Source organism: Nuphar pumila, chromosome 16, assembly GCF_984573655.1.
Source record: "Nuphar pumila chromosome 16, dmNupPumi1.hap1.1, whole genome shotgun sequence".
NCBI classification, from domain to species: domain Eukaryota; kingdom Viridiplantae; phylum Streptophyta; class Magnoliopsida; order Nymphaeales; family Nymphaeaceae; genus Nuphar; species Nuphar pumila.
In genome coordinates, this window is record NC_143264.1 from 25,633,155 (window position 1) to 25,705,243 (window position 72,089).

General features: G+C 37.8%; 2 protein-coding genes and 1 non-coding gene across 4 annotated transcripts; 1 reads left to right on the forward strand and 2 right to left on the reverse strand.

The window, feature by feature from the left end:
* Positions 1-28,407: 28,407 nt before the first annotated feature.
* On the forward strand, positions 28,408-39,819 carry LOC149813109 (uncharacterized). 2 transcript variants are annotated; one of them, XM_089991940.1, is made up of 3 exons: positions 28,408-28,847; positions 38,941-39,041; positions 39,346-39,819. In XM_089991940.1, the coding sequence occupies exons 1-3, from the start codon at positions 28,796-28,798 to the stop codon at positions 39,616-39,618; spliced, it is 426 nt and encodes a 141-aa protein (XP_089848066.1). In that variant the 5' UTR covers positions 28,408-28,795; the 3' UTR covers positions 39,619-39,819. The 2 variants fall into 2 exon arrangements, with proteins under 2 accessions (XP_089848066.1, XP_089848067.1); XM_089991941.1 differs by having other exon boundaries at positions 39,349-39,819.
* A 606-nt stretch (positions 39,820-40,425) lies between these two features.
* On the reverse strand, positions 40,426-45,120 carry LOC149813110 (uncharacterized). The gene is made up of 3 exons (XM_089991894.1): positions 44,920-45,120; positions 44,765-44,831; positions 40,426-40,735 (listed from the first exon to the last, which is right to left on the reverse strand). Exons 1-3 carry the CDS (start codon positions 45,083-45,085, stop codon positions 40,591-40,593), a joined length of 378 nt encoding a protein of 125 aa, XP_089848020.1. The 5' UTR covers positions 45,086-45,120; the 3' UTR covers positions 40,426-40,590.
* Positions 45,121-62,273: 17,153 nt separating this feature from the next.
* Positions 62,274-62,376, reverse strand: LOC149813111 (small nucleolar RNA R71). Its single transcript, XR_016428432.1, has one exon. It is a non-coding gene; the product is annotated as a small nucleolar RNA R71 (small nucleolar RNA).
* Positions 62,377-72,089: the final 9,713 nt, after the last annotated feature.

Here is a 72,089-nt window from a genome sequence, read left to right on the forward strand (position 1 = left end):
TTCTACCATGCTCAGATGCGCTTTAAGACAGTCAAAAAAACTATATATGTGATTATACCTGAGAGGGATCTGGAATCGAAGATCCCCTATCCTGAACAACGGCCTTGATCTCATTTCGGAGAAAGGGGGCGACGGTGTATTGGAAGTAGTTATTCAGTGATTCATTAATGATCTCGCGTACATCATCACTGAAAAGAATAGTCGGCTGCTTGGAGCTTATGTCAGCGCAAGAAGTCGGTGAGCCGTAACTGGAAGAACCAATAACTGGTGAAGTGTTCATATTACTCCCAAACCCGAACACGCGTCCTTTTTTGGGTTCACCTGCTGCAGTCACCCATGCTGTAGGATCAAATGATGGATGCTGAGTAGCGTCTTCGCCATATCGCTCTACCATCTGTTGCTCATATGCCTCCTACAAAATAATGTTTAAAGTATTCATTAATAATTAATTATAACATTATGATAACTTGCATATATATTGCAATGATTATTAATAGAATTAATACATACCGTTGTCGTTCTCGCCTTCTCTGATACGAAGACTCCCGTGGTCTTCCGTTTATGTGTTTCTACAAACACATCCTTATATGGTACACTGCCTCCTTTTTCTGCTTCCTGCGAAGTTAAATGACAAAAGATTTAGTACACAAGTTTGCAACAATACTTATAAAATTAATATTATATATTGATGAGTTACCATTTTCTTTAGGTGGCTCCCAAATGTCTTAGATCCACCTGTGTGTAGATGGGCTTCGGGCATCTTCGATCGATTTTGTGAAGCCTTCGCAGAGCGATTTTTAAATGCATCTCCCGCCCACTTATCGCACATTTCATCCCAGTAATCTCTCCTGATAGTAATAGGACCATGGCCCTTCCACAGTAATGGATCATCTACTACGTCAGATGCTTTTTTTGCTGTAGTCTTCATAATGTGCAGCATGTCTGCAAATCGATTGGCAGCCACCTTCTGCCACACCTTCCTTGCATCATTTTCTTCCATCGTAGTTGCGAAGCAATTCGAAGCCTATAAATATTTTCAGAAAGTTAGTAGACATTGCTTAAATAAATTAAATATGAAACACATTAACTATGAGGAACAACTGTATACCATGAATGAGGACCACAATATGTCTAACACCTCATTTGGGTACTCTTTCCATTGAGCAACTGGTCCTGGTAGATGTTGAAGAAGTGAATTCCTAATCTCCCGTACTACTTCTTGTGGCTCAAACCTCGTGCTGCACATAAATTGTTACACAGTAAATATCAATATAAAATATTTAAAAGATATGCAATAATTGAAAACAAAATACTTACGGTCGATTATCGATATACACTATTCGAATGAGTCTTCTTGTGCCAGCCTGAGAAGACCCTGTTTCCTGTGTTGGTTGTTGACTTGTGTGATCAACTGGTGTAGGTGGGTTGTGTACAGGCGCAACATCATCTGTAAAAAAATACATTAGAAATTCTCAGAATGTGCATTTGAACTAATCAAGCATCTAATTAGTTATATGATATACCTATCACAGAAGCCCGTGAAGATGAAGGTTGAGCCTGACTACTACTGGATGAGCGACCACTATAACCTCCACGAACCATATTCTAACAAATAACATATGTCATACAATACATTCAAATAATTCACATCAAGTATTACAATGCATTCAAGTCATTCACATCAAGCATTGCAATGCATTCAAATAATTCAAATCATTGACATCAAGTATTGCACTAATTCAAATCATTCGTTAATTGCATAAATTATAATACATTCAGATAATTGAAATCATTCACATCAAGTATTACAATGCATTCGAATCATTCGTATCAAGTATTACAATACATTCAAATAAAATTTTTAATCATTCACACCAAGTATTGCAATACAACTCACATCAAGTATTACAATGCATTTAAATAGAGGTTTGTAGTATAAGATTTTGCTCACTAGCTTGAGAATTCTTCCTCGTCACTAGTTTGACTTTCTTCTTCTTCTTCTTCTTCTTCTTCATTGTTTGCCCATCCACTTGGTACATCATTTGGATCACATTCCTCTATGAATATTTCATCGGCCAATGGAGATATGATATGCATATCATGCGCAACATCGTAACCATAAGCGAAGTCACAGACATCATCTGATTGATAGTAATCACTGTCTTCAGCTAACTCATCTTCCTGTAACTGATCATACTCGAGGTATAGTTTGGATTTCACCTTGCAAACTGCCCACCATTCATTTCTATCTGACTTTTTTATACTCGGATATGAAGTATAATAAACTTGTTGAGCTTGCGAGGCTAATATGAATGGTTCATATGTTCCAAACCTGGATTTATGATTCACCTCCACAATGCCTGAAGCTTTGTCAAGTCTTGTTGCAGTTGGATCAAACCAATGACACTTGAATATCGTAACCCTATTATTCATGCCTAAGTAAGTCAACTCCATTATTTCCTCTATAACACCGTAGTAATCATGTTCATTTTCACCGTAGCTGCTACCCTTGACACACACGCCACTATTTATCGTTGATTTATTTATACCGTAGTCTTTTGTATGGAATCGATAACCATTTACGATATACCCGTTGTAGCATTGCACAACTTTTGTCGGACCATTTTCTAAATCACATATTCCTTGATCTTTAACATCACCATTCCGAACCTACGCACAAACATAAACAATGATTGTGATCACGATCAATTAAGTAACTTAGTGTTGTTTATAAGTACAAAATTTATGTTAGCTTCTTTACCAACTGTTTCAACCACTCCACAAACTTAGTTTCACGTTCTTTTTGTACTTCTGCATCAGTGAGATGTGAAACTTCATTTTGCAACTCCAGATCAAATCGTCTGCAAACCACAAATACTTATATTACCGAGTCATGTATCCACATATAGAACATAAAAGGATTTATAATTGAGTTGCATATACATATACTTACTTGATGTATGGGTCGATCGCTGAGCAATTAAAAAGAATATAGATGTGTGTTGCATCTTGCTCTCGATCTGTCAATAGCCTTGATCGGCAACTACCAAATGCATGCCCAAGTGGTTGAAATATCGACAGCTTGTCAGCTACAGTTACTTGTTCTCCATCATCGTTACGGGGCGGGCATGTGTAACGTGTTGGAATATGAGGTTCGAAGTACATAGATGAGAAATTTGAAATCTCTTCTAAAGTGTACGCCTCACAAATAGAGCCTTCTACTCTTGCTTTATTACGAACCTTTTTTTTTAGGTCGAACATGCATCTGACAAGAATATACATTTCAAATTTTAAATATCTGTCATTAAAGAGACAAATATAAAAAAACATATACCTTTCAAATGGGTACATCCATCGATATTGCACAGGGCCACCAACCCTTAGTTCATATGGCAGATGTATGATCAAATGTTCCATAGCATCGAAAAATGTTGGCGGAAATATCTTTTCTAACAGACAAACAATGGTGATGACAGAGTCCTCGAGATTCTTTACATCTGATACAACGACCTCCGATGCGCACAATGTTCTGAAAAATCCGCTCAACACAGACAATACCCCCCATATAGGTTTGTCTAACATATCATGGAATGCTAGGGGTATCAATCGTTGCATAAAGATATGACAATCATGGCTCTTCAACCCATATAACTGTCCATCGTCAATCTTCACAGCCCGAGCAATGTTAGAGACATATCCATCTGGAAATCTCAGTTGTCTCAACCATTGACATACATGTTTTATTTGATCAGGTCCAAGCACGTACTTTGCCTTTGGTTTCAATACTTTGCCATTATACTCTTTGAGTTCCAATTCTGGTCTTTTACATATTAATTTTAAATCCATACGGGCCTTCGGATTATCCTTCGTTTTTCCTTTAATATTCATTACTGTATTGAACACATTATCAAACACATTTTTCTCTACATGCATCATATCCAAATTATGTCGTATCAATAGGGTCGGCCAATACGGTAGTTCCCAAAAAATAGATTTTTTCGTCCAATTGTGATCCTTCCCAAAACCACGGAAGGGTGTAGGACTGCGGGCATCTGTTAATACATCTGGAAAGTATCGCAATCTTCTTAGAATCTCTATGCCAGACAATCTTGAGGATGGACCTTCCGTTTCGGTTGTGCCTGCTGTAAATGCATTCTTTTGACGTCGGAACGGATGATCGCTGGGTAGAAATCGACGATGACAATCAAACCAGCAAGGCTTCCTTCCATGCCTCAATCTAAAAGCTTTGGAATCCTCCATGCAGTACGGACAAGCCAACCTCCCATGTGTGCTCCAACCAGATAACATACCATATGCAGGGAAGTCACTGATTGTCCATAGAACAACGGCCTTCATGTTGAAATTTTGTTTTTTGTGGGCATCATACGTGGTAACACCGTCATCCCACAGTACTTTTAATTCATCAATCAATGGCCTTAGATATACATCAAGATTTTGGCCAGGTGAGGTCGGACCAGGGATCAACAGAGACAAGAAAAGATTTGGACGTTTTATACACAAGCTTGGTGGAAGGTTGTATGGAGTTACAAATACTGGCCAGCATGAGTATGGAGTTGATCTACCCTCAAATGGATTAAATCCATCTGTACATAGACCGAGTCTAACATTTCGCACTTCCATTGTGAAGTTCTGATGAGTACGATCAAAGTGCTTCCAAGCTTCAGCGTCAACAGGATGCGTGATCTTGTTTTCATCGTGTCAAACTTTATTTGCATGCCATCTCATGTGTTTAGCTGTCCTTGAAGACATATACAATCGCTGCAATCTAGGAGTGATAGGAAAGTAGCGGAGCGACTTGTATGAAACTTCCTTTGATCTCGTGCTACCATTGCCTCTTGTCTTTGGCTTGAACCGAGGATGCCCACATGACGGGCATGATATGTCATTTTCCTGCTCCTTGAAATACAACATGCAGTGATTTGGACAAGCATCAATCTTTTTGTAACCCATACCTAGAGCGTTCACCATAACTTTCGCACGATAGAAATTTTGTGGCAATTTCTCATCTTTAGGCAACATACTCTTCACAATCATGCACAAACGGTCAAAACATGATTGACTCAAATTATACTCGGACTTCAAATTCATTAGTTGAAGAACTGCAGACAAGATAGTGTGACTCTCACAACCGTTCCAAAGTGGCTCATCAGCATCTCTAAGTAAATCATAAAATCTACTAGCTGCATCGTTTGGTGATTCTTCATCTACGGCAGTTCTTACATCACTAGAACTCATAGCAGAACCCAGTTCTGTTCCTGCAGCATCAAATATCAAATTCGTATATGGATTATCGTGCACCACATTCACCCGTGCATCAAAATTGTTTCTAAATTCTTCTCCATGAAACATTCAGTTCTGATAATCACTCACAAAACCCTTCCTGTATAGGTGAAGTCTAACGCCATGAGGTTCTACAAATCGATTATTCTTACAAATCTTGCAGGGACACCTAATCCGACCTGTGGGATCTACCGTACTGACACTTGCCGTTGCAAATTCAATAAAACTGTCGACACCATCTATATATTCATGCGATAACTCATTGTCCACTATCCTACGGTACATCCATTCACGGTTTGCAGTCATTCTGTCGTATGATGTTACGAATAGTATCCTAACCAGTTAAAAGAGAACCATCAGAATGCTATGATGAAGAAAATATCAAATTTATCATGCAATATATGATGTCATACAATCACAAGAATTATGATGCATGCATTGATAACTTAATATTTTCATGTGCAAACTGTTCATGACACGATACATTCATTTGAAGCATGCTTTCAGTATACAATTTCACATGGAAGACATAATCAAATTGAAAGTAACTACATGTAAGCATGGATACAATCACATCAAACATTGTAATACATCGAAATAATTCATATCAAACAAATGTCAAACATGTACCTGCAGCAAACACACTTCAATATCCCACTAACTACTACCATGCATAGCATGGACTCCGTACTCCAAAAATAAGAACACTTCCATATTCATACATTAAAATCATGCTCAGCATGATCTCCGAACTCCAACAAAGCAGTCCTAGATATCAACAACTAAGTGAGTGTGTGAACAATAAAGTGTTACATTCAATAAATTAAATAACATGTGATGCGCTTGCATCACTTACCACGATTTGCATTATTTTTGTCACTTACTTACCACGGGTGGTGGGGCACAAGCGAGTTTTGTTGAGAAATCTGCAAAAAAAATGATGTTTTAAAATGAAGTCACCATGAAAAAAAACTCACTCTAAACAAATGATTTATAAAAAGGACACGCCTGTTTATAAACTAATTGGTTGGCCATATATGGTTAAAAAAAAAAGGTTAAAATATTTATCTCTTATTCCAATAACAAAAGAACGTAAGAGTGGATATTAACAATGAAGGAAAAGGAGTAATTCTATACACCAAGTGGCTATTGAATTTTATCATGGATAAGCAGGCACTACAATGTAATAATCTAAAAGTTGAGCTAGTTTTTGCAAACAGAGTGCATAGGCTTTTGTAATTTATTCAAATAAAATAAAAACATCTATTTAGACTCTTATTTATGGTTCTTAAGGCTTGTTTGATGGTTCTAAAAGCTCTAATCAAATCCAAGAAAACCCTAATCAAATTAACTATAAAATGCCCTAATTTTTAAATTTTGATTCAAAGCCCTAATAAAACAAAATCAAATAAAAAACCATAATTAAATTAACTACAAATAGCCTTAATTTAAGAAATTTGATTCAATTGCCTAATAAATGAAAATCAAAATAAAAAATCCTAATCAATGAAAATCAAAGAAAACTAAACAATGAAAATAAAATAAAAACCCTAATTTCTGAAAAAAGAAAAAGAAGAGCAAGAAACCAGGGGGTCGACCCCCTGCCGGACACGGCAGGGGGTCGACCCCCGGCCGGACATCAAAAGGGGTTGACCTCCTGCCGAACACGGCAGGGGGTTGACCCCCTGCCGGACAAGGCAGGGGGTTGACCCCTGGCCGGACACGGCAGGGGGTCGACCCCGGCCGGACACAGCAGGGGGTTGACCCCCTGCCGGACATCAAAAGGGGTTGACCCCCTGCCGGACACGGCGGGGGGTCGACCCCCGGCCGGACACGGCAGGGGGTCGACCCCCTACCAGGGTTGACCCCCGGCCGGACACGGCAGGGGGTCAACCCCCGGTCGGACAGGGCAGAGGATTGACCCCCGGCCGGACACGGCAGGGGGTCGACCCCCGGCCGGACACGACAGGGGGTCGACCACCTACCGGGGTCGACCACCTGGCGGAGTCGACCCCCTGCCGGAAAACGCAGGGGGTCGACCCCCAATCCATTTAACGGTGTACCTGTGGTTGCTCTGGGCAGCGGCGGCGACAGCGGAAGGTTGACGGAGATCGACCTCCGGCGAACGGTGGGGGCCGGCAGAGAGGTCGACGGGATGTATAGGGCGGCCGAAGGAAGAGGGCGGCAAGAGGGAGAGGGCGGCAGGCGGGAGCAGCGAAAGGAGAAAGGAAAAAGAGGGCTGGGATTAGGGGTAATGCGACATTTAGCGACGTCTTAGCGACAGATTAATTCCGTTGCTAAGCCATCGTAATTCAAAAAACGAAAAGGCGACATAAAATATTCCGTCGCCTAGGCCGTCGCTATTTTGCGACGGAATTTTAGCCGTCGCAATTCCGTCGCTAACTGCCGTATTTATTGCGACAAAATATTCTCTCGCACAATCCGTCGCTACGTAGCGACGGATTTTGCGAGGGAATATAATCTGTCGCTAGTTTCGTAAAATTCTACAAATATAGCGACGGATTCATTTCTCTCGTTAATCCGTCGCTAAGTAGCGATGATATAACTCCGTTGCTAAATTTCGTCGCTAATCAACTGTTTTTTTGTAGTGCTAGTTCGTGCCAACTCCTGTGAGAGTTGAAGTTTTTGATCTAAACTCAAAGACTATTTGCATATTTCACTGATTTCTCCTTAAAATACAACAGTTTCACTTCCTCGTTCCACATTACCTAAGCGAAGATGATTGATGGATTATAACGACTACTGAAACTATTACACCAATCATATTAAAGATGATGTTGTTTTGATAGAAGTCGTCTGATGAGATACTGAGTTAGTGATTCCTTTTGTTTTCCAACTACGTTGGATGTGTTTGTAACCCTATCAGTAATGAAGGGTATATTTCAGATGTGATCTTTCGGACAGAAGGCTAAAGCCTTCTCTATGTCAGTTGAACCTTTGAATTTATCCCGTTGGAGGATACTGTAGATCCCCAGTTGTTCTTGGTGATGAGAACATACAAATATGCGCTTAACAAATTGCTTGTGAGTTGCCCTTGATGGCAGTCGACTCCTGAGAGGGTCATAGACAAGGACAATATAATACCAAAGTACGAGGTGTTATTGTTTTTGAGAAAGCACTGTAGGAGTTCTTGTTCCCAGCCACCGTCTGAGGGGATCGTGGTATGCTAAGCATGGTTGGCTCGGGTGGTGATTCCCGGTGATGCCAGCAATGCCATTAGAGTGGTGATTCTCTAATAAAGTTGTTGAAGTGTAATTCTTCAATAATACCGTTAGGGTGGTGATTCTCTAACGATGTCATTAGGGTGGTGAATCTCTAATGAGGTGACTAAAGTGGTGATTCTTCAGCAATGCCGTTAGAGTGGTGATTCTCTGACGATACCATTAGGGTGGTGATTCTCTAATGAAGCTATTAAAGTGGTGATTCTTCAACAATGTTGTTAGGGTGGTGATTCTCTAACGATGCCATTAGGGTGGTGATTCTCTAATGAGATGGTTAAAGTGGTGATTCTTCAACAATATCGTTAGAGTGGTGTTTTTCTGACAATGTCATTAGGGTGGTGATTCCCTAATGAAATGGCCGAAGTGATAATTCTTCAACAATGCCATTAGGATGTTGATTCTCTAACAATATCATTAGAGTGGTGATTCTCTAATAAAGTGGTAACTCTTCAATGACACCGTTAGGGTAGTGATTCTTCAACAATGGCGTTAGGGTGGTGATTCTCTAATGATGTCATTAGAGTGGTGATTCTCTAATGAAGTGGTGACTCTTCAATGATGTCGTTAGGGTGATGATTCTCTAACAATGTCATTCGAGTGGTGATTCTCTGGATAGTGTAGTTAGAGTGACAATTCTCTAATGTTGGTCGTCTAGAATGGTGATTTTCTGGCGATAGCGGCCTTATGTGGTGTCGCTTGAGGTCGTTCAAAAAATATTTACATTTATAGACTGAGACAGTACACAAATGAATTTTATTGTGGCACTGCTTGTATTGTGTATCATACAACTAAGAAAATCCATGACCATTCTGTTGGTCAAAGTGTGTTGGCAACACCGTAGCATTGAAGAATGCACGTGGGAGCTTAAAGCGAGTATGAAGGAAAACTATCCTGACCTTTTTGTTGTTTGATATTTGTGATTTCGCGGACAAAATCCTTTTTAACGAGGGTAGGATGTAAGACCCACGATTTTTTTGAGAAAAACTTAATACATGATAAAATTTCAAAATATACTTACATAGAACTATGTATATGTATATGTAGGTACATGTATATACGTATGTGTGTGCATACTCGCATGTATAAATATATATACATCGTAATGAATATTTAATCTCTAAGTTTTATTTAATTGCATAAAGAATCACTTGAATTGCTCCATCGAGAATTTTAAATGCTTAAGTTCTAGGTATTCTAAGAAATTATGACAAGAATGTTAGTTTTAAGAAAAATTTCTAGGTTTTACTGGAATTTAGAAAGAGCAATTCAAAAAACCTAAGTGTAAATTTTTATAAAATGAAATTTTAATATGTGTTGTGTTTGGGCTTGACCTGAAGGGCTCGTATCTAGCCCTGGCTCGACCTCAGTGGGCTTCACCCATGTGAGTGAGCCTAGCTGGTCATGTTTGACCAAGCTGGGTGGTGGCCCCTTTGTAATAAAAAAGGTAAGTTTTAAAAAGAGGAAATCTGATTGGCCATGTGGACGGCAGCCCCATGGTACCTTTGTAATATTCTAAAGTGGTCATTATGAGGGGGAATGCTCCTATTGGTTGCATGGAGCGGCCGCTTCATGGCATTTTTGAAAGAATTAAAAAGTAGTTTTGAAAAGAGGATGTTGATTGGAGTCCCTTGGGCGGCAATGCAAGAGTATTACACCCTTGCCATCGCCTAGATGGGTGTGAGATGCATCTTAGCCATTGATTTTTCTCAAGTGATCCTAGCCATCTATTTTGCTTGCAAAATATAAAAAACTTTTTGAAAGAGAGAGAGGCCAAAAGTGATAATTTTTCTTGAGCTTTCTCTCTCTCTCTCTTCTCTCCTCTCCTCTTCCACGAATTTTTGGATTTTGTATTAGGTGTGTGTGAGTTCTTTGTGAGAATCATCTTCAATCTAGAGAAGAGACCATCTTCTCCTCCTCCATTCGAAAGCAAGGTAAGATTTCCATTCCATTTTACCGTTTTGTTTAGAAAATTATGGTATGCATGATTTGTATGAAGCATGAAGCCTTCAACCTCCTTTGCATCTGATGCATGCAAGGGGTTTTTGGTGGATTAGAGGTAGTTTTACGTTGTGTTTTTCTTTCTTTTCCATGCTTCATTTCTTTTTCCCGTTGAGTTGGGTTCCCACAGTTTTTTTGTGATTGTGTGGAGCTCCAGTTGAAGGAAAAAAAATGGTGTGGCTTGCTGGAACGCACCCTTGTCGAGGTTGCAGTTCTGGTACCCTCACCTCCTCTTTTGCTCGGTTGTTGCCTGCTACAGTAGCGCCCCCAACTCAGAATGGTTGTAGCCTCCTTTTATTTGGCCTGGCACAGTCTAGATCGAGTCTGGTCCAGACCTATCAAGGGGTCTCTAGGCCGAGCAGGGTTCAGACAGAGGCATCTCACCCTGCAGCCACATCGTGGTTGGCATCTGGTTGCCTGTTGTAATAGAGTTGCAGCAGGTGTGTTGCGTCCTAGTGCAGGCCACAGGCTTGCATCATTTTTGGTTGTGACAGGGTCACAACGAGTATGGACACCCCGGACCAGACCTTACTCATGGTCTGAGCAATTCCATCACAGCTCTGGACCAGTCAGTCCAGACCTGGGCTGTTCATTGCAGCTGCGACCTGCACCCAGTTTGGGTTAGGTCGTGACTGTCGTGCGTTGACCCCAAAGGTACAACGTGCTGGCCATTTTGATGGACCTTTGTTAGTACGCTATTGTCGCATCATGGCAACACGGGGGGGGGGGGTCAATGAGCTGCAGGTTGCTACTCATTTCGGGCACCCCACTCGCAGCTGGTCACGACCCTCATTTCATTATAGTCGTGGGTGGTGCGACACTCTCGCTGCAACCTTGTAGGCAGCAGCTACCCATGTCGTGGTTGTGACATGTGGTGCCTCTCATCAAACTGGCTTGGGTGTCGTTGAAGCACTATCTCTAATGTCTAAATCTTCGCAAAAAAAAAGCATGCAAATGTAATTCTCGCAAACATGTTTCGCAGGTTATCGCATATCACTTGCACATCATTACACGTGCATGAGAATCCTTTATTAAATTGCGTATGAATGATAGCGCGATGCATTGCTATTATGCGAATCGGCTTTATGCTTAAGGGCACCTAATGCGATGCATAATGGCATGTGATGTGGCGCGTGAAATGTAAATGCTTATATTGTCGTAACTTGTGAAAATATGTATTTGCTTACGTATCATTAGTTGTTGACCAATGACACTTCGCACTCGTAAATATTTTCATGAATGCAATTACAAATTGTATGTGACATGCGTAGATGCTACAAATTTATATATTTTTATGTGTGCAAAGATAATGGAAACATGTATATCATTGCACTCACACTTTGGCACACCATGTCACTAGACTCAACTATTGCTTACTTGTCATCAAGTATTGTAGTTTGTTCTCGTGTGCTATTCATATTTGTCTAATGTGTTACACATGGTTAATACATGGATGCATGTCGCACACTACACACTTGATGTGTCCTGACAAAGATTTGGGGACGAACACCATGTTAGGGTATTAGCATATTTTTCAATTGATATTGTTGAACTCCATATGAGTTGCATTGGGCGATTGTCCCACGTTCGTGAGTGAGCTCACGTGTCGTAATACCCTTAAGACATAAAATGGTGTTATGTCACCTTCACCGATGAAAGGCTCCTCTTGACTTTGTTGTATTAAAGCATGTGAATGGGCAGGCTAGATCTTTGTACATTGTTCGTGTTGCCCTGCAGAAAACACAAGGCTAATGGGCCTAAGTACCTCGAAATAAGGGAATGTTGCTATAAGTCTCACTGCCCGGTTGCCCATTTTGCAAAATTGTTTGACTTGAAGAATGTAGATTGAAATTCGTTACCTATGCGAGTTTCCTTTGTGTACCTGAAGAAATAAGCAAGAAAGAACATAAACAGAAAACTATCACATACTGACTTTGACTTACTAGTTACACTTGTTTCTTTATGGTAGAAATGTGTAGTTACATGTGCTTTCCTTCTTAATACATAACTTGTTATACGTTTCTATAGATGCCTTACTTTGGTTAAATGTTTCTAACTGTTTCATCATGATGCATATAGCTTTGCATTGCTACTTTTGCTAGTTCTCGTACTTGTCACACGATGTACATATTCTCACATGCACATATACTTTGGTTGCATATTTCTAGCAATTTCATCATGTTAGTCGTAGTTCTGTTTCAAACTTTTAATTTATGTCATAACTTCTATCATGTTCATGCTTTCTTGAAAATGGTATATTGTGAATGGTTTATCTCACCAACTCGCAAGAGTACTGACCTTTTTTATGGGGATACAGGTAATTGATAGGTTGTGCGATGGGGCTCGATGTGCTGCGAGGATTGGATCCCGCACTTCTAAAACTTCTCACGATTCTAACAGTTTTTTGGAGGAATGTCCCATCTTTTGAGAGACACTTTGTAAAGAAATGAATTGTACATCTTTCTGTCTTATTTTGTAAACCAATGGCAATGTGTTGTTTCTATTTGTTGGTTAATCCTGTAACCCGCTCAGAATTTCCAAGTGTTTTCCCTTATAGATTTTTGCTTTGCGCAATATTTCAAAAAAATTTACTCTAAAATCTATGGATTTTCCAAATTAGGATTTTGGGGGCGTTACACTGGTCTCCACGTGGATCAAAGAAAGGAGAGAAGGAGACATGACAAAGGAGTGAGAGTAGAGAGAGAATAAGTAGAGGAGAGAGAGATAAAGACGTAAGGGGAAGGGATGTCTGAAAGAGAGAAGGCGACTAGAGAGAGAAAACCTTGATAATCATATTATAAAACAATGGTTAAAAGAGGTTCTCTAGAGCTCTATTTATAGCATGAATGTCTGGAGTAAAGTCCTAATCTAACAATGGATTCAACTAATTCAGAAGCCACATAAGAGTCATACAGTGAAACAAAAACTACACTAGAGAGGATTCTAGAGTCTGTCTTTGATATGACTCCACATATGTCTAAAATCATAAAAAACAATTGAGTTGATCTAATTGAACTCTAGACTTGCAGGGTAAGTAGGAGACATTTTAGAGAGGGGAAGATGCCTCTTTTATGGGCCCCGCTTGCTTGTTCTCCTTTGTTCTGGTATTGACATGTGTTATATGATGGGGTGTCATCTCAACTTCAGAAACTTCATAAGACGTTGAGCTACCACCTAAGATGCCATATCAACATGTGTGGCTCCCACACTAACTAGGTTATTCACCTCAACATTGGACTTAGGGTATCATCAGGATCTAGATTATTGGTTGGATTTGGGTCTCCCCTTGGGTCTGGAGCTCTAGCTGGATTTGAGTTAGGGACAATTGTTGAACCTTGATCCGTACAGACTGACCCACGTCTTTAAAATTAAGTAGATCAAACACCAATATCCAAACCCAAAGACCCACTACACCCACTCCATTAGAGAAAGAAATTGAAACATTAAATCTAAATAAAGTCAAAATAACACCAAAGTAAATTGGGGTTGATTTTGGATCGTAATAGACTTACAGATCACCGTGCTCTGTACCACTTTGCCCCTAAAGTGGGAGAGACCACGACCCAACTGATTGGCTGCTCTACCAGGGCCAAGCACAAGGTTTTAATCAACCCCATGCATCGTGGCAACTTTGTGGTTAATCGTTCATTGTTTCCTAATCACTGCCCAACTTCCAAGTTGGGTTGATTCTAAACGGAGTTTGGGACACAACTGTATTGCATCAAAGTCAACATATGCACAGCTAGCTCTGCGGCATAATTAGTCCTTAGATACTAGGGCAGAACACCTTGCTCATAAATCTATGCCAGATAGGCTTCATATGCATGCACTTCAATTGGCGTTTTTGAAACATCAATGGCTTCACGACTTCGTTGGGCGATTGAACTAGGCTTATTCAGTTTGTTGCCTTGCTTAATGCACTCTCTAATATGTACGCCTATTGGCCAACTATGGTTGTGCATTGCGATAACAAACATGCAGGCAAGCTCATCGCTGCTATAGGGTTGCACCTTTGAGTGATTATTGGGATGCAAGGACAACATGGGCTTGCCCGTATCCAATTGACAACAATTGTGCCCTTTGTAGTGACACTGCTAGTCCATCACCTTAGGTGGAAACTCATTCCCATCCTTGGGTCGATTTTTTTGTTTTGTAGATCGTGGAGGGTCTGTAGCCACCTCCCTCATGCAGTCTGCTTTAGTCTATTGTAGATCAGACCCAACGATTGGCATCTTAGTTTGGGAATCCTCCTCAATACTGACTTGACGTTTGGTCAATCCAGCAAGCATAGGACACGAGATGATGCATTGATCTTCTAGATAAGCCAAGCTCACGTTGTGACAAATTTTAGCTTGTATGCTCATGAATCTAGCTTATGCTGATTTCATCATGTAATCAGATGTGTTTGACTATTGGTCAAGCTGAGCAAGTGGGGGCTCGATTTGAGTTCCCTGCACACCCAAAAGTGCTTTGATCCTTGCCAGTTGGAGTCGCTAGTTCGTTATTGCATGAAAGGGTGATGCTTTGTTGTGCACAAGGGTGTTCCCAGTAGGTTAAGGCATCTGGTTCTCTGCTGTGCACTGGGGTGCATCCCTATGCATGGTGCGACTGACACTGTAGCAGTTATCACTATGGCTACAAGAGGTAATTAATATAGGTTGGTCGAGCTACCAACCTAGTTGGACCATAGTGACTGTCACTATGGCTACAAGGGGTAATATGGTTTGGTTGAGCTACCAGCCTAGTTGGACATGCTCTTGGTCTGTGGCATGCTGGCATGGCATTCGTGATGGCCACGTTGAGGAAAGAATTACCATTGGTGGCAAATCTATTGGTGAGGTATTCAACTCTGTTAAACTACCATGTAGGGATTGGGGCCTCCAAAAGCAATTGTTACATTGTGGCATGCGGTTGTGCCATGTGCAGAGGGACTCAATACTCATTAATCATCCTTCTCCATTCAGATTCCCTTTGTTCAAACAAACAGAGTAAGGATTTGAAGTGCATCCTAGACACCCTATTGTGAAGTGTCCACAACAAGATTCCAAGGGACGTGTCCATGTTTCACATTGTTGACTCGATTGGATGAACACCGCCTATAATACGGTCTCCCACATAGCATTTGAGCTGCTCGACCATTTTGACCATTGCTTGTCTCATCCTTTCATTTAGACCAAATCTCATAGCATGTATTTGTTTCACGATTGTGACTATATCTGCATGTAACATTTGAAGCAAGTTGTGGAATTCATACATGCCCTTAATCTGGGTCTCACAGCTTCACGAGAACCGTGATATGTGTCGCTTAAATTCTATCATGACACTATCGAGTACCTTGGCAGGATGTGAACATAGGTTTGGGGACACTTGACTAGGTTTATATGGTTTTAAGGCATCACAGGGAAAAACTGGTCAAGTTTAATAGGTTCAGTCTACCTGATTTTGGAATCAACATATTTTATTAAAAAATTTATATCTCGACATATGAGCCACCAAAAAATATGAAATTTGGTCAGCAATTGGCCAACATATACACGAGTTTACATACCAAAAATCAGGTTTAAACTCATAAGGGTTTAGGAGTTATGATTTTTTAGATGTTGACCTTTTCACACGGTGAGGTGTATGCTAGGTGTAGACAAGGCAGTTGAATAAGGTCTGTTCCAGAATTTTTATCTCTGAGTAGAGATGTTCAAAAATATTGAAATTTGGATAGTAGATAATGGATGGGTACAGTAAGACACAATAAAAAATTCAGTGTTAAACTCTATAGATTTTAGGAGATATGAATTTCTTAACACGAACAACAAAACTTGATTAGATTTTGTTTGGTACATAATGGGAGATTAGGGTCCGGTTCAAAAAAAAATTATCTCCACCTATAAAACTCAATAAATTCTTAAAATTTGCCAAGATTTAAGTAACATGAGAAGCTAGTTGTGAACCAAAAATCGTGGGTTAACTCTTCATAAATTAGGCAAACTAGATTTTTGAAATTTAGCTAAAATTTAGTAATAAACAGGATATTGCAAAATGGGTCTAATGCACGCAACTAGAATCAACCTTCGAGAAGCACTCACCAAATCTTGATCTTGCTTTCTCTGAGGGTGAGGATCGTTCACTCTGATACCAATTATTACATGCTCTAGATTATCCGAAATAGAAGGCTCAGAAATTGGACCAATAGGGAGCCCCGAGTTGGCAATAGATAAATATTGAAATTGGACCCTGATGAAAGCGAGTGGATCGTACTTGCAGTTGTCAGGCTAGTAGATGGATATTTGACTCGGATCCTTAACCCTGATTGATATGGTGAGGAAGTGGCCTAAGGTTTTTGTGGTTATCGGTTTTGTGGTTATGGGTTAGGAGATACAAGGGCAGACTGGCTCAATCAGCTAGTTAGGTAGGTGCGGTTTGGGTCTAGTAAGTGGTTCGAGTAAGGATTTCAGTTTAGATCTAAAAGGACTTGGTCTAGGGGTTCTTGGTTTACTTAGGGATATGTGTTAAGGTCGAATATAGGTTATAGGGCTCAAGGTTATCAAGTTGGGTCGTGGAAGAGGCTGGTGAGGTAGAATAGGCCAAACTACGTGTTTTCTCAAATCAACAAGATGCAATTTTGGGTTATCGAGTCTCAAGAGTAGGTAAGGATTCAACTGAGGCTGGGGTTATTTTTAAGGGTTGGCTGACAGACCTAGGAATGTCTAAAAGGTATATGCATATTTAGGTAAGGTCAGGATGTTAGGGAAGACAAAACAACCCACAAAATGGGACTGCACTGTTTTAACACATAGGACCTTGGCCTAGACAACTTAGGCGATTGTAGGAAAGGCTAGAACTTGTCATAGGGTGTGAATTTAAGGAGTGAAAAAATACTTGAAACACATTTAGAAGGAATGCTGGTCAGCAGAACCATGACTAACAAGCTCCTACATCGATGCCCAAGGTGGGGATCACTCTGCTTCAAAGACAAGGGTACAAGAGGTACTTGGGCTCTTAGAAAGGATGAAAGACCAGCCTAGAGAGGCCCTGATCTCCATGTGGATTAGAGAATAGAGTGACATGACAAAAGAGAGAGAGAGTAGAGAGAATAAGAAAGAGAAAGACGTCAAGGGGAAGGGACACCAGAGGGAGGAGAGGGAACTTTGAGAATCAAATCTTCATTCATTTAATGATTAAAGTGGGTTCTCCAAACCTCTATTTATAGCATGAAGGTTTGAAGTAAAGTCTTAATCCAACATTCTAATCCATATGACACAAAAGAGCTCTACTATGAAACAAGAACTAGACTAGAGAGAGGATTCTAGAGTCTTATCTCTCACATGACTTTATACAAGCTTAAAGTTATAAAATCATAAAAGATAAATAAGTAGATCTAATTGAAATGTTGGGAAAGCAGAAGATACTTTAGAGGAGGGGAGGATGCCCCCTTATGGGCCTTGCTTGTTTGCTCTCCTTTGTTTAGTGTTTACATATGCTATATGCCAAGGGTGCCCTCTCAACTCTAAACACTTTATCAGATGTTGACACTTGTCTTGAGTAGGGTCACTCTTGATCCACCACCTAAGTTGTCATATCGTCATGTGTGGCTCACACACTGACTGGGTTGTCCACCTCAGCATTAAATTTGAGCCACCATCTAGATCTAGATTATTGGCTAGATCTGAATCTCTTCTTGGGTCTAGAACTCTAGCTGGATTTGGCTCATAAACAACTGCTGGACCTTGAATTGTACAGATGCGACTCAACAACAACAACAACAACAACTCGCCTTCATCCCAAAACAATTGGGGTCGGCGATATGAACCAACAAAGAAAATCATTTTGAGTCTTCCACATGAATCCTTCTCCTCCATTCATTTCTATCCAATGCCATGTCCTCGGTGAGGTTCAAAGCATTCATATCCTTTCTTATCACCTCCATCCATGTCTTCCTAGGCCTACCCCGACCTCTTTTAACTAATATATTTTCTCATTTCTTCATCCTTCTAACTGGAGCATCATTAGGCCTTCGTCGAATATGTCCAAACCACCATAAACGATTCTCTCTCATCTTATTTTCAATGGGTGCAACGTCTACCTTCTTACGTATCTCCTCATTCTGAATCTTATCTTTTATTGTATTTCCACACATCCATCTCAGCATACGCATCTCAGCTACACTCATTTTTTAAATATGATGTCTCTTGGCAGCCCAACATTCCGTACCATATAGTAAAGCGGGCCTAATAGTCGTCCTATAAAACTTTCCCTTCAACCGCAATGGCATTCTACGATCGCACAATACTTCAGTTGCACTCTTCCATTTCATCCACCCAACCTTTATCCTATGATTTACATCTCCATTAATTTCTCCATACTTTTGAATGATAGATCCCAAATATTTGAAAGAATCATCCACCAGTATTTCTTGCTCACCAAGCTTCACTACACTCCCATCTCTATTTCGTTGCTTACTAAATCGACATTCCATGTATTCTGTCTTACTCTTATTCAACTTAAAACCTCTTGCTTCCAATGTCTGTCTCCATAATTCTAACTTAGCATTAACCCCAGCTCTAGACTCATCAATCAAAACAATATCATCAGCAAACAACATACACCACGGCACATTTTCTTGAATTGATCTCGTAAGCTCATCCATCACTATAGCAAATAAGAAAGGGCTTAAAGCAGATCCTTGATGTAACCCAACCGTTATAGGAAAATTGGTTGTCACCCCTCCACAAGTGAGGACATTTGTTACTACTCCTTCATACATATCTTTAATTATACTAATGTACTTGAGAGAAACACCTTTCTTCATCATTGTCCACCAGAGAACGTCCCTAGGTACTCTATCGTAAGCCTTCTCCAAATCAATAAAAACCATATGCAAATCTTTGTTCCTCTCTCTATTTCTCTCAATAAGTTGTCTAAGAAGATGTATAGCTTCCATAGTAGATCTTCCAGGCATAAAACCAAATTGATTCTCCAATATCATGACAACCTAGACTCAATCACCCTCTCCCAAAGTTTCATAGTATGACTCATGAGTTTTATACCACGATAGTTTGTGCAATCTTGTATATCACCCTTATTCTTATATAGAGGCACCAAAGTACTCTTCCTCCACTCATTAGGCATCTTATTTGTCCGCCAAATCTTGTTAAAAAGATTCACTTCTTTAAAATTAAATGGATCAAATACTAACATCCAAACTCAAAGACCCGCTTCATCTGCTTTATTAAAGCAAGAAATCAATTAATTCCAAGATGGAGACAAGTATTGTAAACTTGGACAAGTGACTCTTGATATCAAATTGACCATTCTTCTCTTGATCTTCCCCAGTTGGAGCGACAAACACTTATGTTTTTTAATCTTGCTGAGTGTGTGGCCTCATCTAGTGTGGCAAGAGGGGAATGCCCTTTCTGAGGTGTCATGGCTGGTGTGTCTGTCATGAGTGTGTGAGGTGATCACCACTATGGGATGATGTGCGGTTAAAAGACAAAGGCAAAGTTGAAAGAGCCCTTTGTTTGGTTGACTCTTGATTGTTTGTTTTAGGAGTGTGAGATACTCTCGGTTGATTGATTAATACAAATGGCATTGACCCATTGCAGCTGGTGAGACACACCTTCATCAGCCCCGGGTCAAATATTGGCAATGGGCACCTTAGCCTAGTTTGAAATGTCCAAAGATTATTGTCTGTCTTGAGAATATATATAGATTAGTGGCAACACTATCACATTGGACTTTCTGACTTTAGAGATTTGGTGACATTGACTACTCCTTTCTTCAACTATCTTGACATTGTTGGATTGATGAGCAAGAAACAAATTATTATAAATACCTATGTCTTAATTTCTAGACTAACTTTCTTTTCATGTCAGCTCGAGCTCTTCTTTTTCAAGGAAATCTTGAATTATGTGATGAAAAATAATGCATTACTAGATATCATGGCCCATAGTTCGATGAAATTTACAAAACTTGGTGGGGTCCTTACCCTTAACTAGCGGAGTGTTAGGGACCTTAGGGAGCTTAATCATCTTGGCTTGCAACAAATAATCAAAGACTTCTGTCAAAGACTACTTGAACCTGGTGAATTTTTTTATCTCGATTCCAGTTTTGGTTTCAATTGGAACTGGGTTGACCTTGCTTTCGAGTTCTGGTTTTTGGATGATTGACCTTTGTTGTGCCTGATTTTGCAAAGTGTTTGATTGCTTTGACCTCTGCTGGATCCTCCCGAGCTTATGGTGTTGACTTGATTCTTAGAGTTAGACTTCTTGGAGCTTGAATCCTTGTTTCCTTCAGTTTGAGGATCATCTGTTCATACAATTCTCTCTTTAAATTGGATTATATCCAAGTGGTTGTGTGAATTAGCTCCACAAAAGTATCAGGTCCTTTAATGGCTAGTTGAAATTATTTAGAATGATGGAGAGTGCATGAGACTCTTGCCTTGGCTCCTTCATTCGATGATACATAAGCCTCTGTCGATTGATGAATACTTTATAGTCCTCATCCTTTGTATGTTTGAGATTATAAAATTGACTAATGGTGAGAAACACATCTGTGTTGTATCTAAATCTTTCCACAAATAAATCATATTGTTGGAAAAAGGGAAACTTGCATCAATCTATTTAAACATGAATCAATCCATTCATAGGGTTAATGCCCAAGTAAAAATGAACTCATAAATCCAAAAATAAACCAACCAAGAAATAAGAAGATAACCCCCAATATCTTACCACAAAAATCCATAGTTTAGGGGAAACAAATAATAAAAAGAATGTTTTGCAAAAAACAGAACTCTAAACCTCAGTCACATTAGTTCAAAAAGTATTTTTATTTATTTTGAGTTTAGTGAAGTGTCTTAGTGTCGTATGAGAACTCACACATTTCCCTCTTCTCACCACAAATCCTTGGTTAGAAATTGTTCAACGATTATATGCACAAACTCGATTGACTTGTACTTGGTTATGGTTAATTTGTATATAAGTTTCATTTCTTAACAAATAATGATCTCTGTCATAAACTATTGAAAGTCATTTTGTAGTAAAAGGGAAACGTTTTACAAAAAACAGAACTCTAAACCTCAGCCACATCAGTCCGAATGTTAGTCCAAAAAAAAGCCAAAGATCTACATAAAAAAAACAAGCAATGTAATGTAAACAGAAGGCTCTAATCATCACAACCACCAATAATAGTAGAGTAGAGAGAGGGGGAGTGACTGTCCACCGTCGGGTGTCAGGCAAAAATCAGGTAGAGAGACCATCAGGTGTCAAGCGAGAATCCGACAGAGGGAGAGACTGTCAGGTGAGATTCCTACGGAGAGAGAGAGAGAGAGAGAGAGAGAGAGAGAGAGAGAGAGAGAGACCCCTCACCAAAAATGCAGGCTATGTTGAAAACTCCCCATAAAAACTCAAACTCTAATAGTGAACAGATACATCGAATCAACTCCATCCCAGGCACACTCATCACCGGAATAATGCAAATCCCCCATATAGAACGCTTAGAATCATTTGATCCCTCTCTAAATGCAAACTTGCAAACTCCGTTATAAAGGGAAGTCAGTAAAGAAATGCAATTGATCCCTTCACATTCTTCTGATCCTATGAAAGAGAGAGAGACTTGACGAGAACAACGAAAGAGAGTCCAACTATGAGAGAGAGAGAGAGAGAGAGAGAGAGAGAGAGAGAGAGAGAGAGAGAGAGAGAGAGAGAGAGAGAGATCCAACATGAATCCTCTCTTCCGCATTTTCAAAAACTAGTCTCCATTTTCAAAAAGAAATTGAAGAGACTAATCCGCAAAGGCATGGCTTTTTGAAATTGGAGACTATTAAGAACTTGTCTCCATTGTTAGATCAAATGATGGAGGCCAATTTTGACTAGTTCTCACAATTTCCATTTCTCATATTCCACGGACTCTCTCTCTCTCTCTCTGGTCCTTGATGAGTTTTCTGTTTGCGGTCGAGTTTTTCTGTTTTTGTGTTAATGGTGTTCGCATGTTGTTGTTGTGTTTGTGCTTGTGGGACTCAGCTTCGTTGAGTTTCACTTTTAAGTAATGTTGATCACTTTTCGTCTCTCTCTCTCTCTCTCTATATATATATATATATATATATATATATATATATATATATATATATGTGAAATGGTGATAGTTAACCACTTTTTTAGCTAACCGTCATGTTAATAGTGCTTTTAAAGGGTTTTCTCAATGTATTATTTAAATCTAACAGTACAAATGTGTTTAACATGATCAATTTAGTACGAAATGACACTTGGATTATGTTTTTTTACAAAAAATGTGATTTTTTAAGCCTAAAATATTTAAGAAAAACTTAGACCATTAATTTTTTAAACCTTATAAAAACCCACATGAGTATCGGAATTGGATGATCTAAGAGTCGATTCCTATAAAATCAAGCATGTAGAAGGCATCTATATGGTTAGATTTAAGAAAAATGTGAAAATACCCTTCGAAAGCCTGATTAGCATGATAATCAGCTGCTACCACCTTCTCTCTCACATGTTCACACATATATAGGAAAATGAAAACCTACTCAATAAGAAACATTTATCGAACTTTCGGTGTTTTTTCAAAATTTTGACATTACAAATTGTTCAGCATGATTGATCTACTAGAAATTGACACTTAGATCATGCATTTTGGATGAAAAAAAATGATACTTGGAGTCTAAAAAAATTATAAAATTAAAGGCCATTGATTTTTGAAACCTTATAAAAACACATTCATGCATTGAAATCAAATGCTCCAAGAACTGATTCCTATAAAAACAAGAGCATAGATCACATCTGTAAGGTCAAAATTTCAAAAAAAAAAATATCAAAAATCTTATAAATGCTTCTTATTGGGTAAATTCAGGAGGTTTTTTATTGGATAGGTTTTCATTCCCTATATATATATATATATATATATATATATATATATATATATATATATATATATATATATATATATATATATATATATATATATATAGTCGAGTCACTAGAACATGAGAACTAATGTGTGAACCATGATTTTCATGGATTTTTTGTTCTATCTTTTGAATCTAATCGTATGAATGTGATCTACATGCTTGGTTTTATAAGAACACACTCTTGACTAACCTAATTTTGATGCATAAATGAGATTTTTTTAGGCTTTAAAATGAATGACTCATAATCTTCATATTAAACCATTCAAAAATCACAAATTTTCATCTAAAATACATGATCCAATGGTTGATTCCTAGCAATTTCACCATGCCAAACACATCCACATGGTTGGATTTTTGAAAAAGTGTTGAAAATAGTCATATTTCTAGTTTTCATATCTTATATTCTAGTGACTCATACAGTTATACCCTTTGATGCAAACCTAGTTGAAGAAGACTCGATGCAGACCCTAGTGTGGCAGATCCAGCTCTAAGCTCCAAGCTCCAATCACTTGAAGTCATGGTACCCACCCCTAAGGCACCACATTATCAGCCATTCATGGAAGGTCAAGTGGGACCCACTTGTGGGATGACCCCTTATATTTTTGGAGGTCAAGACTTAGTGGGACCCTCCCCTTGGGTGCTCCAGCCTACTTCTGGAGTCCAAAAAACTCATGTAGCCCTCTTGAAGGCTTGCCTTAAAACTGATCAAGAGGAAGTCCAAGGGCTAGACCCTATTTTAGGGTTGGTCCAAGTAGGCTTATAGAAAGTTAGCCTAAGCTCTCAAGGTGTTATCTAGAATTAGGTTTTTCTAATTTACTATTTCTTGTAATTTGTGTAGGCTTTAAGAGCCTTACCTAAGCCTATGCATAAGGTCTCATTTTGTATTGAGAAGGCATAAAATAACTTGAATTTGATTTCTCTGTCAAAATCATCTCTTACACACACTCTCTTAAGTTCACATCCCTCTCTAAGGATGCCTCTCTCTAGTTTGAGTCCCTCTTGACTCATCTCTTGCTCTCTAATGTGAGTCATTACCCCCTTAGACTCGTGTCTCTCTCTAAGGGCTAGTCCCTCCTCTCTCTGGACGGGTTTATCAATAGTGAGTCTGTTCTTCTAAGTAGACCAAGGCTACAACCTAGGCCCACCTGAACCAGTGGAGTCAACTCTAACACAATGGTGGTCTCAACATTCGCAAGTCCAAACTGTGGAACCCTGGCCTTTCCTAGTTGAACCAAGATTGTGGCAGACCCCTAACATATCAGACCAACCTTAGTAAGTCGTTCAAGACTTTGCCTTAACCCCAAACTGAGTTTAGAAGCCTCAATGCCAAAACCAAAAAACTGACGAACCCTATTTTTTATCATAATTAGAAAAATCACCCAACTCAATTCGTAAAGAATTTGAGTCTAAAATTGAACTCAACACACCTTAGAATATATAGTTTTAACTCCGTGAAGTTCAAAATTTATAGAGCTATCTGTGAGTTGATCTCTATTTTATAATTCGGGTCTACCAAAACCATAACAAAGTCTACCTGCATAAAACTCTAAAAAAACTGCTACTTGTCCTAATCATATCTCTCAGAATATTAACCTTCTGAACGTAAAATTTTAACCCAAGCTAGTCCCAAGTGTCTAGAAACTTTCTTAAATTTTGAAAATTTTTATGGTTTTTTTTGGGTGTAGTAAATTTTCTTCTGAAACCTGTCAGAAAAACAAAACTTTCTCTACCCAAATTTAACTTTGACCTAACCCTTGACCTAACTGAGCCCACTTAACCTCTCAAAACCTATTCTCAAACCCAACCACACATCAACGGGTATCAGAGTCAACTTCCTATGCCTCCTAAAAAGCCTTAAGACCAAAATCCTGAAACCCTGTCCAAGTTCGTTGAAGACACCAACACTAAAATCGAAGGTGTCAAAACCAGAATAACCACATTTGAGACCTACCTAGTCAATATCACCCAAATGTTACAACAATTCTAAACCACTGTGCAAGTCACCACCTAGCACATGGAGTTAAAAATAGGAGGCAGAGGTGGCGATGGTCATGAGGAAAAAGATGCATATGAATCAATAATTGGACGACACACAAAGGATCGTGGATTCAGTTCAAGAGCTCACCATCCTGATGCTTCTCTCCTTCGCTCTTTTAAAATTTCTTTTTTAGTTTTTTTCAGAAAAAGATCCTTATGATTGGTTGTACAAGGCAAAACAACACTATGTAAATCAAGCAATACAACACTATGTAAATCAGGCAATACTCTGCAAAAATAGGTTAGGTTGCGTTGTTGCTCACCTCGAAGGTGAAGTGCTTAGGTTGTACCATTGGTGTGAACAATGTCACAAAACCCCCACTTGGATAGAGTTCCAAAAAGAACTCTTGAAGATGTGTATACCCTCTTCATACGTTAACCATAATATGGAGATAAAAAATTTGAAACAAAAAGGGTCTATACAAGAATACCAAGTAGAGTTTGAGTACCTAAGCACTATGTACTGTGATTGGTCTGAACCCGTATTGGTCAACACATTCAAGGGTAGAGTCAAGGATGAGATTAGGGTTGAGCTTATGGCACTTGACTCGTAGACGTTGAAAGAGTGGTATGTGAACGAATAGGTAGTAGAAGAGCGATGATTACATAAAAGAGCCTACTCAACCCTCTGATAGGCTGAGATCATACACTCAAGTTAAGGAAGAGGGTATCAAGCCCAAATTCAGACCCCATCAAGACTAAATTTGTGAGCAAGTCCTAAATGATGGATCAACACAATAAAGGGATGCGTTATAATTGTGATGACCAGGGCACAAGTGCAATGCACCAAAATGTATGGGGTTTGTGAGAGTAAAGAGGTAAGAAGCAAGGACGAACCAATCTAAACTTTGAGAGAAACAAATAAGGAATTGGACCAAGGAGTTAGAATCTCCTTCCACGCCCTTGCACGAGTGTTCGTTCTGAACTCCATGCATGTCAAAGGAAAGATGTACTAGCAACAAGTTGAAGTACTCATCGACATTAGATCGACCCACAACTTTGTAAGAGATCTCATGCTGATTCTTGAAAACTGCATCAAGGAGAAGCCCATGTTTAGTGTGATGGCTAGAGATGGCAACCACCTTGAGTGTGCCAATGTTTGCCCTAAAGTGGATTTGGATCTCAAAGGATCCAAGTTTAAGGTAGACCTCTACGTGCTACCAATGAAGGGTGCTGATGTTGTACTAGGGATGAGTTGGCCCTGATCCCTAGGAAGTATCCAATGAAACTTTAGCAAGATAGAGATAAGCTTCAAGAAAGGCGGGAAGACCGTTATCAAGGCCCATAGGTTTGAGGCCAGTAACAAGATAAGCAAAAATGGTTAAGAACACCTAGAGCTAGACCTTTTTTTGGGTGTGAAGACCTCATTTTTGGGTTGGTCCAAGTAGTCTTACAGAAAGTTAGCCTAAGCTCTCAAAGTATTATTTTAGTTTTTTTTCTAATTTACTATGACTTGTAACTTGTATTGGCTTTAAGAGCCTTACCTAAGTCTATATATAGGGCCTCATTTTGTATTGAGAAGGAATAAAAGAACTTAAATTTGATCTCACTCTCAAGATTGTCTCTCACACACTATCTTTCTCTAGTTCACGTCCCTCCCTCTCTAAGGACATCTCTCTATAGCTCGAGTCTCTCTCTATTGCGAGTTCCTCCTCCTAGACTCGTCTCTCTTTAAGGGCTAGTCCTTATCTCTCTAGACGGGTAGATCCCTAGTGGGTACATTCTTTTAAGTGGACCAAGGCTACAACCTAGGCCTACCCGAACTGGTGGGGTCAACTCCAATACAACGGTGGTCGCGACCTTCTCAAGTCTAAATCGTGAAACCTTGGTCTTCCCCAGTTAAACCAAGACTATAGCAGGCCCCCAACCTACTCCAACTTCAGTAAGTCGTCCAAGACCTTGTCTTAATCCCAAACCCATATATGCTTAAAACAGAAAATTAGACGAATCTTGTTTTTAATCAGAATTAGAAAAATTACCCTGCCCAATCTTTAAGGAGTTTAAGTATGAAATTTCAGCCCTTGAAATTTAGAATTTATAGAGGGCCTTGTGAGGAGTTCTTTATTTACAAATTGGGTCTACCAAAACCAAAACTCAGTCTATCTGCAAAAAAAACTATCACTTGTCCTAATCATATCTTTCAGAATATTAACCATATGAACATGAAATTTTAACCCAAGCTAGTCCCAGGTGTTTAGAAAATTCTTTTAAAATTTAAGATTTTTGTGTGACATTGTTTAGGTGTAGTGAATTTTCTACTAAAACTTGTTAGAAAAGCAAAACCCTGTCTACCCGAATATAAGTGTGACCTAACCCTTTACCTAACCAAGCCCACTTAACCTCTCTAAACCTAATCTCCGACCAGCTATGCACCACCCTCCTACCAGTAGTTTTAGAAAAAGTACATATAAAGTCAGAGCTTGCTCTCATCCCAAATAAAACGGAGGAAGTATTTTTTTCAACAATGGCTGTGGAAAAAATGTGGGATCCATCTAGAAGGCATAGAATTCATCATGGTATTGAATGACATCATATCACCTGATACACACTCATTTAGAAATTGCCGTGTCAAACTCTTGCACGGGTATCCATACCAAAACCCCCACCCCATACCCATAGGTAGGGGGGTGTCAATGGGTCAGGTTTGGTTAGGACCCAGGTGGAACCAGACTTGCATCAGATTTTTGGGTATGGTATCAGGTCCAGACCTGGGTTTAATATGGTCCACTATAAGAAAAACCATACTTGGACCCGATAAGAACTACATGAACCGAACCAGAACCATACTTGGTAAAACCATATTTTTTATCACTTTTACATTGAAAAATTGCGGGTCTTAATAAGAACTCGGGTTGGGTCTGGGACTGGTACAAAATTTCACAAACTATACCCGAAACTTCAGGTCCGGACCCGGGTCTTAATTGGGTCTTCTTATTTATCACCATACCCGGACACTATAGGGTTTGGTTCGGATCGGGTCCGGTTAAACCAGGCCCGTAGACGCCCCTACCCATAGGTAATAGTTGAACCGTAAGACCGTCTTTTCGTAAAGAATTCATAAGTGAGACGTCTTTTTGTAAATGTTCTCCTTTGGTTATCATAATAATAAAGGCATAAACATAAGGCGAGCTCCCACTCTCCGCCTCGCGTCGCGCCCTCTTTCGTGATTCCTGCGTCTCTCTCTCTCAACCTAAACCAGAGAAACGGAGTGTGGGGGGGGGAGGATCACACGTGTGACTCGTACGTGCCGGGCACAAGGCCCGTCTCCGTGGAAATCCATGAGCATCTGCATCTCCCCCACATGGACCCATCTCCGATCCGTCCATCTTCTCCCATTGATGACGACGAATGGGGTAACTTACCACCATCTTATTTTCTCTCTAGGTTTTTTTTGTTGATGGACTCTCTCCCTGGATTAGATCCATTCCATGAATGTGAGTGAATGTTAGCCTTTTTCTGGGTAGTTTTTTCTTTCTTCTCTTTTTTTTTTCCTTTTCCGATGGTTTGGCTTTGGGGTTGTAGGATTTTAATGGTTAGGGTTCCATTTGCGGTCTTTTATTTCCTTTTTTTTGTGGAACGGGTGTGAATGGGATCTGTGGTATCCTGTTTGTTGTGGTTTTTATGCGATTGATTGTATCGATGGGTTTTAGATATAGGATGAAAGGGTATTGGTGGGGATTCTTGATAATTAGGGTTTTGGGGTTCTACTTTTTATCATGGCCTTGCTTTGAGGTTCACTTATATCAGGAATGTGAAACATCGTCCATTTTTTCCTTTGTTGTTGTGTTTGGTTTTGGGTGTTTATGAGATTTAGTACCGAGGTTTTTTCATGCTGTGGTGTTTTGGGGTCTAGAAATTAGAACAAATGAATGCTGGTATGATTTGAAAATTTTTGGTTTTCTGTTTATTTTAGAACAACTTTATTTTAGAAGAGCAGTTACTGGATTCGGTCTTTTTCCTTGTTGAATTTGGAAGGTTGTTTGTAGGGATTTAGAAATGTAAAAGTAAAATGTGGGAGCGTATAGACTTTTGAATATACTTTTAGAATAATTTGTGCTCTGAGATTGTGGCTTAGGTTAAATTTTGCCGTTGAAGCTTTATGAATGTATAGGAGTGATATGGTGAATGGACCGATTCTTTGATGCTGGTTTTCAGTTTTTTGTCCTTTTGAAACAATACATGCATGGAATTGATGGGTTTTGGGCCTTCAGTGATTGCTTATAATTTTGCATGCAAGTGTTATAAGTTGTGGAAGTTTTGGCTTAAGGATGTGATGTTCTTGAAGAGTGATATACCTTTAAATTACCCTAATGTTTAGGGATTAGGGGTTGCTTCGAATGAAATGTGCATTTATATGGGGAAATTTTGAGTTTGGAGATTTATTACATTGAGAAATAATGCATAGTTATATATGTTCTTTAGGATTTTGTAACAATTATTGTTTTTTTTTTCACAGTTGTTCTCTAGGACCCTGGTTGACGAGTTCTTTGAGAATGACTAATTGTTTAGATGTGGATATGGAGTTCATATTCATTTTTGGAATGATATATACACTGGTCATTGTTGGTTTTTGACTTAGATTTTGGTGTTTAATTTGAGGAATCATAAACTCATTTCATCAAATTATGTTTTTCTTTTCTTCTTTTGGGTTCAGTAGATTCAACATCTGTATTATATGAAAGTCGAGGAAATTGAGAGTGACCATTCATGGTTATTGTGGAATGTGGATGCCATGAAATAAAAGAATACTTGGATTCTATGGAATAAGTTTTCAAGTAGACAAGCCAAATATGCACTTTGGGTTTCTTTAGAATGTCATACATATATAGTTTGTGGCCTTTAATATGCACTGTTTCAAGTTTATATGGAGCTTCTATGGTTATTTATTTTTGCAGTTTAATTTGATAGAATACAAACTTTGTTTTTTTTGTTTGGAAAATACTGAATTCCAAAACATCACACCTGAGAGCGTCTATATATTGCATTTAATTATGATCAAGTTTTGTTTCAGTGGGGGGGAATAATGTTGATCTGATGGACAGAGAGCAAATGCATCTGCATGTAAACGAATCTGTGCCTTAGTAACCATATTTCCTTTCTCATTCTTTTTGTGTTTTGTTTATCTATTATAGTTTCATAATAGTGCCGTTTGAATGTGACAACAAAATAAATCATCCACTAGCATCAAAATGTTGATAACATTAAACATGATATAGATAAAATTACTAAATAAAATAATAAATTGTCTAGGATGTTTCTGCCTGTGTTTAGGGGAACTTATAACTGATGTGGGATAGGGTCTTATATACACACACATGGTTGCTCAGCAGGTCACCTTTGGCAAACTCACTAGTCAACCTAGAAACTTCATGCTCAGCGAAACTTTTTGGAACTCTCCATTGCTTATAAAGTTTTATCTAGTTTCAGCTAACTTGATCTTCTATGGGAAAAGTGATCTGAATCAAGGACATTTCTTAAGGTCCTGAAATATCATACATGCATACTGGTGCAACAATATTCCTTCTGTTAGTTGCCTCCCAGACAAGTGTGAGGTTGTGTTTGTAAGGGTCTCAACAACAAAGTTCTCTGGCATGTAGTTATTGAATGATTTCAAATCACGTGTTATCGTGTAAATTATTGTGTATTGCTATTTTCAGAATCCCTTAAATGGGCTGAAGTTATTGAGAGATTTAGTATCACATTATGACTGTCTTAAGAAGATGAACATCATGTATGACCATAACTATATTAGGACCAGAACATTCAGACATGGGTGTAGGTTATGTGCCTAGATCATCTAACTTCAAGAAAATGTGTTCTTTATGATAGAAGCTTATGTCACCTGGGTATGATGCGGATGTGGGTAAGGGTACGGGTACAGCGGGTACGACATGGCAATTACAAAAACTGTGGGTACGGGGACACATCTATATATATGTATATATATTAAATATCACATAAATACGAAATAAATTCAAAATAATCTGAATATAATCTAAATATATATGCTATATCTAAAATGCATATTATACACTGAAAATATAATTATAAATTATAAATTGAATACAAACTTGTATGTACAAAGGGTAAAATGGCGTGTCCAGGTGTCGACACGGGGACATACGTGTCGACACGGGTACCATTGGCAAAATGGATTGTCCAGGTACCATAGATAGAAACATATCTATATACTAAAGTTTGTAACGTTGATGGTTCACATGCATAATTTGTTATTTTTTACTAGTGGTCCTTGTTTTTGTTTAACGTACATACTTCTCAAACTTGGAATGTGTAAAGTGATTACAAGATTACAGTTTGCAAAGCATAATGATAATGTAATACCTAAAAAGTTGGTAAACATTTAAAATGTACTCATTTCATTAAAAGTATAGATCACAGTCACCTATAACATTCAAGGTATTTTCTCGGAGATATTTTCAAAAGTTATTTTTCTTAGGAAAATCTCGAGACTTTAACAAATTGAAAAAAACAATAATAAAAAAATAACAAAATAATAGCCTTGAATTTTTTTTTGCAGAAATATAAATAACCAAGTTTTAATAGGTTTTAACATATAAAAGGAATAAAAAACTAGAAAATGTAAGCTTAAAATATAAAAAAATGATTCTCCCCCAAAATATTGTGATATCGTGATATATCATGACATTTTGAGTATTGGCGATATTTTTGAAAATATCACGATTTATTGTGGGTTGACCTTAAATTGCTGATATTATTGTGATATTTTAACTGCAATATCGGTGACACTGGTATAGATGACTTTAACAACAACAACTACGCCTTCATCTCAAAACAACTGGGGTCGGCGATATGAACCAACAAAAAAAATCATTCTGGGTCTTCCACATGAATCCTTCTCCTCCAATCATTTCTATCCAATGCCATGTCCTCGGTGAGGTTCAAAGCATTCATATCCTTTCCTATCATCTCCATCCAAGTCTTCCTAGGCCTACCCCGACCTCTTTTAACTAATATATTTTCCCATTTCTTCATCCTTTTAACTGGAGCATCATTAGGCCTTCGCCGAATATGTCCAAACCACCGTAAACGATTCTCTCTCATCTTATTTTCAATGGGGTGCAACGCCTACCTTCTTACGTATCTCCTTGTTCCGAATCTTATCTTTTATTGTATTTCCACACATCCATCTAAGCATACGCATCTCAGCTACACTCATTTTTTGAATATGATGTCTCTTGGCAGCCCAACATTCCGTACCATATAGTAAAGTGGGCCTAATAGTCGTCCTATAAAACTTTCCCTTCAACCGCAATGACATTCTACGATCGCACAACACTCTTGTTGCACTTTTCCATTTCATCCACCCAACCTTTATCCTATGACTTTAAATGTGATAGAAATACAACATATGCTTTTAGTTATGTTTAATTGCTTAGACAATATCAATCAGTGTTGTAAGTGTTGTACCGTATCGTATGATACAGTACAATACGTATCATGATACAAGTCTGTATTGTACCCATATCGGGTGTATAGTACGATATACCCTTGTATTGTGCCATATCATACGATATAGGGTGTATCATACGATACACTTTCGCGCACTTTAAAAAGGCCAAAATTTATTTTTTTCATTTTGGGTTTTAAATACCTTTTGAGGGCCGACTTCTTTATTTGCTTAGAGGCCATTAAAAGTGCATTTCACTGTTTTTTCACCCAAAGAAGTGGGTTAAGGTAAAAAAAGTGTATTTTCATCATTTTTTTACTCAAGAAAATGGGTTAAGGTAAAAAATCTTTATTATGAGTAAAATTACAAAACTACTCTCCAAACAAATTTCGCTTTGAGGGGTGCTGCCCCCTACAACCCCCCACCAACTTACCGCGAGGTTGGATCCGCGAAAATTAAAGATTTATATAAAGGAAATTGAGTGCAACTATTGCTATAATATTTTTGCTTATGTAATATGAAAGTATGAGTCTTGTGGCATGTTCTTAATTGCAAGATATTTAATATTTTGCATTGTTCTTCTGAGATAGTTGATGTTTGATGATGTCTTACGCAGCTCACAGACACAAATGCTTCATATGTGATTTTATGGTTTTATTTTGTGCAATTCATCATTGTTTCATGTGATATGATTTTTTTAAAATTTTTGCTATTTTTTCTGATTTTTCTTCGTTTTTTGGAAAAAATTTATTAAAAATTTATGGTATTTTATGATATGATACGGTCTTAATTTGGGCCTGACCGATACGGGTAACAGTATGATACTTACAACCTTGATATCAATTATTCAAAGTACCTGTCACTCTTGGTATGCATGACTATTATCATCCCGTCTATCTGCTAGAAATAGAGCTACTGGTCAACGGATCTCATGGTCATTACTTTAAATGTGTTCTTGTTCTGTTTATCTTGACACTCTTGGCATTGTTGGAATGATGCAATACAATTTTTTGAACAACTTTAATAAGCATTGTTCTCTTAAAAGATAACAACATCCAGCCTAGTACCTAGACAGTGGTGCAAATATTACCGATTGTTTTCTCCTTCTCACTTCTGTGAGGCATTACAAAGTTATTGCAAACTGCAAAGACGTAATTGAATGCAATTCTGATTTTAAGGATGAAGGTACCTTTTACTAGACTCTGTCTTCCTGTTACTACTAAGATCATTGGAGTGGTCATCGGTCTCAATTTTTAGAAAGCTCTTACTAATGTCTTGTGGGCTTTCTTTTCAACTCCTTTTCAACCCCGTGAAATTTGATACATATGCTTGCTATCCTTTGAGTTGTCACAGATTGAATGGGTAATGGATTAAGGCGACATTTGTTCATAATGGAATATTATATGCATATGTCCATGCAGTGCATCCTTGAGTTTGAATTTAGGAAACAAAAGTTGAAATGCATGGAAGTGTACTACATAATAATAGCACTTTGGATCAGTTCTACTAGGTGGACGATGGAAAAGGCGGATGCATAAAGGTTGATATTACGCAAATGTTTTGCTTGTTCTATGGAAAGTGTAAGAAGTTTATAAAGTTCATCAGTTAGTCATTGTTGGCAACTGACCAGTTCAATTGGGGCTGGATAACCAACCAATTGTTGCATATTTGCTTGCTCCTTCTAAGCACAGGATAACCCCAAGGAATTGTGTGTTTTTCTTACCAATAGAGGCCTTCCCTTTAGCACCTCCACGGGGATAATCTACAGGGTTTATAATGATTCCTCTTACTACAAGACGCTTACCTGGCCAACATTTAGATCCAGCTTTATCCAAACATTTTCTGGTTCACCTCAACACCACCCGCTTGTCAACTGTCGCTGAGCAGTTTTTGGATATCAAATGAACCTCTCCAATGGTAAGTCAACCTTATAAACAAAAAAGAGTTACAGGAATAGGGAAAGTTTAGCCGCTCAGTTCTTTCTAGCTAAAAAATGTCAGTCTACCATGGAATGGTAAGAAAGCTGTAGATGGCCATTGGAACTTGTGTTTTCAAAAGTGTCTGAATGGAAAATAATAGATTAATGGGAAACATCATAGCTATAATAGATGACAGCTTGGTTGACATTTTGTATGGTCTCATGGATTTAAGATTTGATAATGCTTCCCATGATGTTGGTAGTCTTGCTGGAAATTGAAATTAGAAAAAAAAGGAAGAAATCAAGTTACTTGATTCATATCTTACATGGGTCAGTGGGACTGTGAGAGTGAAGTTTTGAAGTATGTCTTGGTTCTAGAGTTTGAGTGAATGGAACTAAGACCAAAATTTGGACTCAAATCCTATGATCTAGTATAATAAGATGCTATAGCAGGGAATTTGAGAAAGGCCTTTGCTAGTATGCATTAAGAAAAGAGTTGGTGATGGAACCATTTCAAGTATTTTTTTGAATGACATGATTATCGAGGGTCATAAACCAACATGGACAGGCCTGGGTGTACAGACGAATGATATACATAATCAGGTAAACATTCACATGGCCATTCTTAATAAGCTACTTGCTTTGCAGATATTGCACCACAGCCTGCTGGTTTGAGTGAGTTATGAAGGTTTGAGGCATGGTTGGACCATTTTTTACTTCCGCATACACTATAAAAACACAATCATATGCACATAAATATTCTGGATTTGTGCTACTAAAAATTGTTGAGTTCATGCTGTGGATTAGAGCTTAATAGAACTGGAAAGACTTGGTTTGGATTTTTGGGGATTGATACATGATACTTGCCCAATAGGTTGTTGATTACTTGTCTTTGAATGTACTTGGCAGTGATGATTTTTCACCTCCATTCTTGCTTGTTGTTTTCAACTGTAGTTTTCACTTGCACATGCATGGAACAAAGCTGTGTTGCCTATGTAACAGGGATTCGGCTAGCAGGGTGCCGCACCCGCGTCGACGCGACTCGACGCGGGTGCGGTCAACCCGACCTTGGGTGCGTTGACCTCACACAGGGTCATTTCGGTCCATTTTTTGGATTTTTTTTTTAAATTTTGCCCTATGAAACAGGCTGTGGAATTTAAAAAAAAAAATCTTGGGTGGTGGCGCTGCCCCCCTATAACCCCCCACCAGGGGCGACCCCCGTCCGCTGACCGCGCAGCGGGACCCGCACCGGGGGGAACCCTGGACCCCCCCTTTTATATATATATATATATATTATATTTTTGCCCCTGCCGCACCCCCGCATCCAAGGTTTTTGAAAGTGCTGCACCCCCGCACCCGCACCCATGTGACATAGTGTGTTGCTAGGAATTGCACTATGGATAATTTTTCTGATGAAAAAGTAGGATTTTATGAGTCATGAGAATTTGGTACATTGTGGGCCATTGGTTTTTAAAGCCCTTGAAAAACCAACTTAAGTTTTGCAAAAAAAATGATTTAAAATCTGTTTTATACAAAAGAAACTATACAGATCCTATGTCACATGGGTGTGGGTGCGGGGGTGCTGCATTTTCAAAAAACATGGGTGCGGGGGTGTGGCAAATTATATATATATATATATATATATATATATTATGTTTTAACAGTTAACAACATTAACACTAATGAAATAAAAAACAATCAAAATGTTCATCTCAAGTGGAATGTGGATGGAAAAGCACATAAAAATGGTTCAGACATCATTCAAGGAAGTAGTTTTGAATTTGGGAATGGAGATGTAAGTACCATTATCCGGTTATTCATCTTCTCGTTAAAAGTTCTACTGTTTAGGTTTGCATAAGACTCATCCAATTTAATGGACATATATGGAGTTTTATCTGCATTAGTTCACTTACTGTTGATCCCAATAATCTATCAATAGCATTTTTTCCTATTCTTTAACTCTCTATAATAGTCATATGTTCTTTTTGAGCTGGAATACAACTGTGCCTTTGCAGTTCCATGCTTTCAACTTCCGTGCGACCACAAAAAGTGAACCATTCTCACAGCTTCTGCATTGTCTGTATCTCTATCCATTGACTGTGAGTTTGAGCCGGAAAAAGAATTTGTTCATTAGGGTGGAACTAAGAAAGGATGATGTTGATTTTCGTAGGCCTTTGCTGGTGTAGGTTTGCAGGTAAGGGTACAGAGAGAGAGAGAGAGAGAGAGAGAGAGAGAGAGAGAGAGAGAGAGAGAGAGAGAGAGAGAGAGAGAGAGAGAGCGTCGGGGTCGGCGAAGTCGTCAGAGGCGATGTCGGCGTCGGCTTCAGGAGGGAGGCTGGGGAGGAGGATTAAGGCTACTTTTGCCCTAATCCTCCTCCTCTCAAGCAATAAAACATCGGTTTTTTTTTTTTTCAGTTTTAAATTTGGACAAAAATGACCCTGGGTGCATTGACCGCACCCATGGTCCGTTGACCGCACCCGCATCGATGCGGGTGCGGCACCCGGTTAGCCGAATCCCTGTGACCTAGTACAGATCACATTTGTAAAGGTTAAATTTACAAAAACAAAGGAGAGTTTCTGAAGGAAGTGGTGTATTCTATTAGATTGCATGTTTATATTCAACACACATGCACACACTCAAGTTTCTTTAGGTTTTTAAGTTTGTTTTTCAAATTTAGACAATCAAAGTTGACCAATTAAAAAATTAGAAGAAAATGGTCAGGTGCAGGGTTGACCGCATCCGACAGTTGTTGACCCATACCCAACCGTATCGGGTGCCGCACCGACACCCAGCAGTGTTAACACGGATACTTCAGGGGTACAGAAGCACCTATGTTACATAGCTCATGGTATACATGTATCCATAATTGTGGTATTATATTCATTATTTTTTTGTGCGTATATGGAAACATTAGTCTCTGTGTGCGTGTGTCACATTGGGAAGCCTATATGGTCCAAAGCCAATGTTTCTTATCTAAGAATTGATGGATTACAGGATCGTAACTCAATTGGGGACCATCTGTTGCCCAACTCTTATAGAAACTCGTTTCTTGTTATACAGATTTGGATAATTAATGTAAAGGTGAGATTGTTTGTGCTCGTGTGAGTCCTTGTAAATAATCTTAGATTGCAGTCTGGTCTGTGTTGTTCATCTGATGAATCACTCCAGATACTAGTTAAGCCAAAATAGTTTCTGTGCTTACTGCTTATTAAAAAATACCTGGGACTGGGCATCCTATGTGATTAGATCATCCCATGTAACTTGCTGATGTTCACAGATTCCTGACCTGAATGGATTTCAAGTTTACATTCTTTCGATGGAAGATGGGACAGGTTGATGACCTTGAATTTTCAATCCCCAAAGGTTAGGTTTCTGTTCAAGCTTACTTTTGAGGATAGTGATTTTAACTTCTCGTGGTGCAAGTTGAGGACATCAGGTAACTCTAGGATTATATTTGCCCATTCATGACGTAGCCTGTAAAAGATCTAAAGAAATATGTTTACAGTGAAGGGTCCTTTGTATATTGATATCTTTAATACCCACAATCTTTGAAAAATATCTGTATGCGTGGATAAAGACTTTGCTAACGAATGAGCTATTCATCTCAGCTTGATTGTTGGTAGGATATAAAGCTTCCTATGATGCTTGTAATGTTGATTTTCAGATGATTAACTTGTGAGAAGGGGTGGTAAACGAGCTGAATGAACTGAACAGGACATGTTCAGGCTCAGCTTGTTTGCCAGTGGACTAAGCTCGTGACAGCCTGTTATCATCTTTAGCCTCCTCCCTGAATTGAGACTAGCCAAACACGAGATGCATCTTGTAAAAAAAAAAAAAAAAAAAAAAATATATATATATATATATATATATATATATATATATATTACAAGATGCATGAGCCGAACCAATAGCTGCTTGGTTCGTTTGCCAGCCTACTTGTGAGAACTATTCATGTATTCACAGTGATCATATTTTTAACTTTTTTTGTTATTTTGACATGTTAAGTATGATATTCTGGATCTTTATTTGCAAATTCTCTGAAGTTCAAACATTAAAGGTTCAGGATTGTGTTTTGAAATAGTGCACCTACACTTTTCAGATGCTGATGGATTCGTGATCCCAAGCTTGACAGGGAGACAGGCAGATCTTGTGAAGCCGGATGTGCCAGCATTAAGTAACCTGCTGCATTCATTGTCCAAGGTGAGTATTTCTCTGGACTGATAACATCTGCTACAAGCGGACCCTATTGTAGATATGCTAGATCTCGTTGGAAATTTTGGAGGCCCTAATGATGATATGCTGTTAAGATTTAGGTGTTAGGTCAGATCAAACGATCCTGAGTCTTTATGATTGTCCAAAAAGTTCTCCCTTTTTTTTTCTTTAAAAGCTTACAGTTCACCTACTTTCTAAATGCATACACCCAAGTGCTCACTGCTCAACCTACGAGGAAATCCAGTCTTATGTAAAAGATCATGGTAAATGGATTTTGATCTACCATTTTCAGCAGACAGTGAAGGAAGAGGAAAAGATCTACTTGGGACCTCACGGGGCCCCTCCTCGTTCCAAGCAGCAACAGTTGAATGCTACTGGGCAGAAACAGCGACTGAAGTATAAACTGGAGGCAGACAAGAAGTTCTCAGGTGTCGGGCAGGAGAATAAAGTTGAAAACCTGCGAGAGCTTGTGGGCAGCAAGGTAAGTGTAACAATGCTGAAGGCCTCACCCCGTGATTGGCTTGACCCACATTGCCACGAATCTCAGTTTGAGAGGTCACACTAGAAGTGGGCGCAGTAAGGTTTCAATCTGACTGGTGGTGGCATTACTAAGTTATTGAAGTTAAACTAGGGCTTCTCTTTATTAACTTTAATATTTTCAGTTTGGCTGGGAGATCAGCTACCTAACTGGGATATATGTATTTGAACGAATCTGTTGAAAATCTTAGCAGTCATTTCCCTAGTTCTGTTTCTAAATGGTATGCTATATCAGAGCCCCCAACAGCTCCTCACAAGGTAGCCTTTTCATTTTCGTTGATCCTATCTGAAACCATGGGGGTAATTTATAGAAAGTGCAGTTGTTTGACATTGATCCACCGGTTGAAAATTTGCCGAGTCACCAACCACCTCTCGATCGTTGTCTAGCCATATGTTGGTTAGATGGTACCTGTCACTTTGTTTTCCCAAAAATTCTACGTCATTCGAACTCCACCCCCAACTCAGGTTTTTGGGTAAAACCTAGAAAATGCGGTAAACCTACTCAAAAACTTCGTTTTGGGTGCCATCCAGACACCAAAGTTTGTTTAGGTCAAGCTCTGTCAGTGTAACATATAGTTAAATATAAAAAAAAAATTTAGGAAAATGATATATAATGAACTATGGGTAATTTGAAAAACATGTCCGGATAAATTCTGCCCCATAAGTTTTTGGCAAACCAACTTTGCCAAAAAACAGGTTTTAGGCAAAACCTGGATTTTGATTCAAAGCCCGGGTATTGCCTTGTGTCAATTAAACGGCCTAAAAGATTGATAATCAAAGCGTAACTGCACAAATATACTTGTGATGAGGTGTGCCAGAGGCCCATGCAGACACATGAATCAGAACTTGAACTTCAGTGCAGTTCCTTTGACATGCAGCTTTTATTACTCAATACAGCGCTAGAAGCAAAATTTGAAATTTCAGTATGGGCCCAAAGCAAAGTTACAAAGCATCAGTGAAGTGCACGAGCATTGTCATTGTCATTTGTTTACATGTACGATTACCTCACAGGCACCTTGATCCAGCCATTTGCAAAAGCAATGGCTAGGATGACAAATGGTGTGGACATTCCAAATATGATGATATATGGTAAGGGCGTTTTCATGGGGTTCTCACCCTCCCTCTCTCCTGCTGTTTGCCAATACCTGCACTCAAAGCCATTAGATCTCCGGTTATTGATTGTTAAAACTAGGGAAAACAGGCCTCAAGTCACTTCAAAACTGTTTTGTTCAGACAACCCCCGGTTCAACTAGGAGAAAGGCCGGCCATAATCTTCTTGAATGATTGATTTTGCTGTCAGGGTTTCGATCAAGTAGTTGGGTTGAACACTTTTGGCAATTCTGTTCCAAGGGATAATTCTAGCAACCTTGTCCATAGTTATCAGAATAAGAAGTGGGTGTGAGAAGTGAGCATTTAAAATATGCCTTGATTAATGAAGTATGAAGCGTTTATGAAGCAGAAGAGGAAGAGTAAGAATGGAACCAAGTAGCAAGTGACATTAAAAAACCAAAAAACAAACTTAAACAAACGTGGCTTTTAGTTAAAAGTGTATTTTGAAGTTTTTACATAAGAATGTTCATCACATGTAGGTTTGAGAGAGAGAGAGAGAGAGAGAGAGAGAGAGAGAGAGAGAGAGAGAGAGAGAGAGAGAGAGAGCAGCCTACCCTCTATCAGGTGAACAGCTCCAACGATGTGTGTGTGACGTCCGTAGTCTTTTTGTTTTTGGATGATGAAGAATCCTCACCCAAAACTGGGTCACTTAATGGGCCTGCCTCCCTGCCAGGTAAACCCTGGGTGGGGTCATTGACACCCAAGCCCGCCCACCAACTCTATAGTCAAATTTTAAGCAGGTTTTTTAAGGGGTTGAAAAATCAGTTTCCTCAAATGTGTTAAAAATTTTACTACTCAAAAAATCATACTTTAACATTGAAAAACCATGACCTAACATTAGATCTTTAGCAAATAAACCATGTTGAACACATCTATGTGGTTTTTTCTTCAGTATTTGAGTGTTTTATTAATTAGATTTTATATACTTGTTTTCTATAACTTTTATTTAGTAAGAAGTATGTTTTATCCAAAGGTTTTACATCTAGACATGTTTTTCAAAATGTAGAAATCAATGGCTCACAATGCAAAGTACTGTGGGCCATTAATATTTAGCACTGTAAAAAAACACATCTAAATATAAAAAATAGTAATCTAAAATATGTTGGATTACTAAATAAATGATAAAAATATAATATGTAAAGTTCCATCAATAAGAAACTCAATTGCTAGAGAAGTAAAGCTGTCTTATCATGATTGGTTATAGATTTTGGCCATTCTTTTAGTTACCTCCCTATATATATATATATATATATATATATATATATATATATATATATATATATGTGTGTGTGTGTGTGTGTGTGTGTGTGTGTGCGCTCTTTCGAACAACCTGTGTCCACGTCAAAAAAAAAAAGAGGAGAAAGGAAAAACAAAAAAAAAGAAGAGTAGGAAAAAGACGAAAAAAGAAGAGGAAGAGGCAAAGAAAGAAGAAGACAAAAGAGGAAGAGTTGAGGAAAAGAGGAATGAAGAGTTGGACCTTTGTCTCCTCCTCTTCTTCTCCTTCCAATCTGCCCGAGAGAGAGAGAGCATACCGATAAGGTTGTGCCTCCTATTCCGCCTCTTCTTCTTCTTCCAATCTGCATGAGAGAGAGAGAGGTGCCCTCTCGGCCAAAACTCACCCAAGAGAGAGAGAGTGAAAAGAGGGTTTCATGCCCCCACCTTTTAAAGACAAAGGTAAGTATGGGCTCTAATATAGATCCACACTTGATTTAGGCCCAAACTGAGATAGAGAAAAAAGGGGTTTTGTGCTCCCACATTTTATTAAAAAAGGTGAGTTTGGATCAAGTGTAGATCTTAACATAGATTCACACTTAATCGAGACCCAAACTCTCTCTCTTTAAATATATATACATAAATACATACACATGTATATAACAGTGTCCTTGTACCATCATTTTTTTTGAAATTGTCATGTGTCGTACCCTCTGGACCCAAGTGACATACCATGATTTACAACTTGCTTTCTATTAAGAAATGTATGTAGACCATATTTTGAGAAAAACTCAAAAATAATGAAAACTCATTCATCTCTCTCATTTATGTAACATGTTTTTTTTTTAATGGGAATCGACTCTTGGATCGTGTCTTTTGGACAAAAAAACATGTTTTTGAGTTGAAAAAAATCAGTGGTTGTATAGTTTGCATTGGTGAAAAAACATGTAAATAGGTCAGATTCCAGTGATTGAACAGCTGGTTCCCACTACAAAAGATGTAGATCACATCCATATGGCCAATTCTAGAAAGAAAAACAAACTAAAAAAAAATTGCTAAGTAGTTTGTACATACAAATGACTCTAGCAAACTTATATATATATATATATATAGGGAAGGGGGACCGTCCCAACCAAAGGAAAGTACAACCCATCCAAACCACTTTTAAAACTCATATTTAAAAACATTTTTTTGGCTAATCTGACTGCACAGATATTATATTCATGATAAAAAACTTAAGAATGTACTCTTATTTCAAACTTTTTTTTTATGCATTGTTTGGATTTTTATGATCTAGAAAACTTATTGAACCAATGTTTTTTTAGCACATTATAAAATCCTGCTTACACGTCAAAAAAATTTGCTACAAGAGCTGGTTCTTAGGTTTTTGACCATCAAAATCGCTATGTATGGTCATATTTGCAAAACATACTTCTAAAATTGATTTTCAAAAGTGGTTTATACCTTTATTTGGTTGGACGGTTCCCCTTTCACATATATATATATATATATATATATATAGGGAATTGAAAACCTACAAAATAACACTACACTAAATGAAATATGCTATAGGATTTTCGTTGTTTTTTTTTTCGAAATTCTGACCTCATAGATGTGTTCAGCATGATTGATTTACTAGAAAGATCGTGCATTTTGGATGTAAAAAATAGTATTTGGAGCATAAAAAATTTATGAAAATTGTAGGCTGTTGATTTTTGAAATCTTATAAAAACCCATCCACGCATCGGAATAAAATGCTTCAAGAAATGATTCCTATAAAAACAAGCATATAGATTATATCTGTACAGTAAACATTTTGAAAAAACACCAAAAATCCAATAACATGTTTCATTTAGCACCATGCCTATTTTGTAGGTTTTCATCTCTCTTTCTCTCTCTCTCTCTCTCTCTATATATATATATATGTGTGTGTGTGTGTGTGATGAAATATGATAACATAGAACATGCTAAATGGGTTTTCAAGTTTTTTTTTTAAAATTCTAACAATACAAATGTGATTTACGTAGTTGATTTTTATAGGGATCAGCTCATGGAGTGTTCAATTCCAACACATGGGTGGGTTTTTATAAGGTTCGAAAAATCAATGGCCCAAGATCGTAAAATTTTTAGGCTCTAAATATTATTTTTGTCATCAGAAACATGATTTGAGTATCGTTTCCTAGTAAATTCACCATGCCAAATACATCTATGGATTCGGAATAGCGAAAAACTCTAAAAATGCTAAAAAACCCATTTAGTATATTCTATTTAGCATGTTTGCATCACTAACATATATAGTAGGTGGTAGCTGCTTCCACTTTTCTGCCCTACCGCCAGCCTATCATGATTGAACAAATGTTTTCAAGTTATTTTTCGTAAATCTGAAAATGCAAATGTGTTAACATAGTCGATTTGTTAGGACATGAAACTTGGATCATGAATTTTGTCATTCGGGGAATTCCACTAGATTTTTTCATCGAGATACCTTTCCTTGCTCGGTAATAAACAATAGATTAATGGAATTCACCTCACACAAGAATTCAACTCGATATAATGATTTTCATTTCCTGTAAAACTTTACTACCAACAATTTCTTTCTGTTAAATTACCCTACATGCCTTTTCATGTCAAAGTACCCAATAAAATTTTCCATCTGTCCTGCGTTCTTTCTTGTTGTATGCCACGTTGAAGACATAAAAGCCCCTAAAGGCAAACCTATGACTTGAATGTAGAAGATAATGTCAATTGGTTTATCTACTGTTAAAAAAATGCCAATTGGTTTTTCATGCAGATGGAAGGATTTTGAGAAAAGGGGACAAAGGAAAAAAAAAAAGAGAGAGTGAAAAACATACTGCTCTGGCTCTTCTTCTCTGGTAATGAATTTCTTCTGGTCACGCTTTGCACCCTTCTCGCCACCACCTGTGACCAACAAAAAGATTGATCATAATCACAGCAATTGCAAAATTCAGTGGCACCCATCAATTCCGTTCATAGGTTTTCCTCCCACCTAACTTGGCACACACTCTGGTTATCCCACGAGAGGAAGAGGGGAGAATGGTGGTGGAGGGACCGAAGTGTGGGAGTATACGAGTCCTAGTGATTGAAGAAGATGGTGTGGGCGAGCTTGAGAGGAGAGTAGCAATGGGGGGAGAGCAAACCATTGCCTTGGCCATTGCTCAGTGAATGAACCACCACAGAGAAACCTCAACACATATTTTTGGCTATCGGATATAGATAACTCTTGAAATTACATCGTGCCCTCATCCAAAGAGAATTTGCACCACACCCGCCTGATGCTCACTTAAATGACCAAAATGCCCACCTTTGAGATATTTTTCAAAATTTCAGTTTCTTTTTCATAACCCTTGCTGATTTTTTTTTTTTTAATTTATAACCCGGAGAAACCGCACCCGGCACGAAGACTCGGTCGTGCTGGCTCAGCCCGGGTTGTCGTACCCGGCTAGGACCCCCTGCCAGGAGGGCCAACGCTAAGCATTGGCTTAAGCAGCGGGAGGGGCGATGCCCATGAGAATGGAACATTGACTCTCCACCCCCTACGCCAACCCTCCTTGGAGCCATGACTCTTGTTGATTATGTGTGTTTTAAGGGTTTTTCAAGACCTTGTATAGCTAACCACTTGATTGTGAACACAGTGATAATTGATCTCTGAAAACCTGGAAAGCTTGGCGCAAATCAAGTGATTTGTCATATTACGAAGAGTTGGTACTTTGAGATCGTAGCTGTCCATTCGAGAGTTGAAGGGCTGCTAATGGAGCCACTGATGATGATGATGCCATGTGAGCAATCAGAACAGACAGTGCACTTGTTTGCCTAAAAAGCAGCCATTACCAAGGGAACAAATGGTGACACTCTCATAACACTAACACTAAGTTATTAATTGGGTACGTCACCAAATCTGTTGACAACACTTTTAGGCAGCGAAACACTTGTTAAAAATATTTTATTTTGTAAAAATCTGTTTTGTGAGCTTTTATGAGAGCGTAGATGAAAAGTTTTTCTTTTTTCTTATTTTTTATCATTAATAAAATCAGTTTATATAGGATTTTCAGAAGTCACAGTAAAAAACAGGTTTACGACAAAAGACAACTTTAAGGTAGGACTACTATTCTCCTTAATCAACAAAGATTACAATTTTCTTAAGCAAAAGAAATTTGATCGGATAAGGCACAAAACTTATCTTAATCTATGTCACAAGGGTGCGGGTGCGACACGGGTGCAACACAATTTTAAAATTTTTGGACACGGGGACTCGGAAAATATATATATATATATATATATATATATATATATATATATACTTTTATTTTATTTTTAAAATGCCACAGCACAGTCTGTGTGTCTGTGCACAGTTTGTCAGTCACAGACTGTGCACAGTCCACAGCACTGCGACAGTCGCACAGTCACAGACTGTGCACTGTGCACAGTCACACAGACATTGTGTGTGACTGTACACACTGCACAGACTGTGCACAGTCACAGTCTGTGACTGCAGCACAGTCACAGTCTGTGATTGCAGCACTGTCACAACACTGTGCATCTTTTTATATATATATTTTTAAATAAAAAATATAAAACATTGGTTTTTTAGGGACATTTTTGGACTTGGTCAAAGTTGACCGAGTCCAAAATGTGGACAGACTCTGCCTAGGCTCGTTGACCGAGTCCAACTCAGCGTTGACCGAGTCCGACTTGGCGTTGACCGAGTCTGGGCCGAGTCCGAAGCCGCACCCGTGTCGGGGCGTGTCGACTCGGGTGCGGCACCTCCTTAGCCGAGTCCGTGTGACATAGATCATCATCTCAATACTTCCCCTCAAACTAAAGAGTGCATATTCAAAACTCCCAGTTTGTTTGTGAGAAATAAAAAATGTTCTTTTCTCATAGCTTTGGTAAAAAGATTTGCAATCTGATCTTTTGACTGCACTTATCTTGTTTGGATGATACTTATGATGAGTTTTTGTCGAATAAGATGACAGTCAATATCTATGTGCTTAGTTCTCTCATAAAAAACAGGATTTGCAGCAATGTGAATAGTTGCCTGATTATTATACATAAGATTTATATTATTTGAAGGTCTTTAAAGAGAAACATCGACCATGTTATTTTACAAGTTGCATTTGCCATGACCCAATACTCGGGAGACTATGCTTTGCTTCTTCAATTTTTATAAAATTGGACTTTTTCTCAAAAAAATACAATGGCCAGTTACTGATTTTCTGGACTCTGAACATCCATCCCAATCAAAGTCACAATATGCTCTGACATGAAGATCGGATGCGACTGATAGCAGAATTCCTTATCCTAGACTTTCTTTTTAAATAGCCTATCACACAAAGTATAACTTCTAGATGAGGTTTTCTTGGCATATGCATAAACCTACTTAGAATGTGAATTGCATACATGATATTTGGACATGTAATGGTTAGATATGTTAAATGTCCGACCAATCTTCTATACATAGAGGGATCTTTCAATTCTTCACCATCAGAGGATGTCAGACATAACTTTTGGTCCATTGGAAAATCAACTATCTTGGCTCCCAACACACCTGCTTCATCTAAGATATCCAAGTCATATTTTCTTTAAGTCAAATATATTTCAAACTTCAATCTGGATACTTCTATTCCTAAAAAATATTTTAACTGATCCAAATCCTTCATACGAAAGTTCTGATATAGATATTTTTTTAACTTAGTGATAGTTGCATCATCATTTCCTGCTATCACTAGATCATCCACATAAACCAAAAGAACTATAAACAAATTGTCCTTGCAAAATATGAATAAAGAGTAATCAACTTTAGATTGAGAAAAATCATATTGAGTCAAGGTGGTAGAAAATTTTGAAAACCCATTTATGGGTGCTTGTTTATAATGATTTGTTGAGTTTGAATATCAAATTCTTCCCTTGTTTGCCAATCCCTGGAGGCAGTTTCACGTCTTCATCAAGATCTCCATGCAAAAAAACATTGCGTACGTTCATTTGATAAAGAGACCAATTTTTAATGATTGCGATATCAAGAAGACATCAAACTGAAACTAATTTTGCTATTATCGCAAATGTCTCATGGTAATCTAGCCCTTCTTGTTGGGAGTATCCGTTTGCCACAATTCGTACCTTGTATCGCTCAACAAAACCATCATAGTTATATTTTACCATAAATATTCATTAACACTCAATAGGTTTCACTCGGTTCAGGAGAGGAGTGAGTGTTGTTCTCCTTCAAAACTTGTATTTTCCTACTCATTAGCATCACACTAGCAATCATCTTGAATAGCCTCATGGAACAACGTGGGTTCATCTACAATAGAGATGGCTAAAAGAAATTTTTGATATGATATAGAAAACTTTTAGAAGCAGACACAATTGACTAAGGAAAAATGCGTACCTCTTGGTCCATTGGTCAAAGTTTTGATTGGATTAGGATAAGATTGAGCGACTGTATAATAGAAGTCTCTTAACATGATAAAAGGACGTTTTTCTCGAACTGATCTTCGAATATTTGGTTCAACATCAGGTAATTGGGTACTATAGTTACTTTTAAAAATGGTGTTTTCAAAAGTGGATATTGAAGGAGAATGATTTTCAAGTTGATCATGATTTGTATTGAATTCATCCATGGATGCACGAGTTGGCAACACTATGTTATTATTACCCTCTTTAAGCGTATGATATGGAAAGGTGGATTCACAAAAAATAATATCACAACTGAAAAATGTTGAATGGGATTCCAAATCATGTACTTTGTAAGTTTTTTGTCCAAAACGATAACCAATGAAAACACATCTTTTGGCTCTTAGATCAAACTTGGATTTGTTTTGATCTTTGTTAGTAGCATAACACAAACATCAAAAAAACTTTGAGATGATTGAAAGTCAGTTTTTTATTAAACAAAACCTTATAAGGTGATTTGTCTCCTAAACGAGTAGGAGTGCGATTGATCAAGTAAGCAACAATTAAGACAGAATCACCCCAAAACTTGAATGGTAGGCTAGCTTGAAACATTAGAGCTCTTGTCATTTCTAACAAATGTCGATGTTTCCGTTCAACAACACCATTTGGTTGAGGTGTGGACACACAACTGTGTTGGTGGTTAATTTTATTGTTTTCAAAAAAACTTTGAACTTCATAAGAAAAAATTCTAACCCATTATCAGATCTAATAGATTTAATATGATGTTGAAACTGGTTTTGGATCATATAAAAAAATTCTGAAGTAGATGTTCTGTTTCACTTTTATGATGCATTAAGTATACCCAAACACACCGAGAAAAATCATCTACCAAAGTGAGAAAGTAATGAGCCCCACTTAAGGAGCTTTGAGAGTAGGGACCTGTGAACACCCCAAATTTTTGAAAAATTTCAAAAAATCTCTTTTTGCCCCTAGCTCCATCTTCTGAATAACCAGGTCAATTTTCAATCAAAATTTCCATTCATTTCTCGGATTCGCTGGAACCCAGATTCAATTTCCCTATCTGACTCAATCCTGGATCCAGATCTCATATCCAGATCCAATTTTGAATCTGAATCTCTTATTTTTCAAAAAATCAATTTCTTTTTATTTTCTTAGAGTTTTTTCTTAAATACAGGGTCCGAACTCAATTCGAAATCCGAATTCCAATAATTTATCAAAATTTCGGAACCCAGAGCCATTTCTGAAATTCTTTTCTCAAAAACCTCATTTTGAAAATTCCTATATCTCAAAATAAAAGTTTTTTGCAAAAATACTTCAAATACCTCGTCTTTTAAAAATTCTCATGTTTTCTTTACACTTTTGGAGTTTTTCTTTCAAAAACTCGGAAAAGGACGATTTTTAAAACCTCTCTTTAGCTAAACTCATTTTCTTACCCCTTTTTATGAATAAATAATATTTTTAAAAAAAATTAAAACTAAAATGACCTTTTTGAAATTTTCTCAACGAATTTCTGTTAGCCGCAGAAGCTCTTTCTCTGTTTCATCTCCACTGCCGATCTTATACCATCTCTCTCTCGATCATTCCTCCATCTCCTATGTAAACAAGCTGAGGGCTCCTTCCTCCGGACCGCTTCTTCACCCCTCCATGTTCATGATTCTTCTTCCTCTTCTTATTACTTCTCCCGGTTCTTCCTCAATCGACAGAGGCTGAAGGAAAGGGTCGACCTCACACCATACCGTAGGCATTACTCCCCTTCTGAATTAAGACCCAGCGAATCAGGATTTTAACTTATATCTCATTGGCATCTTCCTCGTAGCATCAGCAAGAAAAGAGGAACTCCTCTTTTAGCTCCAGGTAAGCATTCACCTCCTTCTTTCTTTGATTCTCTGTTTTACCATATTACTTAATTTTAACGGAGTTCCACTTCGTTTATCTTATTTTTCTCTCTTTTATCGAAATGCATTAGAGATAGGGTCGACCTGCATATAGCAGGATCGACCCACCCATTGCAAATATTAATGGAGTAATCTGACTCCTACATTTATTTTTTTGCTTTTCTTTAATGTTATGGTGTTCTTTACTCTGATTTTTCTGTTTTCTTTTGTTCCTCGTTTCCATATCCTATTTGTTTTTCTTTTATCATTTTTTATTTTCCATTTACTCTTGATGATCATATCAGATGATTTGTTCCTTATTTGATTTCCAATTTTAAAAGGATGTGATCATCCACCTTGTTAAAATGAACTTTTCACATCTTATTTCTGGATATTTGACGATTCAGAACCCCTCTAATACAGCCCTCCAGTTTATTTTATTGTCTCTGGTTAATTAGAATTTCCGCTTTTCTCACTTTACGATCCATTTATCTGTTGCGTAGCCTATTTCTTTTGTCATTTTTATTTTGATTTCCATGGTTCATACCCAATTATATGCTGCATTTAATCTCCTTGCTTTGATAACCATTTTTATTCGTTATTTCCATTCCTTGTTGTGTTTCTTGTTTGAAGTATCATTAGTACATTTTCTTTTTCTTTTTTTCTTTTTTTCTTTTTTTTCATTTGTGTGTTTTTCTTCAACCTCTCACAATACATAAACAGTTTGGTTTCGTCCAGCACAACACATTTCCTTTCATCCTGCATCTTGGCACGGCACTGTGTCTTCGGATATTAATCCCCTGCAAATCAGTATCTGACTCAATGCCATTTGGTTACAATTTATTTTACGTATTTTGATATGAGCCCCTGTGTCCAGATCTATTAAACCCATTTCCCTTTATGTTTTCCATTTTATTTACTTTTGTATTCTGGTCTATGGTTGATTTTGGTTTTCCTGCACTTACTTTAGCCTCCAGTTTGTATTTAATTTTCATTCTCCTGTTGCTGATGGGCTTGCATCTTTCTTTCCCCTTTATTTTCAAGTTTCAGTCAGCTATCCCTTGGTGTTAGATTTACCGCCTCTATGGTGCTTCAACATTGTTTGGCTTCTCCACATTTTCTTAGTGCATCTGATCCATCTCAGTTGTATCATCAGCTTGATCTTCTCTCTTAATCTATATGCATCTTGTTTAAGCTAAATATTACGATGATCAAATGCTCTGGTCCAGCAGGCTTCATTTTTCATGTTTGATTTCCCATCATTTCATTACACGTTTTGTTTATCCACCACCATCTATCTGCATACTCTAGTTGTAAATATTTTACAGAGACCTCAGATCGAATTCCGATTATGGGAACATTCTTGACAGATGACGATTTTCTGATCTGATTCATTAAGTAGATCAGTGATCAGCTAGAGGTATTCTTGGGCTGGAGAAACTCATGAGGATTCTATTCATACCTTGAGAATTTTCAGTAGTTTTGAAAGACTAGATGTAGTTCACCTCATGAAATGTTTCAATCTCCAAATAAGAATGGACAAATGAGGAAGAAAGTAAATAGAGCATGGAACAGGTTGATCATCATCGTACATGATAAAGCCTCTTTTGTTTGCCATAAAAATGAACCTTGTACTGATTTGTTCTCCTTCCAAGCCACGGTCAAGCAGGTTGGATTCGCCATGTACCAAGCAAGAATTATTTTGAATCTCGAGAATCTCATATCTAGAATGGATTTGATAAACAATTTGCTGTGTTAATTTTGAAGGACCTATATCTGCATTTGTTCTGCTGTAAATTCCTCTCATTTGCTGTGAATTTTTATTTCTTGCTATCAGTATTTGTTGTGAATTGCCATAAAAATCTTATTCCATTTGTTGCAAAAGCATGCCAAACAACTACCATAAAAATATTTTGACCTGTTTGCAAAGTCAAGTTAATTTTTTTTTTGTGAGATCAGTTAATTTCATTACATATTCGTTCATGGAATCTCATTTGCTAGTTTCTGCAGGTTGTCGTTGACATTCTACCTCCTCTCTTCTGTTTTCTTTTTACCTGATTACAACTTTTACTATAATGGTTTTTGCTGCCTCACTCTCTTATTGCTTGTCACCATTACCTCTCAAGGCGCAATTTGGTTTAATAGGTTCCCCCCCATACCTTGTTGTTGTTCACATTCTTTTACAGAAACACAAGAGATACTTGTCTCAGTAAGATCAGGTATAGTCATGACCTGGCTCATTCTCAAGCATTGGCTGCTAAATGATGTTTGGGTATTTCAATATACATGGTCTTTATAAAAAACATGATAGGTCATACTTCATTACCAGACCTAACAGTCACTTTAGTGTCACTACCATTAGTAGTAGCTGATCAAAGTATGCCATACAAATAAGCCTCCCTCCAACCATAGATGTCATTGTTTTCAGCAGATTTGTGGTTGAGTACCAAAAGCAGGCGCTTCCAGCTTATCCCCTGTTGCTATCCTGTACATAACACTATACATGTATTTCACTTACACCAGCATCTGCATCTCCCACAGTGTGCACACACATTGTGTGCACACCCCACCTGTTGCATCATTACATTCATATAGCACTTGCTAAAGGTGCTAATCACCTATCATTGTCAGCATCTTCATTTTGCTGAAATTCCACCAATTACCCACCTATACCCATTGTCTTCGGCACTTACCATCTTCGTTTACCTATAGCAAAACCCTATGCTCCTTCTCTCCCTTGTTGTAGCCATCTCATTATCACCCTGCCACCCACGAACCAGCATGTCACATCCCATATGTGTGCATACCATCCGCTGCTTTTATGCTTCGTTGCATCATTGATAGCCACTTCCAGCATTACTTCAAACATCATCACCTCTCTCTATCCGCTGTATCTGTCATTCCACCACATCCCCATTAGCACTTGCTACCATGCTTCCCACCCTTCATCTACCCATCTTCTAGGAGGGTGTGAAAGGGGATGGCAGGTCCACATGCAACACTTCCATGAGCCAAAATTCTGTAGGTTGTCTTCTGAATACATGTAAAAAAAAAAGAAAAGAAAAAAATCAGTTATGATCCATTGATCCACTGTTTGGCATATATATATATATATCTGGTTCATTAACTATGGTTTAAGTCCATCGATCTTTTTGCTCGGATCATTCTGTTAAATACATGGATTTATTCATTTGGTCATCATACAGATCATAGGGATTCAACATCTGTATATCACGATCTCATAGATCTAGTTTCAATGGATACCCCCTAGGCATCCACTGCCATTTCACTGTGGCTATTCCCACTTTCACAACATCAACCCAGCTCCTCCAACTGCTCAATACATGCTTGTTGCCTTGTTATCTGTCATACCCATTGGCTGCTTTCCATTCACAAGCAACTCGGGTTGCTGTATCATCATCTACGGTTGTGTATCTGTTTTGCCATCCGATGCATCTATTGAATATTTTTTTAGTTTATTAACAATAATCTTATATTCATTAGTCATGGGCGTCCCATATGGAGTTGAGGTGTACCCTCCATCATACTCCCACCTTCACTATCATTCATATTTGCACCATTTAGCACTCATTGGCTGCATCTCTAGCCCATCTCCTGTTGTACCTTCCTCTGCATACCATATGTACATTATCCTCACATTTGCATTTTTCATAACATATCATATAGGCATTGTCGGTATTCGTTTCATCATTTCAATACACTTCAATGCTTTCTCATTCATGAAACATTAGAGTTTCATGAGCTTAAAACATAGGCAGGAGCATCCCACCATTTCCATCTTAAACTTCAAATATGATATCTCTTGTGATATGCATTCTTTTTTTTTATGCTAACTCTGTTTTTTGCAGGATTTCTTTTCTTAGATTAGAGACTTTGATATCTTCAAATTTCGACTTAAATGATGTAATAGCTAGAGTATAATGAGAATAATTTACTTTTTCAGCTTAGATTAGAATGTATGTGCATATAGATCTCATAATTGCCTATTTTCATTTTCTCTTTTATTTCAAAAATTCACGAAAGGGAACACGAATACGTGCACCATTCTAATAAGAGGTAATTAATCCTAAGCAAATGACCTACATTGATGGTCATAGTCAAAATGTGGACAATGCTTAGGAGTTTTATCTTTTATGGAATAACATTGGATCCAGACTAGATCTCTTTTCAAAAACCATCATATTTTTTCTAAATATTTTCTTCTTTTATCAGAGTTTAACTTAAAATTAACTCAATATATATATCAATGGCCATAGTCAGAATATATTGAGAGTTAATTTCATTTTAAAACTCTATAAAGGCACCAAAATGTGTTTTATTCTTTACTTAAATTCAAATATGATTATTATATAATATATTTTATGACCATAGTCAGAAATGTATTATATCTTCAATCTTATTTTAATTCACTTAAAGAATGAAATATGTTTTTCAATTTCAATTTCAAAATTCTTTAATTCATTTCATCATTTAGGCTAGAACTACATCATATTTTCAAACATTTCTTTTTAAAATCCCAGTGATTTTGAGATATATTTTCCAAGTATCTTCTTCATTTCTTAAATCAACCTTCAATTCTTACTTTAAATTCATTTCTTCTCAATTCTATCTCATTTTAAAATTCAAATTTCAATTTCAAAGTCCAATTTGACTTTGAAATTTCAAAATTCATTTTTACATTAAAAAATTCAATTTCCCATTCAAATCGAATTTCAAAGTTCAATTCAACTTTGAAATTCCAAATTCATCTTCAGAATTTAATTTCAAATTCAATTCAACATTTCAGATTAAATTTCAAACTTCAATTTAACTTTGAAGTTTCCAGATTCATCTCCTGATTCAAGTTTCATTCTCTATCATTCTTTTCAAATTTCAAAAGTCAATTTTAGATCTCTCATATCTAATTCCAGGTTTCATCTAGATTTCTGAAATCCAATCCTATCTTCAAATTCCATGAGAATTTCTCAAATCCACTTCAGATTCAATATGGATTCTCAAATTCAATTCTGGATTTCTCAAAATCTAATTTTCTACTTTTAAATTCAACTTGGATATTTTAAAGATCCAAACCCAAATTCAATTTAGATCTGAAAACCCAAACACATATATAAAATCCAGACTCCAGATCCAACTTCATTTAGGATTCTAGATTTAACTCCATCTTGGATTCCAGACTTCGAATCCAATTTCATTTAGGATTCCAGACTTCGAATCCAATTTCATTTAGGATTCTAGATTTCAAATCCAATCTTATCTTGGATTCCAAACTTCAGATCCAATTTCATTTAGGATTCCAGACTTCAGATCCAATACCATTTAGGATTCCAGATTTCAGATTCAAATCCATCTTGAAATCCAGACATTTTTGAGTTTTGACAGTTTCAAAATTTAGCGCATAACAACGACAATAAAGTCAGTAATAATGACAATCAATTGTGTCATTATAACTATGATGACAACAATCATATGGGATGATGTCATGACAGAAAATGACTATTTTAAAGTCGAGTAATGACAATCCTCGATGAGAAGAAGTGTTTGAAAAAAGTATTGGCCATAACTTTTGGTTTGAACTGATTTTTGATGCATTGTAAAGCTTAGAACTTCTTGTTTAACTTTTATTTTGAGAAAAAACTTCAAAGAGACAATTTTGTAGGTCACAATCAGATTGAAGCAAGCCTTGATGGTGAAAATACAAATTTTTGATGTTCAAAATATCCTGGTCCAAAATTGGGTGTCTATAGTTAGAAATCTGGTTTTTGGTGATAACCAAGTTATTATGCCAAAAACCATCACAAGTTCAAAACTCATGGATGGCATCCCTTGCTGCAAGGTTGAAGCTGGTGGCAAGGGAAACCTCAAGAGTTTTATCAATCATATGCCAACCAATATGCGATCAATTTTTTTTGTTAAACTATACCATAAAAAAAAAGATTTGTATAAAAGCCTAAGTGAAAGAACTATTATACCTTACTTTGTACTGGACGAGTCTAAATAGTCAAGAAAAACAATAAATTAGATTTTTAGAATCACTGCAATCATGTGCATAAACATATAGATGTAGACATGTAGAGTTTGCTAATGTTTACATATGTCATTGCATATAAATTTACATGTGAATGAAAAAGACATGTTTAAGGTTATGTGGTTAACCTATTGATGCAAGTCATAGAATTGACTGCTGCATGTGAGGTGCTTGTGTGTATGAGTCACATGAGAAAGGTTGAGAAGAACCTATTCCTTATTTATTGAAATGCTAAAGTGCATTAACCATCTCAAGAATAGACATGATGATTTGACAAATATAAGAATGCATACCATAGTCATGAGAGAGAGATGTATGCTCTTTTGTGAGAAAATATTATGAATGCTTACATTTTGCATAGACTGATATGCCTTATCCACTTGAAAAGCATGTGCGTATCAAGTACACTGGAATGATTGAATGCGACTTTGATCGGTTTGTCATATGTGATGATGCATGAATATCATATTTTATTAATACATTTTCACTGCATAAATGCATCATCTATAGGTTTAAAGCATACACTTAGATGCATAATGATGTTAGGAAGCTCTGGTTCGAATTTCATCAAAATCGGAGTTAATTTGAAGGAATTATGGCATTTACAGTGTAACGGGTCAAATATCGGATCTGATGTGAGAGATTTGGATCCAGACGCCCATTTGGACTTTGGATCTGGACCAAATTACATGGATTTAACCCAGCTCCAGCCCACTTAAGTTTTGTAAAAACATTTTCTAAAAAACCCCTGCAGAAAGAGGCGGCCAGCAAATTTTTTTATTTTAAACCTGTTTTTGAAAATAAACCCAAAGTAGCCAAAACATCAAAAGGGAGAGGGGGCGCCCATTCCAGCTTGTCTTGGCCTTGGTTTTCGTGCCCTAGGGGCACGAATCTAGCTCCAGCCTCCTTCTCATCCTCCATCTTCACGCCATCTCCATTAGAGCATGAAAACAAGCTTGAGATCCAAGCTTTTTCTTGCCTTCTTTCACAACCTCTCCATTTCTTTAATCTCCAATGTTGGCTAATCTCCATGTGTGCTGTGTTTTGCAGGTGCAGCAGAGGTGGGAAACACTTTTCTCGGGTGGAAGTGCGAAACACTCCAACGAGAAGGGCCGGCTCTACCTCCATCCGGTCTTCTACGCCCCCCGATCGAGAATCGGTTCACATTTCATCTTCGGTGGATTTCCAACGTGTTGCAGCTGTAGGACATGGTACCATGGCGTATTTCCAGTATCAACGAGGTCCCGAACGGCGCAAAGCCAAGCAAAGTCCGCTCTTCTCTTCATCCCCCCATTCTTCGGATCGGCCCAAGAGGTAGGTCTTCTTCTATCCTTTCTTCTAGATAAAACCAAAAATGTGTGTGTGTTATGTGCTGTGTTTTTCTGTGTTTTTCGTCAGCCATAGAATAGATATATGTCATGCATAAACCAACATGTAGAATGTTTAGGGTTTGTGTTATTTAAAATCATATTTTTATTCCAACATTGGATGCTTTTATGTATGTGCGTGTGAGCAAAATCTGTCTTCTGTGTGTCTGCATTTTAACCATGTTTTCCCAGCACTAGATAGGTCTGAAGATGTTTTGTTTAGTATTAGATTTTATATAGTCCTTCTTAGTTAATATCGTTTTTGATTTTTAGATCGCTTGAATGTGTTTTTATAAGTAGCGATTCATGTAGTTTAGCCTATGAGACTAGATTCAGCTGTAGCGTTTTTTTGCAATTGTTAGTATAATATAATTAGTTCTATTTTAGTTAAATTTGTGTGTTTACTGTGTGATTGATGGAGTTTTTATCATAAAGTAACTTTAGTTTTAGAATAGTTGTATTTTTGGTGTTTTGAGTGTAGTCGAGTTTAGTGTAATTGTAGAATGCATGTTCTGTGTTTTGATTTTATGTACAGCATAGTATTAACTTAGTTTTCATGCTCTTAGTTTTTCCAATTCCAGATTTAACGTGTATCCATTAGAATAGAATTTAGATTTTGATTAGAGTTAGAAGTTTCATATATTTTAGTTGTCATTCTAGTTTAGATTTACATTAAGATGTTTGTCAATTCGTGTTTGGTAAAATATTCGTGTAGGTAACTGTTTGTAGATTAATTTTTATATGTCTTGGATATTAGTTTTAGTACTAAGTTAATTAGAGGAGTTACATTCTTTGCTTTTCGTTTTAGTCAATTTAGATTTAACTTAGAGGGTCGATTTTGTGTAGATAGTTTAAAATAGATAGCTTTTCATTTTCGATTTTTATTTATCCTTTCTTACCCTTTTAGTGATTAGATATATTTTGATTTAGCTAGATTAATATTAGAGTAGCTTAGTTATTTATTTTCTAGTATACTTTATAGAAGGGCAATGTGGTCTTTCAATGAAAATCCGTTTTTGGTAGAAAACCACTCCCTCTAAATTCGTGAAATTGCATTTAAGTAAATCTCAATTTCCCAATCCAGCTATAAATGAGTTTCCTTTTCAAGGTTGAAAACCCTTTGGAATTCCAAAGGTCCTTCCAAAAAGCCTTTACACGAGTTTTGTGGAAGTTTTGAAATTCTAAATGTGCATTTAAAGACATTCAAAAACGTGTAAAGGGCTTTGGGAAATGTTTGTAAAAAAAAAAAGAGCTAATGCCTTTATGGAAACCATGAAAAATATATTTCCCAATGGGCTGGACGATTTTTGAAGATGAGCTTTCCCAATATGCATTTAAGGCAATTAAGAGGAGAGCTTCATTTCCCAATCCAATCATAAAAGCCTTCTCATTTTCAAAGTTGGAAACCCCATTTGAATTCCAAAGGTCATGCTAAATGTGGCTACACGTTTTTAGAAAAGATTGAAAATTTGAAATGAGCATTTAAAGCTAATCCAAAAAGGTGTTTGGTGTTTTGGGAAAGGTTTTCAAAAGAAGTTAATGTTTTTAATGAAAAATGGGCTGGACGGTTTTTGAAGTTGAACACTTTCCTAAGTGCAATTAATACAATAATGAGAGGAGAGGTTTCCTACCAAATTCGTGGATTGCTATTTTATTAGCCCTATTTAATATTGTTTAGATTGACTTAGTCTTAATTAGGTGTTAATTAAATTAGTAATGTAGCATTAGAATTAGATTTTAGAAAATCGTGTGTATTTAATTAGAATAAGTTATTGAATTAAATTAGGTTTATAAAATCGTGTAGAGTTAATTAGGTAGTTGCTAGTCTTAGGTTACATTTAAGTTAGGATTTAAATTAGATTTACTTTAGTATTTTAGGAAATAATAATTAAGTATTAGTCTAGTAATTAACCCATCTAGGTTGGCGTGGACCCTATTCAAATCCCATTCTAAAAACGCCACCTAGACTAACCCTAGTTAAGTAAACATAACCGACCCTAGTCTAACCGACCTTATCTAACCCTAGTTAGTTAATAACCATAGTTAGATATTTAACCCTAACCTTAGTCTAGTTAATTAGTTAGTCCTAGTTATATCCTTAGTTAATACCTAACTTTAGTTAGTTAGGCACCTATAGTTAGATTAAACCATAATTAGTTAGTTAGACTAATTAACCCTAGTCGACCTTAGCTAACCATAGGTATTAACCCTACCCTATCCATAACCGATCCCTAGTTAGACTAACCTTAGATTTAGTTAACCTTAGTTAGTAAAATAATCCTAGTTATCAGGTTAACAATAGTTAGTGCCTAACCGTAGTTAATTAATTAACCCTAGATAGTTAGTTAACATAGTTAGTGTGTAATTTAGTTAGTTCCTAACCCTAGGTAGTTAGTTAACATAACCGTAGGTGAGTAGTTGTTTTAGTAAGTTAGAATTAATATTAGAATAGATAGTTAATTTAGTTAGTGATATTAGATGGTATATATTAGGTTTAATTAGAGTTAAGATTAATTCAAGTATCTTATTTAGAGTATTAGTGAGTTTAGATTAGGTTAGTTCTTATATTTTGTAACTTAACTTAATTGTTATTCTTTGCTGTAGTTTAACAGTAGGTTAGGTTCAGTTAGGTCTGTTTTTGTACGTGGTTCAATGTCCAAATGTCATTTATGGATTCAAAGGGATGAATAGTGCACTGAAACAAAACCCTAATTTTTACCCGATCGTGCACTAGCTAGTTCATGTGGATTTTTCGTGAGTTTTCTGGATATTATTTTTCTATTCTCCACATTGGTGTGTTAACTGTCTGCAGACCAAATTTCAGCTCAATCCGAGTTAATTTGGTCTGGTTTTTAAGCGTATTATGAAAACAGCTTTTTCTGATTTTGAAATTTCGGGTCCAGCGATTTCTCAAATTATCCTGATTTTGAAACGCTTCGTTCTGGAGATCTAGAACGTATTTTTCACTTCTGTAAAATGTGTCAGATTCTTGGATTTGGCTTTTACAGAATAGAAGTGATTTGACTAATTTTGGAATTCGTTTGACCCCTCAAACAGTCATTTTTTGAAAAGCTGTCAGAATCCATTTTTGCCTTATTTAGGGACAAAACAGTCTTTTAACTATTTGTCTGATTTCGTGTAGTTTTACTGTTTTCTAGCATTGCATTCAGTATATTAACAGTACTTAGAGTAATTAGAGTTTCTTAGTTTAGTTAGTTCACTTAGTTAGTATAATTTTAGTTTTATATATTTAAATTAACTGTAGTTTAATGTAGAAATAGTTTAGAATTAGTTATAGATAATTTAGATTAAGTATTGATTTAGTTACTGATTTTGTGTTTTTATTGTGTAGGTTGTTAAGTTAGAACAGGTTCACAGGTGTAATTCAATTATACTGTGCGACTGCACTTGATGTGAAAAGACAGAAATGCCCCTGAAGACCTGCTGAAGACTTAACCGCCTATTGTAGTTTATTTTCATAGTTAGAATGTTATTTAATGTAACTTGTAAACATTGACATAGTTGTAAACTTTGTTTTTATTAATAAAGTGTTATTTTGGAATTAATTCAGAAATATCACGTTCCCTGTGGATTCGACCCGTACTCGCCACTTCGGTGGAAAGTCGGTTTTTATATCTTTGGTTGACGATTTTCCCATGTTTTTATTGAAAAATAATGTTTAAAAAGATCATTTCAAAATATCAACCAAATTTTGGCGCCGTTGCCGGGGAACGACGAATTAATTATTTTATTTCTTAGAGTTTGATTTATTAATTTGTTTTAGTTAGTTAATTAGTTGTTTTATTTTTAGTTAGTAGGATTAGTAAGTGAATATAGGATTAACATAGTTAGTAAATATAGGATTCATGTTCTGTTCTCTCTAGGATTCACTTGAAATTCATTCTGCAAGGAGCGATTAGACAGGTGGGTTTTAGAAAAACTTAGTTTGTGATTTCCTGTATTTATCTTTTCAGTACTTTAGAGTAGTTTAATTTGTTATTTCATTTACTTAGTTAAATCATTCTGACATAATTAGTTTAGCATATTTGTTTAGTAGTTGTTTATTTTGTGTTATTTATATTTTAGTACCTGTGTTAGTTTATTTTTTTATTTAGGTCATTTGCTAACATCTGGTCTTGGTACCAGTGTATGCAGGGGCGACGAGGTCTAAGAACCCCATTACACCCATTTGTTGACAACCTAGAGAGAATTTTACATTCTCATCGAAGTTCGGCAACAATGGCTGACATGGATCCTCCACCTCCACCCCCAGTTCTTTCACGCCCTCTGCGGGAATACTTCATTCCCACAGACTATGTTCAAGCATCCTGCATTCGGAGACCCGATGTAGGAGCGCCTTATTACGAGATTAAGGCCAGCATTATTCAGATGCTTCCATCTTTTTATGGCCTTAGTCATAAGGATCCCTACCGACATTTAGATGAATTCCTCGAAATCTGTTCTACTGTTAAGATACAGAATTTCGATGATGATGCTTTAAGGTTGACTCTATTCCCCTTTTCATTGAAGGACAAAGCCAAGTATTGGCTAAAGTCCTTAGATTCTTTAGAAATAGAGTCATGGGATCAATTGCAACAGGAGTTTCTTCGGAAATATTTTCCCATTGGTCGTACAAACCAATATCGTAGAGCCATCACTAGCTTTTCAGAGCTAGATGGTGAGCGCTTTCATGAGACCTGGGAGAGAATGAAGGATCTCCTCAGGAAATGTCCCCATCATCAGGTGCCGAAATGGCAACTGGTACAGAGCTTCTATGATGGATTGTCTGACAAGAATCGTCAGATGATCGACTCTTCATGTGGAGGGACATTCATGCTGAAGAGCGAGGACGAAGCATGGAGGCTATTTGATACATTGGCCGAGAATTCACTCCACCATGCTTCGAGCTCTCATTCTGATAGAGCCACACCCAGCATTCAGAAGAAAGCTGGTGTTCTTGAGATTGGTCCATCTACTGCACTACAGTGCAAGGTAGACATGATTGCTCAGAAGCTGGACCAGCTCCTCTCAGGACCATCCACTACGCAGCAGGTGTGTACTCTTTGTGCCAGTCCAGCACACGAGATCACTGAGTGCCCTTCGGTAGCTCAATACCCTGAATTTGTTCAAGAACAAGTTCAGGCAACTCAGGGTTACGTCAGACCGCCGAATAACCCATTTTCATCGACATATAATCCGGGTTGGCGTAACCATCCCAATTTTTCATGGAAGAATCCACAGTCTTCCATGCAGACGCCTACTTCCTCTAAGCCAGTTCGACAACCATCTTTTACTCAGCCATTTCAGAGACCGAGCTATTCTCAGTCTTCTTCTTCTTCAGTTCCTCCCCCGATTCAGCAGGAGTCTGCCCCACAGACATCTTTCGAGGAGAGACTTCTCCAGGCATTCCAAGAGGTGAAAACCTCTAATCAGAACACCTTCGAGAAGTGTAGCCAGATTTTGAGCTCGCATACGCAGTCCATTGCGAAGTTAGAATCGCAAATGGGACAGTTAGCTGAGGCTATTAGTAGGAGACCCGAGGGTACATTGCCGAGTCAGGCTGTCATGAACCCGAAGGGTAAGGACCAGATGACTGGAGGCCTATTTCATACTGAGACACAACAGCAGGCTAAATCAGTTATGGCCCTGAGGAGTGGACGTGAGTATCACGTCGAGAGCAGAGAGAGAGAGAGAGTAGAGAGAGGATAGAGGAGCCAGAGACCATTGTTTCACCTACGTCGGCTCAGCCATCATTATCATCCCCATCCCCATCATCATTATCTTCATCCTCAGAGAAGAAGAAGGATAGGAGTGAGCCTTCTCACAAAGAGGAGGAACCAGCAGAGTATATTCCCCCACCACCCTATCCCAAAGCATTAGAGTCTCCCGGGTTTAGAGGGAAGCAAGGTGCGAAGATCCAGGACATGCTTGATATATTCAAGCATGTGCAGATCAACCTACCTTTGCTTGATGCGATTCAGCAGGTGTCGGCATATGCCAAATTCCTGAAGGAGCTATGTACGCAGAAGAAAAAATCTAGAGAGCGAGTTCCTAACAGGGTCCATCTGATTGAGCAGGTGAGTTCAGTACTTCAGCATCAAACACCACCAAAGCTCAAGGACCCTGGAGCCCCTATCATTGCTTGTACTATAGGGAACATCCGGATAGAACGCGCATTGCTCAATCTTGGAGCAAGCGTAAACATTCTACCCGGGTATTTCTTTGATTCTTTCGGGCTAGGAGAGATGAGATCGACTCTGATTACACTGCAGCTGGCAGATCATTCCGTCAAGGTACCGAGAGGTGTCTTGGAGGATGTGCTAGTTAAGGTGGATGACTTTTATTTTCCAGTCGATTTCATTATTCTGGATATGGAAGGAGTGGATAGCCAGCACCAGACTCCGATTATTTTAGGCAGACCATTCTTGGCGACTGCCAATGCGTGTATCAACTGTAGAACAGGAGCCATGGATCTCTCATTCGGCAATCGAAAGGTCAAACTAAATATTTTCAATGCCGCGATGGGACCAGCAGGAGACATGGACTGCTTTCATATAGACATTGCACATGAGTTAGTGGAGGAGCAGCCCGAGTTGTACATTACTGAGGATTCTTTAGATCTGTACCATATAGAGAAGAATAGTAGTGTAGATAGTGTAGATGTGTCTAGAGTGTCGTCAGAGAGACCACCTTGGGGAGCTGTCAGAGAACCTCTTCCACCACTTGCGGAGACCCCCGCCAAATCGTCGATCGAGTCACCTCCGAAACTCGAGTTGAAACCCTTACCGGATTCACTCAAGTATGCTTATCTCGGAGATGATGAGACTCTGCCTGTGATCATCTCGTCCTTGCTCACTGAGGAGCAGGAACAGAGACTGCTGACTATTCTTCGAGAGCACAAGGCAGCGATTGGCTGGGGAGTTGCTGATCTGAAGGGGATTGATCCTTCATTCTGCATGCATAGAATCCATTGTGATGAGGAAGTCAAGCCATTTAGGGATATGCAGAGAAGGCTAAATCCCAACATGAAGGAAGTGGTAAAGAAAGAGGTGGTGAAGTGGTTGGATGTCAGAATCATTTACCCTATTTCTGATAGCCAGTGGGTCAGTCCGATTCAGGTTGTGCCAAAGAAGTCAGGACTCACTGTGGTTGAGAACGAGAAGGGCGAGAGAATTCTGATGAGGACCACTACAGGATGGCGAGTCTGCATCGATTATAGGAAGCTGAATGTGGCAACTAGGAAAGATCATTTTCCATTGCCATTCATTGATCAGATCTTAGAGAGACTCGCAGGTCAGAGCTACTATTGCTTTCTAGATGGGTATTCAGGATACAATCAGGTAGCTGTCCATCCTGACGACCAGGAGAAGACCACGTTTACATGTCCTTATGGCACCTTCGCGTTTAGACGTATGCCTTTTGGGCTCTGTAATGCCCCGACTACTTTTCAGAGGTGCATGCTTGCTATCTTCTCGGACATGATTGATGATGTGATGGAAGTTTTTATGGACGACTTTTCAGTGTATGGCTCTTCTTTTGAAGATTGCCTTCAAAAACTTGCTCGAGTACTGAGTAGGTGTGCGGAGACCAATCTCGTCCTGAGTTGGGAAAAGAGCCATTTTATGGTCCAGGAGGGGATTGTGCTAGGACACATTGTGTCCAAGCGTGGTATTGAGGTTGACAGAGCGAAGGTGAAATCCATTTCCCGTTTGACTCCACCCACCTCTGTGAGGCAGATTCGATCATTTTTAGGGCATGCGGGATTTTACAGGCAGTTCATAAAAGATTTCAGCAAAATCACTCGACCGCTCTGCACTTTATTGGAGAAAGACCAACCCTTTGTTTTCGGTGAGGATTGTATGAAGGCCTTTGAGATTCTCAAAGAGGCCTTGATTACTGCACCTATTTTGAGACCTCCAGATTGGACTCTCCCATTTGAGATTATGTGCGATGCATCTGATTATGCTATGGGGGCTATTTTAGGACAACGCGTTGATAGGAAGCCCTATGTGATCTACTATGCGAGTAGAACTCTGTCTGATGCCCAGATGAATTATACTACGACAGAGAAGGAACTACTTGCAGTAGTTTTCGCATTGGACAAATTTAGGTCCTATTTACTCGGTTCGAAGGTGGTAGTCTATTCTGACCATTCTGCATTAAAATATTTGTTGAATAAGAAAGACACCAAACCGAGATTGATTCGTTGGGTTCTACTACTACAGGAGTTTGATCTCGAGATTCGAGATAAGAAGGGAAGCGAGAATGTAGTAGCGGACCATCTTTCCAGACTGATCGTGGAGACCACGCAGGATCAGAGGCCGATCAGTGATTCTTTCCCCGACGAGCAAATCATGTCAGTCAGTACATCGTAGTTACCCTGGTTTGCAGATATTGTGAATTATCTGGTTTCGAGACAGATACCTGAGCATTGGAACAAGAATGAGCGTGAGAGATTCCTATCTCAGGTGAGGCACTATTATTGGGATGAACCAGAGTTGTTCAAATACTGTGCAGACCAGATCATTAGGAGATGTGTTCTGGAGGAGGAGTACCAGTCCATTCTGAATTTTTCCCATTCATTAGCTTGTGGAGGGCATTTTAGTAGTAGGAAGACGGCTGCAAAGGTTTTGCAGTCAGGATTTTATTGGCCCACACTCCACAGGGATGCTCATGAGTTCTGTAGGCGATGCCTGCGATGCCAGCAGATTGGGAACATGTCGAAGAGGGACATGATGCCCTTGCTTTCGATTTTGATAGTCGAGATTTTTGATGTTTGGGGCATTGATTTCATGGGACCATTTCCGCCGTCATTCAGAAATTTATACATTCTGGTGGCGGTTGATTATGTGTCCAAGTGGGTCGAGGCTGTGGCAACCAAGACCAATGATCATAGAGTAGTGCTTAAGTTTATTAAGCACAACATTTTCAGTCGTTTTGGGGTGCCACGTGCGATGATTAGCGATGGTGGCAAGCATTTTAGGAATGTACAGATAGCTTCTCTTCTGAGAAGATATTCTGTCAATCATAGATTCACCACTCCATATCATCCACAGACTAGTGGACAGGTTGAAGTGTCCAATAGGGAGATTAAGCGAATTTTAGAAAAGACAGTTCGCCCGGACTGCAAGGATTGGTCTCAGCGCTTAGATGATGCACTTTGGGCATATAGAACTGCATTTAAGACTCCCATTGGCATGTCCCCGTATCGCCTTGTATTCGGGAAAGCATGCCATCTTCCTGTCGAGCTAGAGCATAGAGCGTACTGGGCTATCAAGAAATTGAATTCTGACCTCACCCAGGCTGGCAAAGAGAGAGCACTGCAGCTCTCAGAATTAGAGGAACTCAGGAATGATGTATATGAGAATGCCAAATTATACAAAGCTCGCACAAAAGCATTTCATGATAAGCATATTGTCAGGAAAGTGTTTGAACCAGATCAGAAAGTGTGGCTATACAATTCTCGTTTGCATTTATTCTCAGGAAAGTTGAGATCGAGATGGACAGGTCCTTACATCGTGAAAGAAGTATTTCCCCATGGAGCAATGACATTATTCGATCCTATGACCCAAGGTACATTCAAGGTAAATGGGCAAAGACTGAAGCCCTTCATTTCAGATGCCTTGCAGGATGGTGAGTGTGAGATAGTGCATCTCACGAAGGCATGAGGATTCGACCCGTACTCGCCACTTCGGTGGAAAGTCGGTTTTTATATCTTTGGTTGACGATTTTCCCATGTTTTTATTGAAAAATAATGTTTAAAAAGATCATTTCAAAATATCAACCAATATGCAACTTATAAATGCATATGCTATGTTTGAGAGGGTCTCTGATGTCCTGACTTATTTCAAAAGCATGTGCGTGTGTTTCATACTGGATATGGTCAAATAAAATTTGACATAATTATATTGTACAATTATATGTGAGTTGCTTAATTATTATTCATGGATATGAATGAATTAATGAATGCCATGGATGTGAATGAATGAATGTTATGAATAAGAATGAATGAATGCTATATGAATGTTTATTGTTGTGGATTCTCTTGAACCACATTTATAAATGATGGAAATCACACATTGGTTATACCATTACAAACATGATTAATATTCTTCAAGTTTGGTTTTGGGTTTTTTACGCGCATGCGGTTAATGCCCTATAATAGTACATATATTATCCTGGAGGACTGATAGAAGGACGAGTTGCTATGTACTTGGAGGCACCACTCTTACCTACTACGATCCTTGTGGGATCCAAACATTTTAGTTTTGATAAACTTGTAAACAATTAAACTTTGTGATTCTTGATCATTACTTTTGAGGACCTCTAAGTATTTTAAAACGAGAATCCTTATGAAGGTTGTCTTTTTTTCTAGGTAATAATTGCGCTTAAGATTGTAAATCTTAAACTTTTACATAACTCTTCAATTGTCTTAACCCTTAAATAATTTTTGTCTTTCACATATTTTTTTATATATATGATGGTCTCTAGAGTAGTAACCTCAATCGGCTTGTGTGTAAGGTTGACTCTGCATTGCATCTAATACTGGGAAGCTAATATATGTTTGTGCTTGCGCTTAGACAGGTCGTTCAGTATTTAGAACGGTTAGAATGTGGCCATAGATGAACTCATAGACAAATTACCTGTGAAAGTCATGTAAAAATTTGTAACAATTAATTATTTTTAAATTTTCTTAAAATTTCAGGATTTAGAAAAGTTTAAAAGAGGGATTTTTGAGGAATGTTACAATGCCATATGATGTTTACAAAAACTTGTTGGAGAATCTAATTTTTTGTATGGATTTTTAAAACCCTCCAAGTTGTACTACATTTTAGATCTTCAGATCCCCCCACTAATACCATAAGCCTTCAACTTGGGTATATCGTTGGTAGACCAAGGAGATTGTGAACCCACTCGCAGTACAAAAAACTTTAGTTTGAGTATATCATGAAAGGTCTGGTGCATAGAAAGCCTGTTCTAATAGAACACATTCAATGCGAAATAGGGAAATCCATTTTAGAAATTTAGATCTATGTGTCATTTGACTTTGTTTGGACTCTTGTGTATACTAGATCCTAAACCATGGTCCCATAAAAGGATTCTATGGATCCTTCAAGGAACCAATTCGTGTTTGAGTTGAGACAAGTTTTCGAGAACCCTAACCCACTTGCTCAACCAGGGTCTATAACCCAAAATTCATTTAGAAATTTCAGAAAAGCACCTAGAGGTACTTGGGAGTTTAGGGCTCTATTAGCTGGATTCCAAGGGATGGGGACAACCTGTATATTGAGAGGAATATCCATTAGTGATCCCGTCAGGAAAGATCTGTTGAGAAACTCTGTTTTGATGTCACATAATATGATACACTGTCTCATTTGATTTTATATGATATGATAATATGTCCTCTTGAAAAATGTTATATTATGACTGAATATGTTTTGCCATGAATCTAACGAGCATTTGATGCAAGGATATCTCACCCAATAAGGATGGAGACTTCCTGTTTAAGTACAAATATGGTGCAATCATACTCCTTGAAGAAAAAGTTTGATGAGCCATGCATTCCTAAAGTTCAAATGAAGAGATCGGCTACCTCAAGTTGAAGACTTCTTTCTTCTTTAGAGTCATATGTAACAGAACCTTCAGGAACTTGCATATTGCATATTGCATATTGCATATTACATACTCATTCATAAACACTATATCATCAAAGTATACGATAGTTTCAAAAAGCTCTTTTTTGAAAACTAATAATTGTACCTTCTTACAACCTTTTATGAAAAAGATATTTTGTCATGTAATAATTGTACCTTCTTACAACCTTTTATGAAAAAGACATCTTGTCATGTAATAATTGTACCTTATACTATATACAAGACAACATGAAAAAAAGAATGTAGGAAAAAGACAAAAACATAAAATCGGCTACATGGAGAAAACAAATATAATATGTTTTTGAAAAGACTCTAGTTACCTTCTTTAAAGAAATATTTCTAATACAAGAAGAAGACAAAAACATAAATCGGCTACACAAAAGAAAAACAAATATAATATGTTTTTGAAAAGACTTTAGTTACCTTCTTTAAAGAAATGTTTTTTAATATAAGAAGAAGACAAAAACATAAATCGGCTACACAAAAGAAAAACAAATAAAATATGTTTTGAAAGGACTCTAGTTACCTTTTTTATAAAACCATAGAATGTCGACTTACTTGAAGTCATCATTCTCTTTACAAAGCATTAAATACCTCCTGTAACAAATCCTTGTTAAAATCCTTCTCAAAGAATGTTGACCTTCTTTTAGTCCTCATTCTCTTTGGAGACTTTGAAAAATACAACATAAAGAAAACACTTGACATGACTATGTACAAATAAATATCTCAAAGCACTCATAGTACTTACACTCATTTAAAGCAAAGAAGTACTAATGTACCTCAAATCATTAATTAGAATAAAGACAAAACTACAACCCAACGTTCAATGTACTATTGTAAGAAATAGACTTTTTACATAAAATATGTATTACCTAAAATATTACAACGACTAGTGTACCCTCTATTTCACTTTTATGGAAAAAGGCATTCTCGAACTTCTCTAAAAGATGTTTTTGAAATGACATAACATTTCACATTTCAAAAAGTTACAATTCCAAAATGTAACGACTACTTTTTAAAAGCTATATAAACACACTCAAATAAACTATTCAAACAATGGAATGGAATAGACGTGTGAGCTTACAACGAGAAAAATTCCTATTCGATATTTGAAAAGAGAGTCTTGAAAAAGAAAGAGAAAAAGAAAAGAAAGAAAAGAGAAAAAGTTAAGTCCAGCTCTTTGACAAAGAGTATCCTCTGAGTGACAAACAGAACATTCTGAGAATCCTTCATTCGTGCATTCATATCATTCTGAAGGTTCTATAGGAAGTATTGTAACTCTGTTATTCACTGTATTCCTTCTTTGTTGAAAGAAGTAGACCTCTGAGAAAGAGGGTGTTGCCCTTCTCTGTTGAGAGAAGAAGACCTCTGTGAAAGAGGGTGTTGTCCTTCTCTGGTGTGAGAAGAAGACCTCTGTGGAAGAGGGTGTGCCCCTTCTCTGTTGAGAGAAGAAGACCTCTGAGGAAGAGGGTGTTGTACTATTTATCCGGTGACTCAGATGTTATAGTGGAAAGCTCAAGTGGTTTGCTTGGGGACTGGATGTAGGTCTGGATACTGACCGAACCAGTATAAATTCTGTGTTTTATGTGTTGTGCCTTATTGCTTAATTATTTTATTTTATCGATCTTAATCATATTTCACTATTCACCCCCTCTAGTGGAATTTCATTTGGTATCAGAGCAGGTTTGCTGGTTTCGACGTAACAAGTCTTCCAGCACAAATGGCATCTACCTCCTATGCTCGTGATATTGAAGGTCAACACGCATCTCGTCCACCTTTCTTCAATGACTCCAACTATGGATACTGAAAGTGCAGAATGGCTATATTTCTCAAATCCATAGATTTTACTGTATGGGAAATTGTTGAGCATCCATACACATCTCCATCCGCAGACTATAGCTTATGGTCTGATGAAGAAAAGAAAATGGCAAACCTAAATGCAAAGGCTATGAATGCCTTATATTGTGCCATTGATCAAAACGAATTCAATAGAATATCTATATGTGAATCTGCATATGATATTTGGCATTCTTTGGAAGTGATTCATGAAGGAACCAACAAAGTGAAAGAAGCCAAAATTTCATCTCTTGTTAGAAAATATGAGTTGTTCAAAATGAACAAAGATGAACCCATCACAGAGATGTTTACCAGATTCACCAACATCACCAACGATCTGAAATCTCTGGGTGTAACATATTCCCAGACTGAAAAGGTGAAGAAAATCTTGAGATCTCTCACAACTGATTGGGAGAAAAAGACTACTGCTATTGAAGAAGCTCAATATTTATCTAAGCTTACTTTGGACGACTTAATAGGCAATCTTATGGCCTATGAAGTCCACATGAAAGAAAGAAGGGAAGAAGAGCAACCAGTAAAGAAAACTCTAGCTTTCCCAGCCCTATCTGAGAATGAAGACTCAGATAAAGAATCAGAAATTGCGCTACTTACCAGAAAATTCCAGTGCTTCATGAGAAGGAACCGGCTTCCAAACAGGCACAAGGAAAGAAAAGATCCTAAAGAAGATCCCATGTGCTTTCAGTGTAATAAGCCAGACCACTTAAGACGTGATTGTCCCCTTCTCAAAAGAAAGTCCAAGACTGAGGAACCAAAGAAGAGGTTCTTCAAGAAAAAGGCTCTGCAAGCTCAATGGGAAGATTCAGAACCATCCACTAGTGAAGAGTCAAGTGATGATGAAGCTGAAACTGCAAATATGTGCTTCATGGCAAACGAAAGTTCGGTAAGTGAAATCTCTGATTTTTCCTTTGAAGAACTTCTAGATGCTTTTCAAGAACTATTTGAAGAAT

Excerpts from the sequence above, each read along its gene's own strand:
- LOC149813109 (XM_089991940.1), top strand. The coding sequence starts at position 28,796 with ATGGACCCATCTCCGATCCGTCCATCTTCTCCCATTGATGACGACGAA. Across the intron at positions 28,848-38,940 it reads CATTGATGACGACGAATGGG|ATGCTGATGGATTCGTGATC; the intron begins GTAACTTACCAC and ends TACACTTTTCAG. Across the intron at positions 39,042-39,345 it reads TGCTGCATTCATTGTCCAAG|CAGACAGTGAAGGAAGAGGA; the intron begins GTGAGTATTTCT and ends TACCATTTTCAG.
- LOC149813110 (XM_089991894.1), bottom strand. The coding sequence starts at position 45,085 with ATGGCCAAGGCAATGGTTTGCTCTCCCCCCATTGCTACTCTCCTCTCA. Across the intron at positions 44,832-44,919 it reads CAGAGTGTGTGCCAAGTTAG|GTGGTGGCGAGAAGGGTGCA; the intron begins GTGGGAGGAAAA and ends TGTTGGTCACAG. Across the intron at positions 40,736-44,764 it reads AGAGAAGAAGAGCCAGAGCA|GTATTGGCAAACAGCAGGAG; the intron begins GTATGTTTTTCA and ends CTTTGAGTGCAG.